General features: G+C 36.5%; 1 non-coding gene across 1 annotated transcript; it reads left to right on the top strand.

Annotated features, from left to right (window-relative positions):
- Window positions 1–43,345: 43,345 nt before the first annotated feature.
- LOC141722922 (small nucleolar RNA R71) lies at window positions 43,346–43,452 on the top strand. Its single transcript, XR_012575919.1, has one exon. It is a non-coding gene; the product is annotated as a small nucleolar RNA R71 (small nucleolar RNA).
- The last annotated feature ends 28,637 nt before the right edge of the window (window positions 43,453–72,089 follow it).

Here is a 72,089-nt window from a genome sequence, read left to right as displayed (position 1 = left end):
TTCTGCAACACTACCCAGAGCACTTCGATAGAAAGGCTACGGTTGGGCGATTGTTGAGTGTTGGCAGGGTCAAGTTTTCAAAATGATGTTTACATCAAATGAAGTATCTCGTAACTTCATTTTATTTTGATAATATTTTAAAGATTTAATCTATTCAAATCTTGCCTTATAGTCTCATCTATGTGATGAACTTTTGAAGCTAATTATAACTTGAACGGTGGTAGTTCAAGTAGTATTTGGGAAAGATATAAGTATATTGGGGTATCTTGTAACTTCATCTTTTAAACTTATATCTAATTAATAATTGTCTTATGAATGACAAAGATTTTCAGAAAAACGTTGAGACAAGGTTAGATATATGAGATCACCTTGCAACGATATTTTTTTATACAGTTATACACTGGGACTTTGTGTATATTATGCATGGAAGAGGACTTCCAATATTTTGAAAAGTATATATGTATATATACTGAATATTTTGCGACTTCATCGCATTAAGATATCAAACTTGGTTCATTTCTTTTGACCAAGACTTTCATGAGTATTATGAGTAGGCTCATATATTGTTAATCATTATACATATTATTTTGGTGGGCTTGCTGCTCACCCTTGCTTTCTTCTTTCATCACACAACAACAGATAGAAAAGATGAACAGAACCAAACTCCCGATTCGCAAGCGATTAGGAGACGTTCCGCAGATTTCTAGAAGCATTGATGCCGCCGTAGCTGAGGTAGGAACTACCAATAGGCTAGGCTTTCAACTTTTGATGGACCAGATTTATTTATATTTATGAATTGTAATAATGGCAAAGAAATGTAAATTTATTCAGAAAAACCTTTTAAGGTGTATTGGCAGATAATTGTGGAATAAAATGACTTGTGGTTATTTTTGGATGTTCATCTCTGAGACTATAACGTGTGGTGTGTGTGTTTATAGTGGGGTCACAGTACAAAGTAGTTGAGTAATTATTAAGATTGGGTGTTATTAAGGGAAATGGAACTCGTGACGACCCGGATCCCCGACCCCGGATCTGGGGGTGTTACAGTTCTATTCTTCCTTTCAACAACTCCATTTTGCTGTGGAGTTCCAGGAGCAGAAAATTCCTGCTTTATTCCATGGCTTTTGCAGAACTCTTCCATTATCAAATTCTTGAACTCAGTGCCATTATCACTCCTTAAAACTTTCACAGAATCTTTGACCATTTTATCCAGATGTTTGACATGATCAATCAAGATTGATGCAGTTTCACTTTTTGTATGCAAGAAATACACCCATGTGTATCTGGTGAACTCATCCACTATGACCAACGCATACTTCTTCTTTGCAATAGACATGACATTTACTGGACCAAATAGATCAACATGTAGTAGATGATAAGGCTCAAGAATTGATGATTCAGTCTTGCTCTTGAATGAAGATTTTCTTTGTTTGGCTTTCTGACATGAATCACAAAGACCATCAGGAGCAAATACTGTGTTTGGCAATCCTCTCACAAGATCTTTCTTGACCAGTTCATTTATATTGTTCAAATTTAAATGAGAGAGTTTCTTATGCCAATTCCAGCTTTCTTCAATTGATGCTCTACTCATCAGACAGATTGCAGAACCATCAGTACTTGTTGAAAGCTTAGCTTCATAAATGTTACCACGTCTGTATCCTTTCAGAACAACTTTGCCTTTAGATTTACTCACAATTTCACAGTGTTCTTCAAAGAAATCAACATGATAACCTTTGTCACAGATTTGACTTATACTCAGTAGGTTGTGTTTAAGTCCTGAGACCAGAGCTACTTGTTTAATTATGACATTTCCAAGATTGATATTGCCATATCCCAATGTTTTTCCAATGTTGCCATCTCCATAAGAAACACTTGGGCCAGCTTTCTCCACAAAGTCTGATAGCAGGGCCTTATTTCCAGTCATATGTCCTGAACATCCACTGTCCAGAACTAGAATATTTTTCCTGTTGCCCTGCAATCACAAAGACCACTAATTATTAGTTTTAAGGACCCAGACTTGCTTGGATCCTTTGGCCTTATTAAGTTTGTTAACATTTGCAGCGGATTTAGCATCAGAGTTTATGTTAACATTTTTCTTATCAGAACTTACACTATCAGACTTTGAATCAGAATTTACACTAGAAGGAACAATAGAAACTTTCTTCAAAGAAGGTTTTATTTGATAATAATCATATTACAAGCTATGATATTCCTTACAAGTATAAATGGAATGCCATAAACTACCACAATGAAAATAAGGATTTTGTGGTTTGTATCTAACAGACTGACTCTTAACTCCTGACTTTGAAGGTAAGGAGTTAATATTCTTATTCTTCCTTCAAAAAGAAGCCAGATGGTTAGAACTTCCACAGTTATGACATGTTTTCCTAGAAGCATCAGGAACAGGTTTATAATTATTGCTTTTATTCACACCTTCCTTTCCATTCCTATTTTTCCTAGGTGATTTTACCTTGTTTGCATTCTTAACATCTTTCAGCTTATGCTTAAGCTGCTTCTTTGTCATTAAGCCTATGTTCACTTCAGCTGTCTTTTCCTGTTTTAGTTTGTCAGAAGTTAATTTCTTTGTAACTTCTGATTTTTCATTTTTAGACTTTACAGTTACAAACTTAACAGGTTTTAACTTTGGCTTTTGCTTATCAACAGACTTAATTTCTTCAGTTCCTTTATCATTCTTATCTTCTCCATAACCTAAGCCCTCTTTCCAGTTTCCATTACTTAGCAAATTTTGAGTTATTTTGCCAGAGTTAGTCCAAGTCCTGATAATCTCTCTTTCCTTTTCTAACTCAGTTTTTAGAGATTCATTTATTTTTAGCACTTCATTCCTAACATAAAAAGCATCATCTCTATCCTTCTGAGTTTGGTGGAACATGACTAACTCTTTTTCTAAGAAATCATTTCTTTTCTTAAATGCAAGATTTTCAGAAGTTAATCTTTCACATGTTAAAGTTTGATCTCTATAACTAACAAACATGGTTTTAAGATATCTTCTCAACTCATTAATATCATCAGTTTGAAAAGCATAAGTAGTCTGAGGTACCTTTGTTTCAGCAGCTTCAGAACTGCTCTCAGCACTTTCTTTATCAGCATTTGCCATCAATGCATAGTTTTCCTCACTTTCAGAGTCTGAGATGTCTGTCCAGCTTTTCTGCTTTGTGACAAAAGCCTTGCCTTTGTCACCCTTTACCTTCTTGCAATCAGGAGATATGTGGCCTTTCTCACCACAGTTATAGCATTTAACATTGGTGTAATCTCCTCTGTCAGACTTTCCTCCTCTGGTTTCAGATCTTCTGAAATTCTTCTTATCAGAACTTATGCCTTTCCTGGAAAACTTCTTTCCCTTCCTGAACTTCCTGTATGCAATCTTTGTGATTCCTTTCACCATAAGAGCACACAGCTTCATCATCTCCTCATCAGCATCAGTTTCAGGCAAGCTTTCAGAATCTGAGTCATCATCACTCTTAGAACTTGATGACTCAGTATCAGACTTTATGAAAAGAGCTTTACCCTTGTCTTTCTTTGAGGAAGCTGCTTTGGGGAATTCTTCTTCAGCCTTAAGAGCAACTGTCCTTGACTTTCCTCCTTTCCTCTTGCTTCTTTGTTCCATCTCCAGCTGATGAGTCTTGAGCATTCCATAGATTTCGTCAAGAGTTGTTTCATCAAGATTGTAGTTGTCTCTTATTGTCGTTGCCTTCAAATCCCAGCATTCAGGAAGAGCTAACAGGAACTTAAGGTTTGAATCTTCAAGATAATACTCTTTATCAACCAATGACAAATCATTCAAAAGTTTGACAAATCTATCATATAAATCATTCAATGACTCATTAGTCTTTGAGTCAAAGTGTTCATACTCTTGAGTGAGTATTGTCTTCCTGTTCTTCTTAATTGTGCAGTTCCCTGACACCTTGTTTCCAGAGCATCCCATATCTCCTTAGCAGTCTTGCAGTTGATTACCCTATTTGACATTACATTATCAATGGCACTATGCAGTAAGTGTCGTACCTTAGCATCCTTAGCAATTGATGCTATGTCTTCAACAGTATAATCACTCTTCTCCTTTGGTACGGTCTTTGCTGCTTCACCTGCAACTGCAACAGCGAGCTTGGTTGGTTTGTGAGGGCCTTCCTTGATTCTATCAAGGTATTCTGGATCTGTTGCTTCCAGGAACATGGTCATCCTTACCTTCCATATGGGATATTCAGATGGTCTCAGTATGGGAACTCTGATGGTCTCATACCGACTCTGAATTTGTGTCTTTGGTGGTTCCTCAGTTTTGGTAGGCTTAGTTGGAGTTTCTGTGTCCGACATGATTGTGTTTGGATCTTTAACTGTATGTATGTTAACAGATAGGCTCTGATACCAATTTTTAGGTCACACACACACTGTAGAGGGGGTGAATACAGTGTATAGTACACTCAAATCGAACTTTAAGAACTTAAGTAACAGAAAACAAACTTTATTGAAACAATAAACTCTGTTACAGTATGGAACTGTTACCTCTCAGTGATGAACAAATATCACGAGAGCTGCTAGGGTTACAATGAATAATCTTCTCTAATAATGATAACACATATAGTGTAAACCTTATGTCTGTGTTTATATACTACACAGTTACTAGATAATCGCTAATTGATATGGAATATAATTCAACTTCCTAAAATATATCAATCAGATATCTTTTCTTCCAAGTATTCCATTCTTTACAGAATTCCTTCTTCATGCATATCTCTTATTATGTTTATCTTGATCTTCTTTCCTTTAATCAGCTACTGTCCTTATCTGATCGTCCTTCAGCACTTAAGTTCTGATATCTATCTTCTAATGATTATCTCCTGATAACATAAGTACTGATATCCTTAAGTCCTGACTTCCAGTATAAGTACTGATCAACAGTTAAGTACTGATTTATCCTGTTCAAGTAAGATCTGAAAGCTAAACATAAAACATATTAGCCATGACATTATCAAATATATCTAACATCTCTTGATATATATATATATATGGTGGATACATTCAAATCCACCAAAAAGTTTTTAAAGACTTGTGTTTTTAATTACTTGTATTTTGATTTATATAACTCTTCATTCCGCATTTTGCAAATCAAACACTTATATATTATTAAGTTAGAACCATTACTTTTTAATCTTAAAAAGTAATCAGATTTACATTCAACCCCCTTCTGTAATTCTTGTTGTATTGTTAGGGACTAACACCGTCAAATGTTCTTGAAGTTCCGGCCGTTTACCCACCGCACAGGGCCGCCATTTGATTCACTGGAGGAGACAACCCAAGTGCCAAAAACGATTTTGAAAATTCTTTTTACTTTCAATTAAAAATCCTTTTTTCTATTTTCAAAAATCAATTTAGTTATTTCTAAAAATCATTTAATATTTATTTTAAATACTAAAAATTATTTCCTTAATTATTTTAAATTCCAAAATTTATTTTCTTTTATTATTGTCAAAATAAAATTTGATTTAATTATTTATAATTTATTTTAGTTAATTATTTAAGAATTTAATTAACTGATTAATTCATTTAATCAATTAATTTTATTTATAAATAGTTAAATAAATATAAATTATTTATAATTAATTCAAATAATTCCTAAAAATTATATTTAAGCTTTTAAAAATTATATTTTAGTATTTAAAAGTCAATTAATATTATTATTAATTGATTTAATTCTTATTTTATTTATAATAATTAAGCCGTTCATCCGTTTAATATGAAACGAACGCGTATAGACTCATAAAAACATTACGCTTCCAATAAAAATACTTTGGAAACCTAATTTCTTTTGTATTGCAATGTCATTTGATTTGTTAGTCCTTTTGAGTCGGTAACTGATCGGTAAACACTATTATTGACCTGATTTCAAGTCTGAACATACTGAGACATATCTTTTAACGATCTGACTTATGTGTTACATGAAATATGTGATTACGTGATATAGGAATAACATGATTACGTGTTACATGATATGCATGCTATCTGTTTACAGTTTTAAATGCTATGATTAGTTATAAATGATCGGGTAGATGTCAAGACATATAGTTACGTCGATTGAGTTTGGTTCTGTCAATTAAGATAGTCCTTTTGTTTATAGAATCGAGTAGTAAGGAGTGCGGTCAAGTGTTAGACGAAGATAGTTGTAACAGCCCCAAATTCGGGGTCGGGGATCCGGGTTGTCACGAGTTCCATTTCCCTTAATAACACTTAACCTTAATAAACAACCAACTACTGTGTACTGTGACCCCACAATATACACACACACACACACCACAAGTTATAGTCTCAGAGATGAATACCAAAAATAACACAAGTCATTTTATTCCACAATTATAAACTATTAAACCTTAAAAGGGTTTCTGAATAAATTTATATTTCTTTGCCATTATTACAATTCATATAGATACATAAGTCTGGTACATCAGAAGTTGAAAGCCTAGCCTATTGGTAATTTCTACCTCGGCTACAACGGCATCAACGCCTACAGGAAACTGCAGAACGTTTCCTATCTGCTCGCAAATTGGGAGTTTGGTCCTGTTCATCTTGTCTATCTGTTGTTGTGTGATGAAAGAAGAAAGCAAGGGTGAGCAACAAGCCCACCGAAATAATATGTATAATAATTAACAATATATGAGCATTCTCATAGCACTCATGAAAGTCTTGGTCAAGAAGAAATGAACCAAGTTTGACCTCTTAATGCGACCAAGTCGCAAAATATTTAATATATATGTTTATATACTTTTCAAAATCTTTGAAATCCTCTGCCATGCATAATATACACAGAGTTCCAGTTTATAACTGTATGAAAATATCTTTGCAAGGTGATCTCATATATCTAACCTTGTCTCAACATTTTTCTGAAAATCTTTGACATGCAAAAGATAATCATTTACTAGATATAAGTTTAAAAGATGAAGTTACAAGATACTCCAATATACTTATATCTTTTCCGAATACTACTTGAACTACCACCGCTCAAGTTATAATTAGTTTCAAAAGTTCATCACATAGATGAGACTACAAGAAAAGACTTGGATAGATTCAATCTTTGAAATATCATTATAAATAATGAAGTTACGAGATACTTCATTAAGTCCCGATATATATATACACCTATATATATATACATTTCATACACTCCTTGAAAACCTCTGTTATGAAAATTATGAACAGAGTTGCAATATCCAATGAATTTGGAAAGGAGACAACCTTGGCATAAACCTGATATCTTGCTGATCAGGCAAAGATACCAATAAGTAACCTTTTCTACTAGCATATGGACGAATTCCCCACTGGTCATCACCCTGGCCACAATAGGACCTTATGCTGGACTGCCACTCAGCCACTTACGCATTTGATGGACTCCCACTGAGCCACTTACACTTTCATGGACGCCCACTGAGCCCATGTTGCTTATGCCGACTCAATAGATGGACTTACTTCCCGAACGTTGGGTAAGTAATCAATTCATTTATCAAAACAGCAACCTTGTTGCGAATATAAATACACCACAGAGCCGGATCCCTCAGGTATTGAGCGAGTATTTAAATCCCCTTTGAAAGGAAGATCATAAATATAAAAATAAGTTTTGGGATCCGCTCTAACTTTTAAAAATCATTTTGAAAACTCGAAAACATTTTAAAAAATGTTTGGAGTAATGCTGATTTAATAAAATAAATCAGTCCCAATATATTAGAAAATATCTGAATATTATCATTTAAATAATATTCCCATAAGGATATTATTTATATAAATATTTTGAAGTAGAAGTTTTAAAACGCATACTTGAAATGAATATGAAATAACCAAAGATATACTTATACGAAAGTACTATCTTTATTTGAATAATCAAAAATAAGTTTGATTATCGAAACATTATTCTTTAATAAAATAAAGAATATTATTTAGTAAAGAATCGGAGTCATAAGTCCTCGAATGAATATTCAAGATAATATTCATTAAATAGAATAAATAGAGTCATAAGTCCTTGAATGAATATTCAAAGTAATATTCATTAAATAAAATAAACTGAGTCATAAGTCCTCGAATGAATATTCCAAGTAATATTCATTAAAAAAAATAAAGTTATCGAATAAACTTTATTCGATTAATAGTTTTGAAAACTATATCTATATATATATAAATATATATGATATACTCGGAAACATCGACTCCCGGTTTTAGAAAATGTTCACCTTTGGGTCCCCTATACTAAGGGTATACGCAAATATTGCTTATCTCTAGCATAGGTATTATGCAACTTATAAGCATTTGAATCAACAATTAGATATCAAGATTACGAAACAGACATGCATATATACCATATCATTATGCTTCAATATATCGCAAAATTTGCTAATAACAATCATGCACTTATCACAAGATAATGCATATACATATATTTACATCACAACAACAGTATAACGGGTAGAAAACTTGCCTGAGTGTTCCCGGATAGACTTAAGCTTAGAGTGGGCCCGATATGTAACACCCCCAAATCCGGGGTCGGGGATCCGGGTCGTCACGGTCTTTCTTTCCACAATATCACTTCACTTAATTAATAAAAATAACCTTATGCTGTGACCCCACACTAACACACACCACAACCCGTTATAGTCTCAGAGATGAAATAGAAATATGTACAAGTCTTTGAATCCACAATTTAAAAGTTATTACAACCCAAAATGATTACTTGATAAATTTACAGTTAATTGCCATTATCTGCCACAAGTTATAATTATACATAATTGATTCTCAAAAGTAGATGGTCTGATCTACAATAGATGTACCTCTGCAGCTATAGCAGCTACAACATCATCGGGAAGATGCGGGACGCTTCCCACGCGCTTGCGCTGGGTCTGCTGGAGTCTGGCCATCTTTCCTAACTGTTGTTGTGTGATGAAGAAATAAAGCAAGAGTGAGCCTGACAACTCGCAAGATAATATGTAGTGATAACAATAATATAAGTATCTAAATGGATACTTACTAAAATCTTTTACCAAGTGTAAGATAATTACTTACTAGATATAAGTAAAACAAGGGATGAAGTTACCAAATACTTCACTATACTTATATCATTTATAAAGCTACTTGAACTACCACTGTTCAAAGTATAAAGAGTTTTCAACAGTTCATCATATAGATGAGACTACAAGACAAGATTTGAATAGATTAAATCTTTGAAATTTTTATTAAAGGAAATGAAGTCATGATATACTTCATTAAGTTCTGATATATATACATATATATATATCCACATATACATCTTCTTTATACAATTTCCTGAAAAACCTCTGTCATGTAAAGTATGAACAGAATTGCAATATCCAATAAATTTGGAAAGGAAAGAATTTGGCATAAACCAGATATCTTGCTGATCAGGCAAAGATACCCATAAGTAACCTTTTCTACTAGTAGATGGACGAATTCCCCACTGGTCATCACCCTGGTCTCAATAGGACCTTATGTTGGACTGCCACTCAGCCACTTATGCATTTGATGGACTCCCACTGAGCCACTTACACTATTATGGATGCCCACTGAGCCCATGTTGCTTATGCCGACTCAATAGATGGACTTACTTCCCGAACGTTGGGTAAGTAATCAAGTCATTTACCAAAACTGCAACCGTGTTGCGAATATAAAATACACCACAGAGCCGGATCCCTCAGGTTTTGAGCGAGTATTTAAATCCCCTTAAAAAGGGAGATCTTAAATATAAAAATGAGTTTTGGGATCCGCTCTAACTTTTAAAGATCATTTTGAAGACTCGAAAACACTTTATAGAGTGTTTTGAGTAAAGCTGATTTAATGAAGTAAATCAGTCCCCAGAATATTTAGAAAATGACTGAATATTAGTATTTAAATAATATTCCCATAAAGAATAATCTTTATAAAAATAATCGAAGTAGAAGTATTAAAACTTATACTTGAAATGGATATTAAATAACCAAAGATATACTTATATGAAAGTACTATCTTTATTTGAATAATCGAAAATAAGTTTGATTATTTACACCTTATTCTTTAATAAAATAAAGAATATATCTCAGCAAATAATCGGAGTCATAGATCCTCAAATGAATATTCAAAAATATTCATTAAATAATATAAACTGAGTCATAAGCCCTCGAATGAATATTCAAATAATATTCAGATAATAAAATAAAAGGAGTCATAAGTCCTCGAATGAATATTCAAAATAATATTCATTTAATATAAAGGAGTCATACGCCTTCGAATAATATTCGAAAAAATATTCAATAATAAAATAAAGTTAAAGTTATCGAATAAACCTTATTCGATTAATAGTTTTGAAAACTATGACCATATATATATATATAAGTATATATATATATATATTTATATCCATATATACAAAATCTACTCGGGATCCTCGACTCCCGGTTTTAGAAAATATTTCCACCTTTTGGGTCCCTATACTAAGGGTATATGCAAGTTACCGCTATCCTCTAGCATAGGTATTATCAACTGAATCAACAGATATATATGGAAAGAATACGAAACAGGCATGCATATATATATACCATAGCAGCATGCTTCAATATATTGCAACATTTGCTAATTAACCAACATGCATCTATCGCAAGATAATGCAAATACATATATACATCACAACAACAGTTATAACGGGTAGAAAACTTGCCTGAGCGACTGGGGGTTACGAATGGCTCGGGACGAGTTTGGTAACCTATAAACAACAAGTAAGTTGGAATTAAACCAAAGTCACTTGTACATCTATACTTTAACTAACTTAGACTCTAACGCTTGTTTTGCGCTTACTGATTTTCTTAAGTCACTCGAGTACCCTCGACTCCACCATTTTTAGTAATTTAACCTTTACGATTTTTAAGGCGATTCCTTCGCGAGTGTCTTACCAACTGCCTAACACACTTACCATAAATGTTTCATACATTAATTAACCCTTTTTGGTCTTTAACCTATATTTCAAAGTAAGGCGAGGGAAAAAGTTTCGTTCGCGAAACGCCGTTACTTGAAACGGTCGTTTCTCCTAAACCGTGCATCGGAATCGAACGAACTACATATCAAAACGAAGCTCGTAACATGAGCTATCTAAACATGGCAGTGGTCATAATCTAGCAGATGGTTCTCGGGTCCTAATGCTATGCACAAAAACAGTCCAAAGAAAATCGGACGTTACGATGGCTATGTTTACGCGATTTCCAATATTTTAAACCATTCAAAACCCTCCCAATTCAACCTCAAATCCAACATACAACCAACATCCATCCTTATCACATCATAACAACCCCAACAAATTCAATTTTAACATTCATACTTATGCCTAAGCTTAACTTTAACCATACTTAAGTTCTTTTAATCAAAACCACAACATTTACCATTCCATTTCACTACCATTTCAAATCCCAAACTCTAAATCACAACAACAAGCTACAATAGCACCCTACTAATCAAAATCATCTTATAATATATAGGAATCTAGGGTTTGGAGATGGTATACCTTCCTTGAAGTGGTGGGAGGAGCTAGGAAGCCTTAAGAAGCTTTGAGAAGTCTTAGGAAAGCTTGGATCTTCAAGGAAAACAAGAAAAACTTCAAGTTAAAAACTTGAAAACACTATTCATAGTCTTCTTCTTTGATTAAATGAAGAAGATGGAGAAGGAATTGATGGCTTAAACTCATGATATAGCCCTAACTAGGCATGAAGATGATTAGGGAATTAACTCACCAATTTAGGAAGCTTGGATCTTTAATTTTGAATTTCTTGCTCTTTTGAATAGTAAAAAGCCGAGAGCTCTTCAAGAACAAGCCTTGGTTCTTTTTGATTTTGATGAAAAAATGATTTTGCTTGGCTTGGTTGATTTGTTTTTGTGTTTGATTTATTCAATTACCTTGTTGCCCTTGAATTTGTGTGGTTAAAAAGCCACCACACCTCCTTCCTTCCCATGTCATGCTTGTGTCATCCTCATGATGTCATCCTCCCCTCCTTGTCCTCTTTCTATTGGTTGGATGACATCATCCCCACTAATCCCTTTGATTAACTTCCTAATTGTTTGCCTAATGACCGCTGATCTGTTATACGGTTCGCTTAACTTTCGTTTATCGTTTGAAGGATCATACCCGGGATCTTATTACTTAGGTTCCCTTAACCTTTCTCAATACATTATATTCCTTTTTATGATCCTCTATTATAATCCTTTAATTTAAATCCTTTTTATCCTGTTACCTTATACTCAATTCTCTCCGTATCTAGTGGATTTCCGGGAAAAATCCAAGTGTTCGGAAATTGGATTCTGACGATCTTTACATACACTTATATACCACATAGAGTACTAATAATATCCCAGAAGATCAATAACAGAACCCCTATATAGTGTGGCATGAAAAGTTTTCTCATTCAGCAAAAACACTATTCACAAGGGTTACAAAAAGTTGAAAATTTTGGGGGTTATTACAGTCTCCCCTCCTTAAAAGGATTCCGTCCCGGAATCAAACAGAAAACAAATGGGGGTACTTTTCTAGCATTGTGCTCTCTAGTTCCCAAGTTGATTCTTCCACATTATGATTCTGCCATAGTACTCTGACTAGCTTGATCACTTTGTTCCGAAGCACCTGCTCCTTCTTATCTATAATCCTTACTGGTTTCTCCACGTAAGTTAGATCTGGCTGCATATCCACCTGCTCGTACTCCACTATGTGTCTGGCATCCCGATGATACTTCCTTAGCATTGACACATGGAACACATTATGAACTTGTTGCAAATTAGGGGGTAGGGCTAGCTCGTAAGCTAACTTTCCAATCCGTCTTAATATCTCAAAAGGTCCAATGTATCTTGGGCTTAGTTTTCCTTTCCTCCCGAACCTCATTAATCCCTTCCAAGGGGATACCTTTAGCAGTACTAAGTCCCCTACTTCATATTCCTTGTCCTTTCGGGCTAGGTCTGTATATTTCTTCTGTCTGTCTTGGGCTGCTACAAGTCGCCCTCTGATAAGATCCACTATATCCTTGGTCCTTTGGACCATTTCGGGTCCGAGCATCTTTCGCTCTCCTACTTCATCCCAGTATAAGGGAGATCGACACCTTCTTCCGTACAGGGCCTCATAAGGCGGCATTCCGATGCTAGCATGAAAGCTATTGTTATAAGAAAACTCGATCAACGGCAAGTGATCATCCCAACTCCCTTTAAAGTCTATTGCACAGACTCTCAACATATCCTCTAGTGTCTGGATGGTCCTTTCACTCTGCCCATCCGTCTGGGGATGATACGCGGTACTCATATTTAACTTGGTCCCCGCACATTCCTGAAAGCTCCTCCAAAATCTGGAGTTGAACCTGGGGTCTCGGTCTGAGACAATGGACGCTGGGACTCCATATCGCGTCACTATTTCCTTAAGGTAAATGTCCACCAGTCTATCGACTGTGTATCTCTCATTGATAGGATTGAAATGAGCTGACTTTGTCAGTCGGTCTATAATTACCCATATGGCGTCGTGATTGGCTTTCGTCCTTGGCAATCCTACAACAAAATCCATCGCTATCTGTTCCCATTTCCATTCGGGAATCTCCAGGGGTCGTAAGAGTCCACTGGGTCTCTGGTGCTCTGCCTTTACCCTTTGGCAAGTCAAACATTTGCTTACCCATTCTGCTACGTCCCTCTTCATGTTGGGCCACCAGTAATATTCCTTCAAATCCCTATACATCTTGGTACTTCCGGGGTGAATGGAATACCTTGAACTATGGCTTTCATCCAATATCTCATCTTTAAGCTCTTGAACATTCGGAACCCAAATCCGGTAGGAGTACCTCATTATCCCTTTATCATCTTTCTCAGTATGGATCTCCTCTCCAGTCATTGACTCTCTGCCTTCATTCATTATTTTCTCCTGGCACAATCTGATCTTTTCCAATAACTCTGGCTGCATTGAGATCTCAAAAAGCTTTTCAGTTCCGGTTCCGGTTACCTTTACTTCTATTTCCATTCTCTCAAAATCCCTTATCAATTCTTCTGAAGTCGTTATCATTCTGAGTCTTTCCATCCTACTAAGGGCATCAGCCACCACATTGGCTTTCCCTGGATGATAGAGAATCTCACAATCATAGTCCTTGATTAGTTCTAACCATCTCCTCTGGCGCATGTTGAGCTCTTTCTGCGTAAATATGTACTTGAGGCTCTTATGGTCTGTGAAAATCTCGCACTTCTCTCCATACAAGTAGTGCCTCCAAATTTTTAAGGCAAATACTATTGCCGTGAGCTCAAGGTCATGAGTAGGATATCTAACCTCGTATTCCTTCAGTTGTCTCGACGCATACGCAATCACTTCACCGTGCTGCATAAGCACACACCCTAGTCCTTTGTGCGACGCGTCACTATATATCACAAAATCTCCTTTTCCGTCCGGCAATGCCAACACCGGAGTCGTTATCAACCTTTTCTTTAATTCCTGAAAACTGTTCTCACATTTCTCCGTCCATTCAAACTTCTCTGTCTTACGAGTAAGTCGTGTCAAAGGGGCTGCGATCTTCGCAAAGTCCTGTACAAATCTACGATAGTAGCCGGCCAATCCTATGAAACTCCTTACCTCTGTGGGTGTGGTTGGCCTTTCCCAATTTGAGACCGCCTCTATCTTGGAGGGGTCGACCAATACTCCTTCTTTATTGATCACATGTCCTAAAAACTGTACTTCATTCCGCCAGAATTCACACTTCGAGAATTTGGCATATAACTGTTCCTCTCTGAGTATTCCTAGAGCTATCCTCAAATGCTCTGCATGTTCTGTCTCAGTCCTTGAGTAGATCAAAATATCATCGATAAAAACTATCACACATTTGTCCAAGTACTTCTTAAATACTCTATTCATTAAATCCATGAAAGTCGATGGGGCGTTGGTTAATCCAAAGGACATTACCAAGAACTCATAATGCCCATACCTGGTACGGAACGCTGTCTTGGAAATATCTTCGGGTTTAATCTTTAGTTGGTGATATCCAGTTCTCAGGTCGATCTTGGAAAAATAAACAGCATCGTTTAGCTGGTCGAACAGATCGTCTATTCTAGGTAATGGGTACCTGTTCTTTATGGTTAGCTTGTTCAACTCTCGATAGTCTATGCACAGCCTCATGCTCCCATCTTTCTTCTTAACAAATAAAACTGGTGCTCCCCATGGAGACACACTGGGTCTTATCATGCCCTTATCCAAGAGTTACTGCAATTGGATAGCTAATTCCTTCATTTCTAACGGGGCTAACCGGTAAGGTGCCTTTGAAACTGGCGCCGTCCCTGGGGCCAACTCAATAGCAAATTCAATCACTCTATCGGGTGGTAATCCCGGAAGGTCTTGTGGGAATACATCTTCAAATTCGTTGACTACTGGAATATCTTGTAAGTTAGGCACCTCCTTCTGCGTGTCCACCACATAGGCTAGGTAGGCCTCACTTCCTTTTCGTAGCATCCTTTTGGCCTGGGACATGGTCAAAAATTTCTGCGTCTGCCTCTTTCCTCTAAATATAACTTCTTTCTTCCCTGGGACATTTAGCTTAACTTTCTTCCCTTTACAGTCTACATGAGCATCATTGCTAGATAGCCAGTCCATTCCCAAAATTACATCAAACTCCCCTAATTTAAAAGGAATCAGATCAACACTAAAGGATTGCTCCCCTATGCCTATCTCACAGGCGGGGTGAATCTGGTTAACAGGAATAATTTCATGATTGGATATTTCTACTTGCAAGGGTTCTATCAAGGGTTCAACCTTAAGTCTTAACTTACGCGCAAAGTCCTTTGATATAAAAGATTTAGTTGCTCCCGAATCAAATAAAACATTTGCACTGACTGAATTTAGAGAAAGGGTACCTGTTATCACATCTGAATCTTTCATAGCATCCTGGACTGTCATGTTGAAAGTCCTCGCAGTAGGTGGCTTATTAGAAGCAGCCCTGCTTGCTCCCGAAGCTGCTGGTTTGTTCATTGGGCATTCCCTCTTCCAATGACCCGGGCGTCCACACTGATGACAAGTGGTGGTTGGAATGACGGCAGGGGTTGATGATGGGCACTTAGTTGAATAGTGGTCTTCCCGACCGCACTTAAAACAGGTTACTGGCTTTCCCTTACACTCCCCAGTGTGATTCCTTCCACATATGTTACAGGCTGGCAATGGGGGTCGAGACTGGTTGGAATAGGACATTCTTGACTTTTGGCCGCCCTGGCTCACGCTCACACTCATTGGCCGCTTAAACCCAGTGTTCCTTCCTGGTAGGGACACTGCTCCTCGATTAAATCTAGTTGGGAAGCTTCTTCCTGCGGAACCTCCACCCATGCTCATACTTTTCCTCTTTATTCCTTTCTTCTCTCTTTCCTTCTGCATCTGTTCACTTCCGACTTCTACAATCGTTGCCTTTTGCACCAGAGTGGCATAGTCCGTAAGCTCAAGGATTGCCACCCTATTCTGAATCCACGGTTTCAGTCCCTGCTGAAACCTCCTAGCTTTCTTTTCCTCGGTGCTCACAAACTCCGGCACAAACCTTGATAACTCAGTAAATTTCGCTTCGTACTCTGCTACAGACAAGTTATTCTGCTTTAGCTCCAAGAACTTGAGCTCCATCTGGTTTTCCATAAACCTCGGGAAATACTTTCCCAGAAACAACTGACTAAATCTCTCCCAGGTTATAATAGCATCTGTCTCCATGTTTTTCTTGGCCTCCCACCAGTAGTTAGCTTCTCCTTTCAGAAGGTAGGTAGCAAATACAGTATTCTGTGCCTCATCGGTACTCAAAATCTCAAAGGATTTTTCCATTTCCTTTAACCATGCTCTTGCCTCAACTGGGTCGGCTGATCCGTGGAACTCAGGGGGCTTAATGGACTTAAAAGCCCTGAAAGAGTTTGCCACAGTATTGTTATTTCCTTGAGGGGGTGGGTTGGGTTGACATTCCAAATTCTGCCTTAGGAGTTGCATGAACTGGCCCATGGGATCCATGCCTGGGTTTGGTACTGGTTGCTCAACCTCGGTTTCTCCTTCTTCAGCCTCTATCTCAAATCCCTCAACATCATATGTTTCCTCTTCCTCTTCATACAGGGAGTCATCCTGTTCCACATTATCCTCATCTTCCTCTTCACTGAGTTCCTGGTTCCTATCATCCTGGTTATGGCTTCCCTGGTCCTCAGATCCAGGGTTCGCCCTAGTTCCAATCTTTCTTGGCGGCATGATTCTGATAATAATAAAAAAAAATTATTGGGAAAATTCAACGTTAGGTCACAATCATATACAACATTGTGCCTTGCACAGCTCTTATAATGGGGAGAACGTATATCGCAATTCTATTATTTTAAGAAAGTTCTAATACGAAGTGCAGTAATAATAATGATAAAAACAGTGATCCCGTCACTAATGAACTGAACCAAAGGAAACAAATATATACATAATACGAGAAATACATAGTTTGATCTGGTCAAAAGTACAACAGTGCTACAGTCATCTGTCCCAAAAGTGATACACAAGAGTCTATCTGTCTAGTCTGAAAAAGGGATGCTATATACAAGTCAACTATCCCGGAAAACTGGCTCTTACTAAGGCCTCGGCTAACTAGACAACTAGACTATTCCATCATCAATCCTGAATCACACACCGGAGCGGGTCAGCTCCCATACCCTTTTCATCGCACGACGGAAGATATAGTCGGCCTGCCGCCTGGAGATCCTACCATGCCTGTCCCCCTGGAGCGATCTGAGCCTCGCTCGGGATGTGAGCTTTATCCCCGTAAGCTCCCTCCTCAAGGATCGGGGTATAGAAGCCCTAGTCTCATAAGCTCGGGTACGCCTACCCGCCCTCTCTGCATCCAACTCCCTCCTGGCCTCATCCAGTCGGGCCTCGGCAACAGCCACTCGGGTCCTCAGAACATCCTGAACATATCCATGAGCTAACGAAGACTGCCTGTGGGCAGGGTCAAGAGGTGGTGAATCTGGAGCCGCTGAGGGTGCCTCTTCGGTCTGCCTAGGCTCGGAAGTATGGGTCTCTGAGCTGTCATCATCGGGAATCCAGGATAGGGGTGGAGGGGTAGGGGCTCTGACCACTGGAAGTGTGGGTAATAGGGTACCAGCATACACTACCATAGGTCCAACACGCTCCTCAGCTACTGGGACCTCATCCGGGTCCTCCTCATCTGGAATAGCAATGACCTCCGACTCTGACTCCTCTGAGGGGTCCTCCTCATCTGAAATAGCAATGACCTCCGTCTTTGACTCCTCTGAGGGGTCCTCCTCATCCTCCTCCATCTCAGGCTCCTCCTGATCCTCAACATCTAGCAATGCCTCATCATGCTCACGCTAGAACATCTCAGGGTCCTCTATCTCAGGCGCCTACACATTAAACGAGCTAAGTTACTATCATGATACTTATAAGGGTTCCCGTAAGGGTTTTAACTGTCAGCACTACTTTAAGTAGTCTGACCATGAACTTGGCAAGAGTTCTTATTATCTTTGTGAGTTTGTTATTATATCGATGCATCATCTCTGAGGTTTATAACGCTTAGCTCTGATACCATTTCTGTAACACCCCCGAATCCGGGGTCGGGGATCCGGGTCGTCACGGTCTTTCTTTCCACAATATCACTTCACTTAATTAATAAAAATAACCTTATGCTGTGACCCCACACTAACACACACCACAACCCGTTATAGTCTCAGAGATGAAATAGAAATATGTACAAGTCTTTGAATCCACAATTTAAAAGTTATTACAACCCAAAACGATTACTTGATAAATTTACAGTTAATTGCCATTATCTGCCACAAGTTATAATTATACATAATTGATTCTCAAAAGTAGATGGTCTGATCTACAATAGATCTACCTCTGTAGCTATAAGAGCTACAACATCATCGGAAAGATGCGGGACGCTTCCCATGCGCTTGCGCTGGGTTTGCTGGAGTCTGGCCATCTTTCCTAACTGTTGTTGTGTGATGAAGAAATAAAGCAAGAGTGAGCCTGACAGCTCGCAAGATAATATGTAGTGATAACAATAATATAAGTATCTAAATGGATACTTACTAAAATCTTTTACCAAGTGTAAGATAATTACTTACTAGATATAAGTAAAACAAGGAATGAAGTTACCAAATACTTCACTATACTTATATCATTTATAAAGCTACTTGAACTACCACTGTTCAAAGTATAAAGAGTTTTCAACAATTCATCACATAGATGAGACTACAAGACAAGATTTGAATAGATTAAATCTTTGAAATTTTATTAAAGGAAATGAAGTCATGATATACTTCATTAAGTTCTGATATATATACATATATATATATATATATATCCACATATACATCTTCTTTATACAATTTCCTGAAAACCTCTGTCATGTAAAGTATGAACAGAATTGCAATATCCAATAAATTTGGAAAGGAAAAGAATTTGGCATAAACCAGATATCTTGCTGATCAGGCAAAGATACCCATAAGTAACCTTTTCTACTAGTAGATGGACGAATTCCCCACTGGTCATCACCCTGGTCTCAATAGGACCTTATGCTGGACTGCCACTCAGCCACTTATGCATTTGATGGACTCCCACTGAGCCACTTACACTATTATGGACGCCCACTGAGCCCATGTTGCTTATGCCGACTCAATAGATGGACTTACTTCCCGAACGTTGGGTAAGTAATCAAGTCATTTACCAAAACTGCAACCGTGTTGCGAATATAAAATACACCACAGAGCCGGATCCCTCAGGTTTTGAGCGAGTATTTAAATCCCCTTAAAAAGGGAGATCTTAAATATAAAAATGAGTTTTGGGATCCGCTCTAACTTTTAAAGATCATTTTGAAGACTCGAAAACACTTTATAGAGTGTTTGGAGTAAAGCTGATTTAATGAAGTAAATCAGTCCCCAGAATATTTAGAAAATGACTGAATATTATTATTTAAATAATATTCCCATAAAGAATAATCTTTATAAAAATAATCGAAGTAGAAGTATTAAAACTTATACTTGAAATGGATATTAAATAACCAAAGATATACTTATATGAAAGTACTATCTTTATTTGAATAATCGAAAATAAGTTTGATTATTTACACCTTATTCTTTAATAAAATAAAGAATATATCTCAGCAAATAATCGGAGTCATAGATCCTCAAATGAATATTCAAAAATATTCATTAAATAATATAAACTGAGTCATAAGCCCTCGAATGAATATTCAAATAATATTCAGATAATAAAATAAAAGGAGTCATAAGTCCTCGAATGAATATTCAAAATAATATTCATTTAATATAAAGGAGTCATACGCCTTCGAATAATATTCGAAATAATATTCAATAATAAAATAAAGTTAAAGTTATCGAATAAACCTTATTCGATTAATAGTTTTGAAAACTATGACCATATATATATATAAGTATATATATATATATTTATATCCATATATACAAAATCTACTCGGGATCCTCGACTCCCGGTTTTAGAAAATATTTCCACCTTTTGGGTCCCTATACTAAGGGTATATGCAAGTTACCGCTATCCTCTAGCATAGGTATTATCAACTGAATCAACAGATATATATGGAAAGAATACGAAACAGGCATGCATATATATATACCATAGCAGCATGCTTCAATATATTGCAACATTTGCTAATTAACCAACATGCATCTATCACAAGATAATGCAAATACATATATACATCACAACAACAGTTATAACGGGTAGAAAACTTGCCTGAGCGACTGGGGGTTACGAATGGCTCGGGACGAGTTTGGTAACCTATAAACAACAAGTAAGTTGGAATTAAACCAAAGTCACTTGTACATCTATACTTTAACTAACTTAGACTCTAACGCTTGTTTTGCGCTTACTGATTTTCTTAAGTCACTCGAGTACCCTCGACTCCACCATTTTTAGTAATTTAACCTTTACGAGTTTTAAGGCGATTCCTTCGCGAGTGTCTTACCAACTGCCTAACACACTTACCATAAATGTTTCATACATTAATTAACCCTTTTTGGTCTTTAACCTATGTTTCAAAGTAAGGCGAGGGAAAAAGTTTCGTTCGCGAAACGCCGTTACTTGAAACGGTCGTTTCTCCTAAACCGTGTATCGGAATCGAACGAACTACATATCAAAACGAAGCTCGAAACATGAGCTATCTAAACATGGCAGTGGTCATAATCTAGAAGGGGGTTCTCGGGTCCTAATTCTATGCACAAAAACAATCCAAAGAAAATCGGACGTTACGACGGCTATGTTTACGCGATTTCCAATATTTTAAACCATTCAAAACCCTCCCAATTCAACCTCAAATCCAACATACAACCAACATCCATCCTTATCACATCATAACAACCCCAACCAATTCAATTTTAACATTCATACTTATGCCTAAGCTTAACTTTAACCATACTTAAGTTCTTTTAATCAAAACCACAACATTTACCATTCCATTTCACTACCATTTCAATTCCCAAACTCTAATCACAACAACAAGCTACAATATCATCCTACTAATCAAAATCATCTTATAATACATAGGAATCTAGGGTTTGGAGATGGTATACCTTCCTTGAAGTGGTGGGAGGAGCTAGGAAGCCTTAAGAAGTTTTGAGAAGTCTTAGGAATGCTTGGATCTTCAAGGAAAACAAGAAAAATTTCAAGTTAAAAACTTGAAAACACTATTCATAGTCTTCTTCTTTGATTAAATGAAGAAGATGGAGAAGGAATTGACGGCTTAAACTCATGATATAGCCCTAACTAAGCATGAAGATGATTAGGGAATTAACTCACCAATTTAGGAAGCTTGGATCTTTAATTTTGAATTTCTTGCTCTTTTGAATAGTAAAAAGCCGAGAGCTCTTCAAGAACAAGCCTTGTTTCTTTTTGATTTTGATGAAAAAATGATTTTGCTTGGCTTGGTTGATTTGTTTTTGTGTTTGATTTATTCAATTACCTTGTTGCCCTTGAATTTGTGTGGTTAAAAAGCCACCACACCTCCTTCCTTCCCATGTCATGCTTGTGTCATCCTCATGATGTCATCCTCCCCTCCTTGTCCTCTTTCTATTGGTTGGATGACATCATCCCCACTAATCCCTTTGATTAACTTCCTAATTGTTTGCCTAATGACCGCTGATCTGTTATACGGTTCGCTTAACTTTCGTTTTCGTTTATCGTTTGAAGGATCATACCCGGGATCTTATTACTTAGGTTCCCTTAACCTTTCTCAATACATTATATTCCTTTTTATGATCCTCTATTATAATCCTTTAATTTAAATCCTTTTTATCCTGTTACCTTATACTCAATTCTCTCCGTATCTAGTGGATTTCCGGGAAAAATCCAAGTGTTCGGAAATTGGATTCTGACGATCTTTACATACACTTATATACCACATAGAGTACTAATAATATCCCAGAAGATCAATAACAGAACCCCTATATAATGTGGCATGAAAAGTTTTCTCATTCAGCAAAAACACTATTCACAAGGGTTACAAAAAGTTGAAAATTTTGGGGGTTATTACACGATAACCTATGAACAACAACATAAGTCGGAATTAAACCCCGGTCGCTTAAGAAACTAGACTTTAACCAATTAGACCCCTAACGTTCGCTTTCGCGCTTAACGATTCACTTAAGTCGCTCGAGTACCCTCGGCTCCGCCATTTTTAATAAATTAACCATTAAGAGTTTTAAGACGATTCTTTTGCGAGTACCTTACCAACTGCCTAATCCACTTAACATAATTGTTTCATACCCCAATTAGTCATTTAAGGTCCTTAACCAAGGTTTCAAAGTAAGGCGAGGGGTAATGGTTCGGTCGCAAAACGCCGTTACTTAAAACGGTCGTTTCTCCTAAACCGTACATCGGATTCAAGCGTACCACATATCAAAATGAAGCTCGTAACATGAGCTATCTAATCATGGCAATGGTCGAAACCTAAAAGTGAGTTCACGGGTCCTGATGTTAAGAACAAAAACAGTCTAAGGTATATCGGACATTACAACGGCTATGTTAAGCGATTACCAAATTTGTACAACTCCAAATCAATCCACAAATGCAACCAAACTCCATCCATAAAATACTAAAACAGCCCCAACAACTCAATATTTCCAATTTATACTACTTCTCAATTATGAACTAAGAGCTTACTTAAGTTCATTAACAAATCATCTAGATTTACAACTCCAAAAACATAACAAAACCAACCAATCTCTAAATACACAATAATCAAGCCTCTCATGAACTATACTACTCATATTAAGCTCTTAACATTCAATAACAAATCTAGGTTAAGAGATTATACCTTCCTTATGAGTAGGAGTAACTAATGAGCTTGAAACAACCTTGGAAAATCCTTACTAAAGCTTTATCTAAACAAAAACACAAGAACAAAATTTCAAGTTCTTGAAAAACACTATTCACTCTCTTCTTCCATGAATTTTAGGAAGAGATTGTGAAGGAATTTGGAGCTTAAACTCCTAGGATAATCATAAGGAACCATGGATAATTACCTTGCAATTTAACAATGCTTGGATCTTGGATTTTGAATTTTCTTCTTTGAAAAAAAAGGAAGAAGCCGGGAGCTTCTTGTTGGAAATAGAAGTGTTTTGTGTTTTTGAGTTTTTTGATTTGTTTGGCTTGGTTGATCCACTTTTGTTTTGATTTATTACCTTTTAACCATGGTGAATTTTGTGTGGTTTATAATCAACCAACCTTCCTTCCTTTTTGGTCATGCTTAGGTCATCATTTTTATGTCATCTTCCCATGCTTGTCCTCTTCTTATTGGTTTGATGACATCATCATCACTAACCTCTTTGATTAGCTCCTAATCACTTGGCTAATGACCGTTGATCTGTTGTACGGTTCGCTTAACTTTCGTTCTCGTTTATCGTTTGAGGGATCATACCCGGGATCTTATTACTTGGGTTCCCTTAACCTTTCTCAATACATTATATTCCTTTTATGATCCTCTCTTATAATCCTTGAATTTAAATCCTTTTTATCCTGTTACCTTATACTCAATTCTTTCGGTATCTGGTGGATTTTCGGGAAAAATCAAAGTGTTCGAATTTGGATTCTGACGATCTTTACATACACTTATATACCATACAGAGTACTAATAAGATCTCAGAATAAGAATAAAAGAACCCCTACATAGTGTGGCATGAAAAGTTTTCTTATTCAGCATAATCAACAAAAACATTATTCATAAGGGTTACAAAAGGTTCAAAATTTTGGAGGTTTTTACAATAGTAGCCAACAGCTATAAGCAGAGTTATAGTAAGAGGTTATCAAACATATCAGGCAAGTATCCTTACCTTCACTTATTGTTCAAGTGATGTTTATTATGAATCCTGTTATGCAAGTATCTATATCTTCACTTATCATTCAAGTGATATTGACTCTGAACTCTATTATTTCAATTTCTATACTATTCTAAGTTCAGAATAGTTAAATGTTTTACAGTTCGCTACATTACTCTATACAGTGAAATGTTGAATTGTGATTAGCGAATAAGTAATTGTTCTAGTTATTTCGCCATCGGTTGTTGAGATAGCTCTGGACAATTAGAAATGGGGAGTTATATTGTTAAGGATGTCGTTTGATTCGGCTCCTTTGATCAAAATATTTTATAGATTGGATGAATGCGTAAGTGACCGAGATGGACTTTCCAGCGGAGGGCTATTTCTAAGTGTTATATGAAATATTATGACATAATTTGTGGCACAGGCAGATATATTGCCTTTTTATTTGAGTACTCGTGTTTTGGGACATGTTTCTACGAACCATGATCCAGTACTTTCACATGGGCTGATCAGCATGTGATAGTACGTCCGTTGGAGTTAGATTCCAAATTAAAAATTATCTTTTATTGTTGATAGCTTGTTTAGCATTCATTACTGATCAAATATCACTGGTTTTATCTTGTTGTTCAGTTATTATCAAAATGTGATTTATCATTTCAAGCACACTTTATACTACTTGCTTAGCATTTTTCGCTCATACTTGTTTATTATTCTAATCTTTCAGCTAAGCCAGAGCAGGCATGAGTTCCAGGTTTGGTCAGAAGTCGAGTGCTTGTAGATAGTTTGATGTATTTTCCAGGTAGTCAGGTTGGGACGCTTGAATAGTCTAGAGTTTTGTAATAAAATTTGAATAAGTTGTAAAACTAATTAGACTTATGGTTTGTAATAACACTTGGTTTGTTTTAGTACCTATTTCATACTATAACCTGTGATCGATCCAGTTGCATGCAAGGGGTCATATTTAATACTTTATTCTGCTGTGACTATTATATTATGATTTAGTATATAATGACCCCCAAATCTAGACCCCGGGTTTGGAGGGCGTCACAGGTTGGTATCAGAGCTACAGGTTATGATCACTGAAACAGGCTTAAGATTGTCATAAGTGAGTCATAGGAAGATCACATAAGATAGGTGCGTGTAGTTTAGCTCTTATAGGGTTAAATTTAGGTTATTGGGCTGGGTTATAGTTAAGTTATTTAGGTTCCCTGTTTTGTGTTTAGCTCTGGGATTTTGTGCCATTGCTTTTCTATTTTGCTGGTTTCTGAGGATAATGAGAAGTGATAAAAAAGAGGTTGGAAGGTTGTGTTGCAACCCTATCCACCATTTGTTGGTTTATTTGAGATTTTGAGCAAGGATTTAAAAGGTTTGGATAATTCTTCGTTAATTTTTCTTTGTGTTATTATTTTCGAGATAACAAGCAGGATTATGTAATAATCATGTCGCATATATTAATATGGTAGAATGTTTGTGATATTTTGGGAAATAAATAATGTTTGAGAATTTTAATATGCTAAAGAATTGCTACATATTTGACACAATGCTATTATTATGTATGTTACTTGTTTCTTACCAGAATAATGGCACCAAAGAGGAGGAATAATTCAGGAGATGATCATATCGAGAATCATACAGATCTAGCGATTGTCCAGATGTTGGGACTGATGCAGCAACATGTGTTGCATCTTACGCAGCAGCAGCAACAGTAGCACCAAGCAGCAGCAGCAAGCAGCAACACCACCTACAGTGACTTTTAAGCAATTCCAAGCTGTGAAGTCACCTAAGTTCAAGGGAAGTGCTGACCCCGTGGAAGCCAATGCATGTCTTAAAGAGATTGAGAAGGCTTTTGAGCTAGTTGGAACATGAGCTGAATAGAAGACCAAGTTCGTAAGCTACTTTCTGAAGGGTGAGGCAAATTATTGGTGGGAATCCACGCGAGCGTTGGAAGGAGGTGAGGTTGTAACTTGGGAAAGGTTTACAGAGATGTTCCTGGAGAAGTATTTCCGGAGGTATATGAAGAATCAAATGGAGATCAAGTTCTTGAACCTGACACAGGGTGATCTTAATGTCGCTGAGTATGAAGCTAAGTTTACTGAGTTAGCAAGGTTTGTTCCAGATCAGGTTGATACAGATGAGAAGAAAACAAGAAGGTTTGAACAAAAATTAAAGTTTTGGATTCAGAATATAGTAGCCATGTTTGAGTTGACTTCATATGTGGAAGTGGTTCAGAAAGGGATGGTGATCGAAAGTAGAAGTGACATGTCTCAGAGAGAAAAGGATGGGAAGAAAAGGAAAATAGAAAACTCAAGACGAGGTCAGCAGCAGAGTAATTTCCAAGGCCATTTCAATAGAAGGCCAGAGTTTCAGGATAATAAGAATGGGGGATTCTGAAAACCACAATCAGGAAATGGAGGACAAGGCAGCCGTTTTCATAATTTAAATTAGCAGAGGTCCGATCGTCCACCAGTACCGAATTTCCAGTTTTGTGGTAGAAAGCACTTTGGGAATTGCAATACCAATGTGACATTTTCAAGTGTGGCAGGAAGGGACACTTTGCTAATGTGTGTCAGAATCCGACCCAAGGTCAGAATCTGGGAGCTGTTTGCTATAAGTATGGAAAGCGAGGGCATATCGCCAGAAATTGCCCAACACAGGGTACAACGAGTAACACACCAAGAATTACAGGTGCTCCATCTCAGAATGTGCCAAGGATTGAAGGACCACCAGCTCAACCCAAAGCCTGAATATTCAACATGACAATGAAGGATGTTGTTCAGAGTTCTAACGTGGTTGCAGGTACGCTTCCAGTCAACTTCGTAGATGCTAAAGTTTTAATTGATTATAGAGCTACAAGGTCATTTATTTCTCAACGTTTTGTCGATAAACTGCATTGCGAAGTCAAATTGTTAGAACAAGCGTTAATGATAGAATTAGCTAATAAGAACCAAGTTCCCGTCGACCGAGTGTGCCCGAGGTGTGACATTGAGATAGCGGGACATCATTTCTATGCCAACTTAATACCTTTTAAGTTGGGAGAATTTGATATTATTTTAGGAATGGATTGGTTGTTAGAGAATAACGCTCAGATTGTTTGTAAGAATAGTAAAGTGAGACTTCAGACATTGGATAACAAGAAGAAGATAATATTTCGAGAGAGTAAGCAAGAAAAGAAGTTTTTAACGATAACTCAAGTGAAGAAGTTATTACATCAGAACTGTGAGGCATATTTGGCCCATGTGATAGATACCAGCCAAGAATTTCCCGTGTTCGAAGTGATTCCAGTTGTCAATGAATTTCCAGATATCTTTCCAGACGATCTTCCAGAACTACCTCCCGATAGAGAAATCAAGTTTGGGATTGATCTAGCACCCGGAACAGAACCAGTCTCTAAAGCTCCGTATCGAATGGCACCAGTGGAGATGAAAGAATTGGCAACTTATTTACAAGATCTTTTGGAGAAAGGAGTTATAAGATCCAGTGTATCCCCGTGGGGCGCACCAGTGCTGTTTGTCAATAAGAAAGACGGGAGTACGTGACTGTGTATTGATTATCGAGAATTGAATAAGCTAACCATTAAGAAAAAGTATCTGTTGCCAAGGATTGATGATGTGTTTGATCAACTGGAAAGAGCTATATGGTTTTCTAAGATTGATTTAAGATCCGGATATCATCAACTGAAGATTAAGCCAAAAGACATTCCAAAGACCGCATTCATTTCAGATATGGGCATTATGAGTTTTTCGTAATGGCATTTGGATTAACCAACGCACCAGCAGCTTTCATGGATCTAATGAATCGAGTATTCAAGAAGTATTTGGATAAATTTGTAATTGTGTTCATAGATGACATTCTGATCTATTCGAAGATAGAAGAAGAGCATGCAGAGCATTTGAGAATAGTTCTGAAGATACTGCGACATGAGAAATTGTACGCAAAGTTTTCCAAGTGTGAATTTTGGTTAAAGGAAGTACGATTTCTTGGGCCCGTGATTAGAAATAAAGGAGTGGAAGTGGATCCGTCAAATATTGAAGCTATAATCAACTGGGAGAGGCCAAAAACACCAATAGAAGTAAGAAGTTTTATGGGATTGGCAGGTTACTACAGAAGATTCATGCAAAATTTTACGAAGATATCTACACCATTGACAAAGCTCACACCATTGACAAAGCTCACCAGGAAGAACCAGAAATTTGAATGGGATGAGAAATGCGAAGAGAGTTTCCAGAAATTAAAGAACAGATTAGTATCTTCTCCAGTGCTAGTTTTACCAGATGATCAAGGAAATTTTGTGATCTACAGTGACACATCGTATAAAGAATTGGGATGTGTTTTGATGCAGCATGACAAAGTGATAGCCTACGCTTCAAGACAACTGAAACCACATGAAGAGAAGTATCCAACTCATGATCTGGAATTAGCAGCTATAGTGTTTGCATTGAAGATTTGGAGGCATTATCTTTATGGAAAAAAGTGTGAGGTCTAAACGGACCATAAGAGTTTGAAGTATATTTTCACTCAGAAGGAATTGAACATGAGGCAAAGAAGATGGCTAGAATTGATCAAGGACTACGACTGTACCATCAACTATCATCCAGGAAAAGCAAATATGGTGGCAGACGCTCTAAGCAGAAAAGAAAGATTAAATATGATCACTTTATTTAAGGAATTGATCAAGGAATTTGAAAAGCTTGAAATAGAGATCAATACCCCAAGTATGTCTACAGATGTGTTGTGTGCAATGTCTTTTCAACCAGAACTATTGGAGAAGATAAGAAGATGTCAGGAAGAAGTAATGAGTCATGAACGAGTCAGTTTGACAGGAGAAGAGATAGGGAGTCAAAAGGATGATAAAGGAATCTTAAGATTTTCTTCCAGAATATGGATACCCAATGTAGCCGAGCTGAATGATGAAATTCTTCAAGACGCTCACAACTTCAGATATTCCATTCATCCCGGAAGTATGAAGATGTACCGAGACTTAAGAGAAAACTTTTGGTGGCCATGAATAAAGAAGGAAATTACGGAATGGGTGAGTAAGTGTTACACTTGCCAGCGAGTCAAAGCAGAACATCAAAGGCCCAGTGGACTGTTACAACCATTGGACATTCTAGAATGGAAGTGGGAACATATTGTGATGGATTTTGTAGTTGGATTACCAAGGACCAAGACAAATCATGATGCTATTTGGGTTATTATTGACAGATTGACAAAGTCAGCGCATTTTCTTCCAATCAAGGAGAGAAACTCATTGGATAAATTGGTTCAGTTATATTTGAAGGAAATTGTAGTTCGACATGGAGTTCCAGTATCTATAGTTTCAGACAGAGATCCTCGATTTAATTCAAGATTTTGGAGAAGTTTTCAAGATTGTCTCGGAAAGAAGCTGAATATGAGTACCGCGTATCACCCGCAGACAGATGGTTAAAGTAAGAGGACATTTCAGACTATAGAAGACATGCTAAGGGTATGTGCTCTAGATTTTGAAGGAAATTGGGATGAACATTTGCCATTAATTGAATTCTCCTACAACAACAGTTATCATGTCAGTATTGGAATGCCGCCTTATGAAGCTTTGTACGGGAGAAGATGCAGATCCCCAATCTGTTGGGATGAGGTTGGTGAGAGAAAGATTTTGGGTCCAGAATTGATCCAGCAGATGAAAGGGAAAATATAACTTATTCGGAAATGATTAGTGGCAGCTCAAGATCGTCAACGTAAATATGCTGATCCTGCCAGAAAGGATATGGAATTTGAACTTGGAGAAGCGGTGTTATTGAAGGTTTCACCTTGGAAAGGTTAATCAAGATTTGGGAAGAAAGGAAAGTTGAGTCCGCATTATGTTGGCCCTTTTGAGATTTTGAGGCGCGTGGGAAAAGTCGCTTACGAGCTAGCCTTACCACCACACATGTAGCATATCCACAACGTGTTCCATGTGTCGATGTTGAAGCGTTATTTGCATGAGTCGAATCATGTGATAGAATATGAGCCAATCGAGATTCAGCCAGATTTATCTTTTGTCGAGCAACCAGTGCAGATTTTAGATAAGAAAGAAAGAGTGCTTAGGAATAAGTCTATGTCTTTAGTGCGAGGAGAATCCCAAGGTTGAAGAATCAACTTGGGAGTTGGAAAGTGAAATACGATCCAAGTATACTCATTTATTTTCCTAGGCTGATTCTGAGGAAAATTATGTGAATATTTTTGTGTAAAATGAATAAATATTATGTGTTTTATAAGTTTAAAGTGATTATTACCATGATATTAAATGTTATAGCTGTTATTTGTGTGTTCCCGTGCGGACCAGAAATTTTTTCGAGTCAGTAATATGTGTTTAAATTGCAATTATATGAATTGATCTTTAATTGGGACTCGTATTTATTTGTGTTTTTATTGAGGTACTCGTTTTATCTCATTTTATATGCGATTGAATGCATTTTATGTGTTTTCGGGGTTTTCTGTTAATTTAGGGATCGTTTCTGTTTTTCAATACCAACAGACCGGGACCCCACCGGGACGTCAAAGCCAACAAAATTCGTGTTTTTATTTTTATAGAATTATTCGTATTTCAAATACCCATTATTTTCGTATTTTTGAATTATTCACAATTTTTGGGAAATTTTGATATAAATTTTGTATTTTATTGCTTTTAAAATTATTCCCCCGTAATTATTATTTTGGTCCTAATTATTATAAATAGGGGATAAAAACACCCTTAATTAATTTGGGGATATAATTCTCTGATTAACATAAATAGCTGCAGGTTTTAGTTATTTATTTATTTTTATAATTTTTTCTTCAGAATATTAAAAAGAAAATCAAGAACAAGTGGGGGTGTTCATGAGGGTAGGAATTAAACTGAAAGGATGAGGATAATTCTGATGTCCGTTTGTGACGCTCAAATAGTCGATTTGAAGCTCTCTTCAAGCTCTATCTATTGATACAAACATCATTAGCAAAGGTCGATTATTCTGGTAATCCTTTTTTTCCTTCATTTTTTGCTATTTAAATTCGCTTTTGAAGATTAAAGGATGGTTTGATGTTTTGGATGATTGCCTGTCGTTCCTGAAGTTCCAAGGATTGTTTTCATATATAGGTTCGTTTTTTATTAAGATAAAGCTATAATCGAGTTTTGGTTTTGATACAGTTTTTGAATCAATTTTTCTAATTGTTCTTGAATCTGAGATAATGTTTGATGATATGGTTAGTTTACAAATGATCCTAGCTTTATTTTGATGCTTGTAGTTCTGTTTTTGGGTGTGATTTGACCGAATTCGGAGTTTTCCTATTTGGTTCGCCGGAGAAGGTTCGATTTTGATCGGAATTGTTATTCGAATTGATGTTGGAGGTTGATATGGTTAGAACTGAGTTTCTGGGGAAGATTATAATTGATTGGTATAAAAACCCATCGATTTAGGTCGTGTTTCCGGACTGTTGTGTGGTTGCCGGACGATGCCGGATTTCCGGGAGCTTCGCCGGATTCTGGAACCGTTTCCAGTTTCCGTCGAATGTTCTTGAAGTTCCGGCCGTTTACCCACTGCACAGGGCCGCCATTTGATTCACTGGAGGAGACAACCCAAGTGCCAAAAACGTTTCTGAAAATTCTTTTTACTTCTAATTAAAAATCCTTTTTCCTATTTTCAAAAATCAATTTAGTTATTTCTAAAAATCATTTAATATTTATTTTAAATACTAAAATTATTTACTTAAATATTTTAAATTCCAAAATTTATTTTCTTTTATTATTGTCAAAATACAATTTGATTTAATTGTTTATAACTTATTTTAATTAATTATTTATGAATTTAATAAACTGATTAATTCAGTTAATCAATTAATTTTATTTATAAATAGTTAAATAAATGTAAATTATTTATAATTAATTCAAATAATTCCTAAAAATATTTTTAAGCTTTTAAAAATTATATTTTAGTATTTAAAAATCAATCAATATTATTATTAATTGATTTAATTCTATTTTATTCGTAATAGTTAAGCCGTTCGTCCGTTTAATACGAAACGAACGCGTATAGACTCAGAAAAACATTACGCTTCCAATAAAAATACTTTAGAAACCTATTTTTTTTTGTATTGCAATGTCATTTGATTTGTTAGTCCTTTTGAGTCGGTATCTGATCGGTAAACACTATTATTGACCTGATTTCAAGTCTGAACATACTGAGACATATCTTTTAACGATCTGACTTATGTGTTACATGAAATATGTGATTACGTGATATATGAATAACATGATTACGTGTTACGTGATATGCATGCTATCTGTTTACAGTTTTAAATGCAATGATTAGTTATAAATGATCGGGTAGATGTCGAGACGTATAGTTACGTCGATTGAGTTTGGTTCTGTCAATTAAGATAGTCCTTTTGTTTATAGAATCGAGTAGCAAGGAGTGCGATCAAGTGTTAGACAGAGATGATAGCTAGCATCTATAAGCAGAGTTATAGTAAGAGGTTATCAAACATATCAGGCAAGTATCATTACCTTCACTTATGGTTCAAGTGATGTTTATTATAAATCCTGTTATGCAAGTATCTATATCTTAACTTATCATTCAAGTGATATTGACTCTGAACTCTATTATTTCAATTTCTATACTATTCTAAGTTCAGAATAGTTAAATGTTTTACAGTTCGCTACATTACTCTATACAGTGAAATGTTGAATTGTGATTAGCGAATAAGTAATTGTTCTAGTTATTTCGCCATCGGTTGTTGAGATAGCTCTGGACAATTAGAAATGGGGAGTTATATTGTTAAGGATGTCGTTTGATTCGGCTCCTTTGATCAAAATATTTTATAGATTGGATGAATGCGTAAGTGACCGAGATGGACTTTCCAGCGGAGGGCTATTTCTAAGTGTTATATAAAATATTATGACATAATTTATGGCACAGGCAGATATATTGCCTTTTTATTTGAGTACTCGTGTTTTGGGACATGTTTCTACGAACCATGATCCAGTGTTGTCATACAGGCTGATCAGCATGTGATAGTACGTCCGTTGGAGTTAGATTCCAATCTAAAAATTATCTTTTATTGCTGATAGCTTATTTAGCATTCATTATTGATCAAATATCACTGGTTTTATCCTGTTATTCAGTTATTATCAAAATGTGATTTATCATTTCAAGCACACTTTATACTGCTTACTGAGCATTTTTCGCTCATACTTGTTTATTATTCTAATCTTTCAGCTAAGCCAGAGCAGGCTTGAGTTCCAGGTTTTGTCAGAAGTCGAGTGCTTGTAGATAGTTTGGTGTGTTTTCCAAGTAGTCAGTTTGGGACGCTTGAATAGTCTAGAGGTTTGTAATAAAATTTGAATAAGTTATAAAACTAATTAGACTTATGGTTTGTAATAACACTTGGTTTGTTTTAGTACATGTTTCATACTATAACCTGTGATCGATCCAGTTACATGCAAGAGGTCATATTTAATACTTTATTGTGTTGTGACTATTATATTATGATTTAGTGTATAGTGACCCCCAAATCTAGACCCCAGGTTTAGAGGGTGTCACAATTTTGGCGACAATTTCATGATCATTTGGCTTCGAAATTGAAGATGAGTACATCATATCATTCGTAGATAGACGGACAAAGCGAAAGGACTATTCAAACAATTTAGGATATGTTGAGAACATGTGCGTTGGATTTCAAAGGAAATTGGGATGACCATTTGCCATTGATAGAGTTTTCATACAACAACAGTTATCATGCAAGTATTGGCATGCTGCCTTATGAAGCATTGTATGGAAGAAAATGTGAATCTCCTACATATTAGGATGAAGTTGGCGAGCGCAAGCTGTTGGGCCCAGAATTAGTTCAGCAAACGAAGGAGAAAGTGGAAGTGATTCGCAAAAGGCTGCTAGCTGCTCAAGATCGACAAATGAAATATGCAGATCAAAATCGAAAGGATATGATATTCAAACACGGAGACAAAGTGTTAGGAGCAATTGATGATATCAAACAAAAACTGTTAGAAGTTAATATCAGAACTTACATCAACGGATGATGATGACATCGACGGATGTTGATAATCAACGGATTAAGATATCGACGGATGATGATGTCAACGGATGATGAAATTAGTATTTATCACATCAGTTGATCTTCGATAAGGAAAAGGAAACATGAACTTAAGGCGGTGAAGGACTTTATCTCAGAAGTAATTGTATAGGTTTCCTTGTTGTTGATAGAATATGATTCCTTATACATTGTGTAGTTGTGCTCTATATAAAGCACATATTAGGTTCATGCTATAAATATTGCGATATTGTTATATCTTTCGCATAACCTAACAGCTCTTAAGGATATTTGTTCATCCTTTCGGGAGAGTACGTTTGTAATAAGTTTTTATCAGTTAATATAAATTTATTGATTCTGTTGAAGCTTTGTCGAATTGATTATATTAACTGTATTCACCCACCTCTACAATTGATTAAGGGCCTAACAATTAGTATCAGAGCTTGATGTTAATATACAAACAATGTAAGATCTGAAAATCAATCAACCATGTCAGACAAAGAAGAAGAAACACATAATCCAAAGCCACAACCCCCAGCCATATCACAGATAAGAAGCAACATGAGTAGGTATGAATCAATCAAGGTACCTATTCTGAAGATGCATGAATATTCAATCTGGAAAGTCAGGATGGCCATGTGCTTGGAAGCCACAGATCCTGAATATCTGAACAGGATCTATGATGGTCCTCATAGACCAATGAAGGTAGCTATTTCACTTACAGGAGAACCAGAGAAGATGATAGACAAAGACATGAAGGACTACACTCCTGAAAATATCTCACCTATCATGAAGGATGCTAAGGTCAGATACATCTTGTACATGAGTCTTGACAGTGTTATGTCCAATATAGTCATTGGATGTAAGACAACAAACGAGATATAAGATTCTTTAAAAGTAAAGTGTCAAGGTACAACCGCTATCAAGAAGAACAGGAGGACAGTACTTACTCAAGAATATGAGCACTTTGACTCAAGGGACAATGAGTCCTTAACTGAGATCTATGATAGATTTCAGAAGTTGCTGAATGACTTATCCCTTGTCAATAAAGAATATGATTTGGAGGACTCAAACCTGAATTTCCTACTTGCTCGCCCTGAAAAGTGGGACTTTAAAGTCTTATCAATAAGGGATAACTATAAACTTGACAACACACATCTAGATGAGATCTATGGAGTTCTGAAAACTCATGAACTAGAGATGGAGCAAATAAGCAAGAGGAAAGGATCAAGATAATCGATGGATGTTGATAATCAACGGATAAAGATATCAACGGATGATGAAATCAGTATTTGTCACATCAGTTGATCTTCGATAAGGAAAAAGAAATAGGAACTCAAGGCGGTGAAGGACTTTATCTCAGAAGCAATTGTATAGGTTTCCTTGTTGTTGATAGAATAAGATTTCTTATACATTGTGTAGTTGTGCTCTGTAAAAAAAACAAATTAGGTTCATGCTATAATCATTACGACATTGTTATATCTTTCGCATAACCTAGCAGCTCTCAAGGATATTTGTTCATCCTTTCGAGAGAGTATGTTTGTAATATATTTTTATCGGTTTATATAAAACTGTTGATTCTGTTGAAACTTTGTCGAATTGATTGTATTAAATGTATTCACCCCCTCTACAGTTGATTAAGAGCCTACATAAAGCGTTGATAAAGATATCTCCATGGAAAGGCTTATCCAGATTTGGAAAGAAAGAAAAGCTGAGTCCTAGATATATTGGACCGTTCAAAGTATTAAAGCAAGTTGAAAAAGTGGCATACGAGTTAGCGTTACCTTCGCAAATGTAACATCTCCATAACGTGTTCCACGTATCTATTTTAAAGAAGTATAATGCAGATGCTAGCCACATAATCGAATTGGAACCCGTGGAAATTCAGCAAGATCTATCCTATGTGGAACAACCCGTTCAAATTTTAGATCAGAAAGAGAAAGTGCTTCAAAATAAGATTGTACCTTTAGTTGGAGTTTTCTGGAGAAATCCTAAGGTCGAGGAATTAACTTGGGAATTAGAAAGTGAAATGCGTGAGAAATATCCCCATTTTGAGAAATGCGTGAGAAAGTCGTTAGAAAGTTAAAGTGAAAGTTCAGCTATTTGCATTTTGTGTGGAGATAAATTATATTTATTTTCTTATATTTTTGCATAAATAAAAGTAAAAAAAGAAAAGAGAAAAAATCAGTTTTTTTGTATAAAATTACCCTGGTGCCCTTGCACCAAGTATATACCCTTTCCCCCATTTATATTTCTTTCCCCACCTCTCTCTCTTTTTCTCTCACTCTCTCTCGAGCCTCTCGTCCCTCTCTCGTCGGTATCTCTCTCTCTCTCTCTCATCTCTCGGCTTCTCTGATTCTTGGTCAAATCTTAATTCAAAATTGGATTTATGCTTCTTTTTGCTTCATATTCGTGAATATATGAATGCATGTATATATGGTTGTGTGTATCGGAGGTTTGAGGTGAAACCCCTTTCGGTTTCTTTGGACAAATCGAGTTTTATACTCAAATTTTTGAGTAAATAGTTTGGTTTATACTTGCATGTTACTTGTTGGTAAATTCTTGAGAAATCGGTGAGGTTTCTTCAAAGAAAACCCCGAATAGGGCATCTCCGAGACCTTACCATCGTCGATGATGAACTCCGGTGAACCGGCAGTGGATTGTGATGCATGCTTGAGTTCTATAATCTGTATTAAAGCTAAAATAGTTAGAGCATGTCGAAATGTTTTTGTAAATTTAGATTTTTGAATAAGGTTTTATAAATTTTGATTCGAGTAATCATGAAATTGATATATATATTTAGTCGATTATGTTTAAGACATGATTTTCAGATTTTAAGAATCGAATTACTACTTTTACTCCGTGGTAAATTCGGGTTTTAAGTAATTCGGGTCGAATTATATGATTTTTGTGATGTACGAGTTGAGTTATATGTTAAGATGAATGTATATGTGAGTTTAATTATAGAATTGGACATATGATTCAGTTTAAAAGTGAAAAAGGAATTGAGTTCATGTATTTGATCCTTGTGTTATAATGGTTCGATTTAGTGATAACGTTATGTTGATAGTTGTATAAGTCGAGTTGCATGTCATCGTCATGATTTGGTGTGTTAAGTTGTTAAATCTGTTAATCTTATAAGAATAAAGATTGCATGTTATTCGTTTCTAAGTATAAATGATTAGAGATTTTGGTTAAGTGTTGTTAATTGTGATTGTGATATAAGGGAAGGCGTAATTACGAATACTTCATGCCCGATTTTTAAAAGAAACTATAGAGTTATATAAGGAATATAGTCGATATGATTGGTCATAATTGTAGTGTGTCGAATTATGTGACTATGTGATTGCTTGCTATATGTAAGGTGTCGAATTATTCAGTGTTATAAAGTGTAAAAAAGTTTTAATCAATTATATGTTACGTGTGATACATGTATATATAAGATAAGCGAGTATCGCGACTGGGGTAGAAGAGTTGACATTCTAAGAAATGTCAGGAATATGGTAAGGTTTCTAATTAAGGTCATTTTGTGTTGCAGATTTGGAAAGCGGAGGCATTCCGGATAGAAAAGGAAAAAAAGTCTTAGGTGGCAGTAGCTCAAATCCCGTGAAACAGGAAAGCTTTCTGAGGCAAGTAACTTTGCCTTCTATTGTGAATTGATTATAGAGAAATTATTGATATTATGCGCTGATAGAGTAAAGAATCTTAGTAATATTGTTGCGAACCTTGTGATAACCCTGATAGTAACCCCTTGTTTCAAGCATATATACCCTGTTTTTATATATTTGCTTTCATTATGATCCTTGACCCTAAGAGATGAAAGTAATCTTTCATATTTCATACCTTGTTAACCTAGATTGCTATGATAATAAAATTCTACCTTGTTTAAGTGTCATTCATTGGAACTATCCTGATAACAGCCTTGTCATACTCTGCGTAATGTTTAATCATTTCCTTAACTTACGATCCCTTTTTATTTCCAACTTGTTTATTCTCCTTGAATTCTTGAATTGAACCTAAGAATGACTTTCGACTTGAATGAGTCCAAACGATTTCATGTACTGGTAATGTTTAAATGAATCTAGTTAAAACTTTTTTGCCCTCCAATATAAAGGTTTTCCAAATGAATTTCTAAAGATTGGATAGAGACAAATGTTAGGCACATAGCATGCGCTAAATAAATCACGCAAGTATACACGTTCGCAAGTAATATAGAATGATTTCTAGTTCATTCCGACAGAGACTCTGATTAATTGTATTTAATTAACACTTACTCACCAATGTATGATTATTCTTTAATGCCAAGACAATAACAATTAAGATTGGTAAACTAATAATTACTACGAGAATTAAACACTTAAATTAACAATATTAAACACACATGAGATCCTAACTTCATTACTACTTCATTCAATAGTTATTGTTATTAACCTTAGCATGTAATGGTGATGATATTAATCAAACAACACGAAACTGATAAACGCCAACTTTCATTGTACGAAGACTATTCTACCAAGCATCGACAATTAAGATAGAAGTTGAATAGGCATCAATTATGTTGAGACCCTATATGTCTACAGAATTTGACAACATAACGATTTAAGCACAAGTTATTCATGATGATTATACATGGCAAATAAAACGGTTAGAGTTACCCACTAATCATGCATACAATACATGCACCTATGCTAGCATGGCAAGTTCTAAATCTCAAGATTCACTGTCGCTTCACAAGAGATTAACAGGCTATCTTACATATTCGTGACGCATATAAGACGAATAAGCATAACCTATACTAGATATCATACAATCACCACATACCAAGGTATTAAACAATTAACTAAAGAATTCCATAGTAAATTTGCTAGGATCCCATGATCATGATTAGCCCATAATAGAACTCATCGTCACCATAGGTTCATATGAAAGCATGATAATAACACAACGATATAAGGCTAATAAATATACTTAATAAATAATGAAGTATGTCACAAGAGTATTAAGGTTCAAAGTATAAAGAAAACTAGCATCCACTGTTACAACAAATTAAAAGAATCACAAGATAAACGTATGCTTCCTCTTCTTCGTTGTTGCGTGCTAAAACGGTCTTCTCAATCTTCGTGCCCTTGCTCTTGATTAAGAAAACGTCTTCCCATAAGGTTTATAGAATAGCCCAAGAGAACCAGCGCCAACAGAAGCCCAATTGTACTAGAATTAATAAAATCGAGATTCTGAAATTCCACACGCACGCGGTCGCCTGCTGCCTCCACGCGGCCGCTTGCTAGCACGCGGTCGCCTGCTCCTAGCGCGCGGTCGCCTGTTACCCTTCTGGAAAATACTTTATTTTGCTTCTGTTTTTTCTGATTTCTTCGCTCATCACCCCTATACTGATTCCAAGCACTTCCTTAAGCTTTATTTGATAAACACCACCTATCTAAACAAGTTATACCCTGAAATACAAAAACACTAGAAAACGCGTCAAATACTTAAAATACTTGAGTTCAAGACACCAATTCAAGCCGTTATGAGACACTCTAAGTGGTATAAAATGCCACTTATCACACCCCCAAACTTGAATCGATGCTTGTCCTCAAGTATCAAATACTCAAACTTAGAATAAAACATGCATGAATGTAACTTATATGAATGCAGCGAAATGATAAGGCAATCGATCCCCTAAGAATAACCATAACCAAATAAATAAGCCAATGCCTCTAAGAATGCAATGACTTAAAAAAGAGTTCGAATAAATCCCACAAACCAACTCACAAACCAGAAACGTGCGTGTGTGGAATGCTTAACAGATATCACTCGATACTAGATTAATAACCATAACTTATCTATCATCGAAAAAATCAAAAGTTTATAAACAGAATAGACAATAAACGCATTATGACTCATAACACCTCCTTTCTACTAGAGTTATACAAGGATTCACACTATTATTGAACACATAACAAAGATGCTTATTTGACCGTGCAATGAATGAGGTCCCAAAAGACTTATGCAATAATAATCATGTAGCGAGCGTTAGGTTAGCGGATCTCAGACTATAAAAGCCTTAGGTCACTAGGCACAAAGTCCCCTAGAACTTAATAACTCGAGTATTAAAGAGCTCACTCTTGATCAATTATGCATAAACACATACTTTTTTTCTTTTTTTTTCAATAATTTTTGAATGAGTGCGTTTCGCTCCATCTCATTCAACCCTAGACTACTCATAAAATATGAGTCGGCTACTAGCCATTTGACGCCTAGCCTTACAACAACTAGCAATGAAATCCAAGTTTTTCTCCAGATAAAAAAAATCAGTGTTTTTACGTGACTACGAGAATATCACAAATTCTAAATATAACCAAGTGATTAAATCCCAACAACAAACAAGTATGATCATGATCTAGATCCAAAGCAACCCTATAAGACTTTGTGAAAATATTTGTTTCTGGCATGCAAATCAATTCATTAGGACTTAAATATCCCTCTATTCATCATCACCACACTCAAATCAACATCAACTTATCAAATATCATAGTTTATCTTAAGGGATTATGCTAAATATGCATGCAAATGCAACTATATAAAATCATATAAAAACAAACAAATGTGTCCTAAATGAACAATCATACAAAAATATGAATGAACTACAACTAAACATGCAATATGAATCTATATGGACACACACACTACTAATCCTTACATTATCACCCCCAAACTTAAAATTTTCAATGTCCTCATTGAAGGTAATAATAAGGATTTCAGGCATACCTAGTCGTCGGAAAGATCACCCTCCTTGGGTGGAGGATCAGGTTGCCAATCAACCTCGACACCAGTGGCTCGGAAAATAGTGCCCAAAGCCTGTGTTAAATCTCTAGCAAAATGATGGTGAATATCGTGCATGGCCTCCATACGCCTAATTACTCGCCTGTACTGCTCATCACCAACACCAGTCCTATCAACTACCTGCTGCACATGAGAAGAACCCTCTGTAGGCATTAGAGGGTTTGTTCGGCTACCCTCTACATCATCAAAGATATATCCCAAGCCCTTATCATATGGTGCACCTAAGAATGCATGACTCAAGTGATCTGGTAGTGGGTGAAGCTCAAGTGTGGAAACATCTTCAATAGACGGCTCGAGACGCTCCTGAGAAATTTTCAGCTCTGCTAACCCAAGAGAATCGAATGGCATATCCAACTTCCTCTTCCACGGAAGTGCATTCAAAACATGCAGTTGCTCTGCTCCTTCCTTGTCATCAATAACTGATTTCCCCATTAAGGATCTCTCTAAGATCTCTGACTTTGGCAATTACTCAAGTTCCGAATTCACGACAGAGTCTACCCACTCTACTTTAAAGCACTCCTCTTTAGATGTGGGTAACTTTATTGCCTTGAACACATTAAAAGTGACCTTCTGATCATGAACCTTCATCATAAGCTCTCCTTTTTGTACATAAATCATAGTTCAACCAGTAGCTAAGAATGATCTCCCCAAGATAATGGGAATCTTCTTATCCTCCAAAAAATCAAGAATTACAAAGTCAGCAGGGAAGATGAGTTTATCCACCTTGACCAAGACATCCTCCACTATACCTCGTGGATAAGCGATGGAACGATCAGCTAGTTGCAATGACATGTATGTTGGTTTCGGATCAGGCAGACCAAGCTTCTTGAAGATAGACAAGAGCATCAGATTAATGCTAGCTCCCAAATCACATAAACATTTGTCGAACGACAAGTTTCCGATAGTGCAAGGAATAGTGAAGCTTCCAAGATCTTTAAGCTTCGGAGGCAACTTATGTTGCAGTACAGCGTTGCATTCCTCCGTTAGAGCAACGGTCTCTAAGTCATCGAGCTTCACTTTTTGAGAGAGAATACCTTTCATAAACATCGCATAGCTAGGCATCTGTTCAAGAGCTTCAGCGAAAGGTATGTTGATATGAAGTTTCTTGAACACCTCCAGAAACTTCTCAAACTACTTATCTAGCTTTTTCTTCAGCAGCCTCTTAGGAAAAGGAGGTGGAGGATAGATCTGTTTTTTCCCTGTATTACCCTTAGGAGGAGTGTGCTCAACAGTAGTCTTCCTTGGTTCCACTTCTGCTTCCTTATGCACTTCTTCTTCAGCCAAAACTTCAGATTCTGGAACTTGAGATTTTTCAGGGCTTACAACCTTCCCATACCTCAATGTAATTTCCTTAACCTGCTCTTCTGCTTCTCTCTTTCCTGGAACTTCTGTATCACTAGAAAGCGTTCCTGGTAGTCGATTCAATAAGGTGTTAGAAATTTGTCCTATCTGGTTCTCCAGATTCTGGTTAGAAACAGCCCAGCTTTAGCATATAAGAGCCTGGTTTTTGCACATAAGCCTCAACTCCTCCAATTCAGATTTTTCATTCAAAGATAGACCTGCATCATGAGTTTGTTGTTAAAGTTGAAGTTATTGTCTTGGTGCAAATTTTTGCTGAAAACCAGGAGGGTTGAATTATTTTTCTCCAAACTGCTGGAACGGCTGTTGCATCGCATTCTGATTGTTGCTCCATCAGAAGTTAGGATGATTCCAGTTGTCAGGATGATAAGTGTCTGGAACTGGTTGCTGCAATCTCTGAAAGTTGCTCACAAACTGAGCTGATTCACTAGATATAGCGCATTGCTCCGTCGCATGCGAACTTGCACATAGCTCACAAACACTAGTTATCTTATTAACACCCAAGTTAGCCAGAGAATCGATCTTCATAGACAACTCCTTTAGTTGAGCAGTGATAGCCATAGCTGTATCCACCTCAAAAACTCCTGCTACCTTGCTCTGTGGCAATCTATGGGCTGGATACTGATATTCATTAGCATCCATCAGTTCAATTAGATCATTAACTTCCTCATAGCTCTTCGCCCATAAGGCTCCACCTGATGTTGCATCGAGCATGGGTCTGGACTGTGCTCCCAAACCATTATAAAAATAGTTTATGATCATCCAATCAGGCATTCCATGATGAGGACACTTCATAAGCATCTCCTTGTAGTGCTCTCAAGCTTCACATAGAGATTCTTCTGATTGCTGCGTAAATTGAGTAATAGCGTTTCTGATTGCAGCTGTCTTTGCCATAGGGTAGAATTTAATGAGAAACTTTTGAGCAAGATCTTCCCAAGTAATAATCGAACCAGCTGGTAGAGAGTGTAACCAGCTCTTAGCCTTGTCCCTCAGAGAGAATGGGAACAGTCTCAGCTTCACAGCATCTTCAGAAACACCGTTGAACTTGAAGGTGTCGCATATCTCAATGAAATCCCTAATGTGCATATTGGGATCTTCCGTTGGAGAACCCCCAAACTGGATTGAATTCTACACCCATTGAATTATGCCAGGCTTGATCTCAAAGGTATTAGCTGTGATAGCTGGCCTGACAATGCTAGAATGAATGTCAATGATCTTGGGTTGAGAAAAATCCATCAAGGCTTTCGTTCGTGCTGCTGGGTCTCCCATTGTAGTGAGTACCTGAAACACAACAAGTATACCGTGAAAGTAAAAGAGTTTGAGTCAGTGAACTTTAACGACCACTGATGACAAGCACATAAACTACAAAATTAACACCGAGTCCCCGGCAGCGGCATTAAAAACTTGTTAGGCACAGAGCATGCGCTAAATAAATCACGCAAGTATATGCGTTCGCAAGTAATATAGAATGATTTCTAGTTTGTTTCCACAGAGACTCTGATTAATTATATTTAATTAACACTTACTCACCAATGTATGATTATTCTTCAATGCCAAGACAATGATAATTAAGATTGGTAAACTAATAATTACTACGAGAATTAAACACTTGAATTAAAAATATTAAACACACATGAGATCCTAGCTTCATTACTACTTCATTCAATAGTTATTGTTATTAACCTTAGCATGTAATGGTGATGATATTAATTGAACAACACGAAACTGATAAACGCCAACTTTCGTTGTACGAATACCATTCTACCAAGCATCCACAATTAAGATAGAAGTTGAATAGGCATCAATTATGTTAAGACCCTATATGTCTATAGAATTTGAAAACATAAAGATTTAAGCACAAGTTTTGATGATGATTACACAGGGAAAATAAAACGGTTAGATTTACCCACTAATCATGCTTACAATACATGAACCTATGCTAGCATGGCAAGTTCTAAATCTTAAGATTCACTGTCATTTCACAAGAGATTAACAGACTATCTTATATGTTCGCGACGCATATAAGACGAATAAGCACAACATATACTAGATATCATACAATCACCACATATCAAGGTATTAAACAATTAACTAAAGAATTCCATAGTAAATTCACTAGGATCCCATGATCACGATTAGCGCATAATAGAACTCATCGTCACCATGGGTTCATATGAAAGCATGATAATAACACAACGATATAAGGCTAATAAAAATACTTAATAAATAATGAAGTACGCCACAAGAGTATTAAGGTTCAAAGCATAAAAAAAACTAGCATCCACTGTTACAATAAATTAAAAGAATCATAAGATAAATGTATGCTTCCTCTTCTTCGTTGTTGCGTGCTAAAACTGTCTTCTCAATCTTCTTGCCCTTGCTCTTGATTAAGAAAACGTCTTCCCATAAGGTTTATATAATAGCCCAAGAGAACCAACTCCAACAGAAGCCCAATTGTACTAGAATTAATAAAATCCAGATTCTGAAATTCCGTACGCACGTGGTCGCCTGGTGCCTCCACGCGGCCGCTTGCTAGCACGCGATCGCCTGCTCCTGGCGCACGGTCGCCTGCTACCTTTCTGGAAAATACTTTATTTTGCTTCTATTTTTGCTGATTTCTTCGCTCATCACCCCTAGACTGATTCCAAGCACTTCCTTAATCTTTATTTGATGAAAATCACCTATCTAAACAAGTTATACCCTGAAATGCAAAAACAATAGAAAACACGTCAAATACACAAAATACTTGAGTTCAAGACACCAATTCAAGCCGTTATGAGACGCTCTAAGTGGTATAAAATGCCACTTATCACATAAGAGGCTAGTAGGACTAGTCCAGTCACGTGACAGACTAGCGGGGCTAGTCCAATATAAAGGCTAAAATAATGTCATTGGTACCTTAATAACCGGATGGAGGTCAGTACGGCCTGATCACCTGTATTATATTTAAAAGATGGATATTCCAATCAAGGGTTCTTTATTGTTAAATAACAAAAGTAAAAGTTTTATAAATGTTACAACAAGCGTAATGCTCATCTTTTGATTTGAAAATTGAATAGTTTGAACTGAATCTTCTTTGGAGTTCTGAGAAATTTATTCGAGAACCCTGTCACTTTACTTCTATATTTATGCTCAAATCTTGGATTGATTTTCTTTTAAAGTGTGAACTCTCTGAGAACCCTATCGATTGATCCTGAGAAATGTTGATTATACAAACTCAAATCTTGAAAGCTTTGAAACCCTTTCCTAGAAATTGACAGAATGCTACCACCTAGCTATTTGGGAATATAATGCCTTAGGTATTGTTGTGATATTGATATTTAGAATTTTTTATACAGTTACTTGCTGAGCCTCTTTGCTCATTTATTTGTGTTGGTCTAACCATGGCAGTTTAGCAAGAAGATGGCCAGACTTAGGTGCACCGCTGGCAAGAGGGTTCCTAGCGGTCCCTATCGTACCCTGGGATTTTAGTTGCCATATCAGGTAGATGCTGTGTGAGCAAGCGACAAGAGTTGGTGGAAAGTGTATTAGCTGAATCAGATACTTTTGGGTTATCTGTTGATTCCAAGTTGGAATCGAATAATTTGGTTTTATTTATTAAAAGGGTTGTAATAATAATATTCTGGTTGGTAATTATAATCTTATCTCATACTTTATCAAGTTTAGATCCTATTAGTTTCGGGGTTTATTATTATATTTCGGTTGCCATTATGTTAGTTTATTAGTGTTGTGGGTCCTCATTCCTAACCTCGAGATTGAGGGTGTCAAATCGTGTACACGATTTGGAAACAGGAGCACGACACGACTTAGAAACGGGTAGACACGACACGAACTGTTGCACATAATTTTTTCGTGTACTTATTTATGTATTTTTCATGTACATGAAAACGAAACGACAAGCAATGGTTAACAAAACATGAATAACATAAAAATACACAAAACAAACACGATCTGGTATACGAATCAGTACATAAAATTTTAAAATTATACAAATTGTGTTCATATTCTGGTTAAAACTGCAAAGGAATTAGGTACATAAATATGGGAGAAAATTCATGTGAATATTTTCTTCATCTATAGCTCAACAACAACAAACTCAGCTTCATTCAGCAGCAACAAGATTCGAACTAATCATCGAACTAAGAATCAAAATCTAGCCACAATCTAACAAATTAAATTAAAATTAGATGACCAGTAATAAGAAATATTGCCGAATCACTTGAACTTGGATGTTCATAGTCTCTTCAATTCCCCTCGGCAGAGTTTGTGGCGCCTTTTTTTCGTTTCAACTCTAACCCTAAAATTTCTATATGCATCAATTGTTATGACATCCGACTGTTTGTTTGCCTTCTGTTTGTATCTCTACCCCTCTTTTACTTTTACTCTATTGGACCCTCACAAATAAGGCCCAACTCACATTTTTTGTTGGATTGTACTCACAAACAAGGCCCAATTCACAATACATGTTTTAGGAATTTTAAAGTATATTATAAAATGTATATATTATTTATTTATTTCATGTATCTCGTATCGTGTCGTGTATCCGAGGGGCCAACACAAAACCGAAACCAAATACCGGTCATGTATTTCCGTGTTCGTGTACTCAATATTCAAAATCCAACACGAAATTTTTGTGTCATTTCGTGTTGTGTCAAAAATTGTCGGGTCTACTTGTGTGTGAAGAGTCCCTCATATGAATCGTCCCTTAAGTGTTTCTATATTTTACGCACTTATATCTAACGCATATATAGCGTGACGAGCATCAACTTACTTTAATTCGTAATAGCGTCTTAATATACAACTCTCTAATATTTGTGTTATCGTAGCGTGTATATTATTCTTTGCAGTGAGGCGAAGTGAATTGAGGTAATCCCTGTTCTAAAACCCGAGTTTTAGGCGTACTAATGGGGAGTTAGTAGCATTTGCACCGTGAGGAAAAGGAAAGACCCGAGATCCGAAAAAAGTAGAAGTACATAGTCTATAAAAGTGTGTGCAAGCGCTTGAAGAGGTGACTAGGTTGTTAAGCTCCAAGATAGTCTTGTACTTTGTATTTAACTATTATATTTTGAGGAGGTTACATATGTGAAACATTGCGAGATAAATAGATAGTGGATTGTACATGTTTCTCCGCCTACTATAAAGGAAGATCTTTATAGTAGAGAAAATCACAAGTCCGGGGAGGAGCTCGGGGACTGGACTAGGGGTGAGTGTACTCCAATTTTGCAGCCAGCCACCGCGGAACAGGATAAAATCGAACGTGTCCTACATTATTCTTTTTATATATTTACTTCTTGCACTTGAATTAATTATTTCAAGTCGCCTAAGTAAACGAGGAGAAAAGAAAGATAAAAAAAGCTACGCTCAAATTTTTAAAAAGGTGATAAGTTATTCAACCCCCTCCTTCGAACTTATCTTACCCACTCACGGGACCTATCACACCCTATTAATATCTTCTTTACAATTTTATATTATTTTTGGTTAAATAATGAATTTCGGAATAATATTATAATAAATGAATTAATATTGTGTGGCATTTGGGCAAAACGCTACATAGTATAATATATTGACCAATATTATTATATTTTTAGTTTTTGAAGATTAAAACTGTTGGGTAGCGTTGAGTTTAATGGAAAAAAGTTAGATGAAGTAGTGTTTTTGAAGATCAAAACTGTTGGGTAGCGTTGAAACCTAAAATAATAAAACACTTTCAATTAGAAATTACAATTTAGGATGCCTAAAACCTAAACCCCAAATGGTGTTTTTATTCAATTTTTTAATTTTTCTTAAATACAAATGGAGTATTTTGAACTCCAAAATAATAAAATTGTTCAATATATTTTTTATTATTTTCTTAAAAATATTTCTAAACCAAATAAAATCGTTCAAATCTAAAATATTAAAAATATGTAATTTTGAGTTATATTGTATTATTAAAAATTTAGTATCAAGTATTACTTATGGTATCAAAATGTGACAAAAGTAGAGTTTAAATTAAAAAAGAAGGTAAACTATCAACCACAGCATACATGATGTAGTGTTGTGACATTTTTTAAGGATGGGCCATTTTAGATATTTTATCTTAAAGTTGTGTTATATAAGACCTTTTCTCATAATTCATTTATTACATTATAATTTTAAGCATGACTTGTTTTAAAATTTACTAAGAGCATCTCCAAGGTCAATAATTAAAACTATTACCTAAAATATGTTTAGGTAAAATTGTGTTGAACATGTAAGTAATTATACTCCACTGGTATTAGCTAAAACCATTAGTTATATTCAAAATCTCATTTTTATTAATTTTAAATATATGTATATATATATATTAGAGAAAATAAAATAATAATATTTAATAAAAAGAAATTTAATAATAATATTAAATTATTTTTATATTTATATCAATATTTTAAACTTAACATTATAAAAATAAAAAAAAAATAATTTTTTGATTAACTGAAAGTATGATAACATATTTAAAAATAAATGAAATAAATAGATTAACTAACATTACTTACATATTAAATAAAATATATAACTAAAAACAGTGAATTATCATTATCATTAAAAATCATTTGCTCTCTGCAAACCCTTCTTTTTTCATCTTCATATTTTATAAACTCTCTCCAGAAACAAACTACCCATAGAAAAAAACTCTCAACTTCTTCATCTTCTTTCTTTAATATCACAAATTCTAGGCAACAATTTTAAACATTACATATATTATTGTGATCCTCTCGTCGAGTTGTATAACATACCAAAAAATCTTTGTATTTGGTGACAATTTTTTCAAAATAATTGTTCACTTTTTTGGCACTTCATTTATATAATATAATTATTGGGTAATTTGGAGGCATAAGTGGGGATGTGTAGTGGTTGAGACACCACATCATTGCAATTTTTTGAGATATAGGGGTCAGTTTGGGTGTTCAATTGCTATTGGGTACTTTCTTAAGAAGACGTATACATCTTGTTGGGTGGATCTCTAAGAAAAATGAGTGACTTGCAACAGTCACCATCGATATTGTATCTTATAGTTTATTCATTGTTCTTAATTTTATGTGTCATTTATTGTGTTTATTCAATATTTCTTGTTCTTGTAAGTGGTGTAATTTCATTGATGACAACCTCTAGTAGCGGTGTTTGGGAGAGTAGAGGGAGAAATAGGGAAATAGTTGATTCTATCTTTAGGGTAGGTTCTTTGAATGCAGACACTCTTACTGGAAAGTTTTTGGAACTTGTAGATAGGTTAAAGAAAAAACATGTTGATGCAGTTCATGTGCAAGAGACTAAGTGGAAGGGTGCTAAGACAAAGGAAACCAATGGATTTAAATTATGATATTCAGGTGTTGTAACCAATTTGGTTTCATTCCTGGTATGTCGACAACGGAGGTGATTCATCTTCTTAGGCGTTTAATGGAAAAATATAGGGAACGTAGTAGGGACATGTACATGGTGTTTACAGATTTGGAAAAAGCTTATGATAGTGTTCCGCGCAGCTTGATCTGGACAAGTTTGGAGAGTAAAGGTGTGTCCTGGATATATGTGAGGGCAATTCAAGCAATATATTCTCAAGTGATGACTTGTGTCAGGACTCCTGTTGGTGATACTCAATATTTTCCGGTCAAGATAGGTCTTCATCAAGGGTAATAATTAAGTCAATTTTTATTTGCAATAATTATAGATGTGCTCACTAGAGAAATTCAGGATGTTGTACCGTGGTGTATGCTTTTTGCGGATGACATAGTTATTATTAATGAGATAAAATCAGTGATTAATGAGAAGTTAGAATAATGGAGAGTTACATTGGAGACTTCGGGCTTGCGTGTTAGTCATTCAAAAACTGAATATATGTGGTGTAATTTTAGTAACGAACCAGATGAAGAGGGGGTTGATGTTAGAATTGGAGAGCATTTATTAGTTCTAAAAGAAAGTTTTAAGTATTTGAGATCTATGATTCATAAAGATGGTAAGATAGATACCAATATTACTCATCGTATTTGTTATGCCCAAAATTTGTTACGAGCAATACCCGGATCAAATTCGGGCCAACATAACTCAATTTGGGCGAACGCTAAGAAAATGGATTTTCACGGACGACCAAGGATGGACGTCCAAGGAAGGACGACCAAACCTTGACAAAGTTAGGGCGCGCCCAAACCTTGGAAAAGTTAGAGCGCGCCCAAACCTTGGAAAAGTTAGGGCAAGCCCAAATCTTGGAAAAATTAGGGCGATCCCAAACCTTGGACAGCTTGGCACGAGCCCCTTGGACATCTAGGCACGTGCCAAAACCCTTGAACAGGCCAGGGCAAGCCCTTACCTTTGGACAAGTTAAGACGCACCCTAAATATTTGATTGATAGATTCTTTGGACGGATTCCTCGGACATGATTACTTTGACAAATTCACACATTGGATTTCTAATAAGGTGGTTAAGGTGATCCCTAACCGTTGAATAAGTTAGGGCGCACCCTATAATTTAGAATGACAAAAAAATATATTAAATGCTGATGACACAGGGTGGCACCAACATACAGAAATATTTGGGCGCGCCCTTAGATTCTACTTGGCACATATTATAACTTTGACATGCTACTTGGACGACCTCTTTGGATACTTTAGGAGGACAATGGAAGATTATTACTAACATATTTTTTGCAGGTACTCTATTCAAGATCTCCTTCCTGTAATGCAACCACGAGAAGGCGGTGTCCGTGGTCAGAGACCTCCAAGGGTATGCCTGGATGGAAGGCCTCCTCCTGTAGTCAACGAGTGTCATCGTTGGGGATGTGGGGTAAAATTTGGTGTCTACTTTGGGAGCTCTGTCTCTGTAGTCAACGAGTGTCCTCGTTGGGAGACTTTGGAGTATCCTGCACTTTGCATCCAAAAGCCTGGGATCACTTGTCCTGCAATCTAGTAGGGGCTCCTTACCCGGGCGAGAAGGATGCGTCCAATATTTAGGGTGAACCACGGCTATACTTGCATCCACGGATTAGAGAAACAGCTGGTAGCGGAGGGTTATCCTTGGCCATGGAGATGCCTTATCCGTGAAGTCTCGAAGCCGCGGATGAACCTTGGGCCTTTGTGGTTGGGCCTCATTGGAGGACAATCTAAAAGCTAGTAGAAGCCGGTTTTCAGTAGGTTTCCTACTGGGCCTCGTGACAAGAGATCTAAGCCCATTAGGTTTCTTGTTCCCCAAGAACTATGTTGGCTTGATTCCACATAAATAGGGATACGTAGGCAAATTAAAAAAGATCGGAAACAAGAGTCTTAAGGAGCCACCACCAAACCTAAGCAATCTCAGCCACCAATAATCACAAATACCAAACACTGTTCACAAAATCCGATGATTACTGTTCACATTTTCCAACGAACAACCACCGTCACAGATCTTGTTTCCGGCTACAAACCTCAAAATTTGTTGCTACCAAATTATTCCGTCAACAAATTGGCGCTAGAAGGAGGGGCTAATCAAGATTTGCATCTAGGAGGAAAGATGTATCACAATCATGATGGAAGTTCTTACAAGGAAGAGAGTTCTGAAGAAAAGTCTGGACATGACTTTGGTTGTCATAAACCCTATGTTTCTATGGAGATTGTCTAACCAACTCCAGACAATGGGGCCAACCTCTAGTTCTCATCAACAATGCTGATTTGATGGAACAAATTTATCGGGATGGGCGATGCTTTGAATGACTTTGATTCGAGATTGAGTAATACTCGATCTGATCATGCACCCGGGAAAGGTCCGATGGTTGAAAGAGGTGCTTCAGATGGTCGCGGACAAGCCAACAACATGTGTATGCCAATTACTCTACGGCGGCTATATTACTCTGAGGATGCTTCTCCAATTGTTGAATTTATGGATGAAGACATTGATGGGAGAGAGATGCTGCGAGCAAACAATCAGATAACTCCACATCCGCATAGATTTGGACAGACTTTGGATGAACGTTGTCAGGCGGAAGTGTTGGGAATATGTTGTGAACTTGATGATTTCATTAACAAAACACCTTAGTAGAATTAACTTAGTGAAAAATGTAGCACTCGATGGATGATCAAATATAATCCCGACGGATGACTCAAAATAGTCCCGACGGATGATGATTTGACATCCATCGAGTGAGTAGCTTATGTAACAATAAGTCATGTAGCACATTTCTACAAACACCTTTGTATAGATTCTGTAGTAGCATATAAGTCATGTTGACTTTAATTAGATATGCATAATAGGTTGATTAATTGTAAATATAAGATATCTTGTAATTCTGCATAAATGAAATGAAGTCAAGTGCCAAATAGCTACCCTACAGATGATCAACAAAGCTACTCGACGGATGATCAACAAAGCTACTCGACGGATGATAATTATGTACCCAACGAATGATCAATTCAAACATCCGTTGACAGTGACAACACAGTCACATGCGTCGAGTGTATGCAAAAGGAATGTGGCAGCCAATTCAACTGGGTTTTTGAGAACAAAGAAGCATTGCCATTTCCATGCTATTATGAAGATATTCAAAGATGCTGGAATAGAGTAATGAAGCAGCATAGTATTAGACTTGATAGGTTTTGTTTTATTATCTTGTCTTATTACTATGTAATCTTGGTGATATATAAACCAAGAGTAGCAAGTAGAACAACAACAAGACTAAGCAAGTATTTTCTCAGAGAAACAATTGTAAGTTGTATCCTGTAGCATTTCTCTGTAAGTTTAGTTGTTCATACTTGTAAGCAGCTGTGAGCTATTCAAGCTTCACAGTGTTTTCTCAATATATATATATATATATCTGGTGGATACATTCAAATCCACCAGAAAGTTTTAAAGAATTGTGTTTTTATTACTTTATGTTTTGATTCATTTTAACTTGTTATTCCGCACTTTGCAAATTAAAACACTCACATATATATTTTGAGTTAGAACATTTTATAATTCAGAAAAAGTTTCAAGAATTCCATTCAACCCCCCTTCTGTAATTCTTGTTGCATTTTTAGGGAATAACAATTGGTATCAGAGTGAGCTCTTGAAGAACAAAGAGTTTAAAGATCACAACAAACAGCAAGATGAACAAGAAGGATGTTGGAGTCAAGATTCCTTTTCTGGACAAAGATAATTACCATCACTGGAAGGAAAAAATGCATCTTCATTTACTTTCTCAAGATGAGGCCTATGTGGATTGCATAGAGAGAGGCCCTCATGTACCAATGAGAGCTGCAACTGGAAATGAGCCATCAGTTCCCAAGCCAAGGCATGAATGGTCAGATCCTGATATTGAACAAGTCAGGAAAGACAAGAAGGCTATGAATATTCTGTTCAATGGAATTGATGGTGACATGTTTGACAACATCATCAATTACAAAACTGCCAAGGAAGTTTCAGATACAATTTAGATTATCTGTGATGACACTGAACAAGTTAGAGAAAACAAGATGCAGTTACTAATTCAGCAATATGAGCATTTCCACTTTGAAGAAGATGAAACTCTCACTGATATCTTTAGTAGATTTCAAAAGCTACTAAATGCTCTAAAGCTGCATGGAAGAGTCTCCCAAACCAAAGATTCTAACCTCAAATTTCTGAGATCCCTACCAAAAGAATGGAAACCAATGACAGTATCCTTGAGAAATTCACAAGAATACAAGGAGTTTACACTAGAGAGACTGTATGGCATTCTAAAGACTTATGAGCTTGAAATAGAGAAAGATGAAAGAATAAAGAAAGGGAGAAAGAAAGGAGGGTCCATTGCACTGGTTGCTGAGTTAGAGAAAGAGATGGAGATGAAGATAGAAGCTGTTGAGTCTACTTCAAAGGTCTGTGAAAACAAGGGCAAGGGGCTGGTAGCAGAAAATGAAGATTCATTGAGCCAAGATGATATGGATGACATTGATGAACATCTAGCATTTCTTTCCAGAAGATTTGCCAAGCTCAAGTTCAAAAAGAACTTTGGAGCAGCTAAGCCAAATAGAAACATGGTGGATAAATCAAAATTCAAATGTTTCAAATGTGGCTTGGCAGGGCACTTTGCTAGTGAGGGTATGTAATAACCCCAAAATTTTGGACTTTTTGTAACCCTTATGAATAGTGATTTTGCTGATTATGCTGAATAAGAAAACTTTTCATACCACACTTTGTAGGGGTTCTTTTATTGTTATTCTGAGATCTTGTTAGTACTCTATATGCTATATAAGTGTATGTAAAGATCGTCAGAATCCAAATTCGAACACTTTGATTTTTCTCGAAAATCCACCAGATACCGAAAGAATTGAGTATAAGGTAACAGGATAAAAATGATTTAAATTCAAGGATTATAAGAGAGGATCATAAAAGGAATATAATGTATTGAGAAAGGTTAAGGGAACCCAAGTAATAAGATCCCGGGTATGATCCCTCAAACGATAAACGAAAATGAAAGTTAAGCGAACCGTATAACAGATCAGCGATCATTAGCCAAGTAATTAGGAGTTAATCAAAGAGGTTAGTGTTGATGATGTCATCACACCAACAAGAAGAAGACAAGTGTGGGAAGATGACATAAGAGGATGACATAAGCATGACACAATGGGAAGGAATTGTTGGTTGATTATAAGCCACACAAATTTTACCATGGTAAAAGGTTAATTAACAACAAAAACAAAGCAACCAAGCAAACACATTCATTTCTCTTCCTCACATCTCCTTGCTCACGGTTTTTTGAAGAAAAACAAGAAAAAAAATTTCCAAACCCAAGCTCCACTCAATCATAATTCAAGAGATTTGTTTCTTTGGATCCTATATTTCATAACTAAGAAGAGCAAGTAGTTTGAGTGCTTGAAGCAAAGGTTTTCTATCTCAAACAAATCATTTTAGTTTAGGGTGAATAGTAACTTTCAAGAACAAATTTTTGATTCTTGATTTTATTTGTAAGGTCAAGGTAGCTTAAGCATAGATAAAGGCTTCCATGGGCATTCCAAGGATCTTTCATGGATTAAAAGCTTTAAGGAAGGTATAAAACTTCAAAACCTAGTTTTACTTTGAATATTTAGGAGTGGTTTTGATTAATATAGTTCATGAGAATCATGATGCTTGTGTGTTTAAAGTTTGGTTGGGTTTGTAGCGATTTGGATGATGGAATCTTGTTTATAGTTAATGAAACTTAAGTATAAGCTTTTAGTTCATGATTGAGAGTAGTATAAATTGGAAATCTTGAGATGTTGGGTCTGTTGTAGTAGAGTATGGATAGAGTTTGGTTGTAGTAATGATTGTGGGATTGATTGTGGATTGATTTGGAGTTGTACAAATTTGGTAAACGCGTAAACATAGCCGTCGTAATGCCCGATTTACCTTAGACTGCTTTTGTTCTTAACATCAGGACCCGTGAACTCACTGTTAGGTTTTGAACATTGCCATGATTAGATATTTCATGTTACGAGCTTCGTTTTGATATGTGGTTCGCTTAAATCCGATGTACGGTTTAGGAGAAACGACCGTTTTAAGTAACGGCGTTTCGCGAACGAACCATTACACCTCGCCTTACTTTGAAACATTGGTTAAGGCCCTTAAATGACTAATTGGATTATGAAACAATTATGTAAAGTGGGTTAGACAGTTGGTAGGGTACTTGCGAAAGAATCGCCTTAAAACTCTTAATGGTTAATTTATTAAAAATGGTGGAGCCGAGGGTACTCGAATGACTTATGTGATTCGTTAAGCGTAGAAGTGACCATAAGCGAACGTTAGGGTTCAATTAGTTAAAGTCTAGTTTCTTAAGCGACCGGGGTTTAATTCCGACTTATGTTATTGTTCATAGGTTATCGGACCCACTCTAAGCTTAAGTCTATCCGGGAGCACTCAGGCAAGTTTTCTACCCGTTATACTGTTGTTGTGATGTAAATATATGTATATGCATTATCTTGTGATAAGTGCATGATTATTATTAGCAAAGTCTTGCGATATATTGGAGCATGTGATATGATATTTATATGCATGCCTGTTTCGTAATCTTGATATCTAATTATTGATTCAAATGTTTATAAGTTGCATAATACCTATGCTAGAGATAAGCAGTAGTTGCGTATACCCTTAGTATAGGGGACCCAAATGTGAACATTTTTCTAAACCGGGAGTCAATGTTCCCGAGTATAATATTTATATATATTTATATATATATATATGAATAGTTTTCAAAACCATTAATCGAATAAGGTTTATTCGATAACTTTATTTTAATTAATGAATATTAGTTTGAATATTCATTCGAGGACTTATGACTCCGTTTATTTTATTTAATGAATATTATTTGGAATATTCATTCGAGGACTTATGACTTCGCTTCTTTTATTAAATAATATTCTTTATTTTATTAAAGAATAATGTTTCGATAATCAAACTTATTTTCGATTATTCAAATAAAGATCGTACTTTCGTATAAGTATATCTTTGGTTATTTATTATTCATTTCAAGTATGAGTTTTAAAACTTCTACTTCAAATTATTTATATAGAGATTATCCTTATGAGAATATTATTTAAATAATAATATTCAGATATTTTCTAATATATCGGGACTGATTTATTTCATTAAATCAGCATTACTCCAAACATTCTCAAAAATGTTTTCGAGTCTTCAAAATGATTTTAAAAGTTAGAGCGGATCCCAAAACTCATTTTTATATTTAAGATCTTTCTTTCGAAGGGGATTTAAATACTCGCTCAAAACCCGAGGGATCCGGCTCTGTGGTGTATTTTATATTCGCAACGAGGTTGCTGTTTTGATAAATGAATTGATTACTTACCCAACGTTCGGGAAGTAAGTCCATCTATTGAGTCGGCATAAGCAACATGGGCTCAGTGGGCGTCCATGAAAGTGTAAGTGGCTCAGTGGGAGTCCGTCAAATGCGTAAGTGGCTGAGTGGCAGTCCAGCATAAGGTCCTATTGCGGCCAGGGTGATGACCAGTGGGGAATCCGTCCATCTACTAGTAGAAAAGGTACTTATTGGTATCTTTGCCTGATCAGCAAGATATCAGGTTTATGCCAAGGTTTTCTCCTTTCCAAATTTATTAGATATTGTAACTCTGTTTATAATTTTCATAATAGAGGTTTTCAAGGAGTGTATGAAATGTATATATATATAGTTGTATATATATATCGGGACTTAATGAAGTATCTCGTAACTTCATTTTTTTCAAATGATATTTCAAAGATTGAATCTATTCAAGTCTTATCTTGTAGTTTCATCAGTGTGATGAACTTTTGAAACTAATTATAACTTGAACGGTGGTAGTTCAAGTAGTATTCAGAAAAGATATAAGTATATTGGAGTATCTTGTAACTTCATCTTTTAAACTTATATCTAGTAAATGATTATTTTATGCATATCAAAGATTTTCAGAAAAACGTTGAGACAAGGTTAGATATATGAGATCACCTTGCAACGATATTTTTATACAGTTATAAACTGGAACTCGGTGTATATTATACATGTCAGAGGATTTCTAAGATTGTGAAAAGTATATATGTATATATATACTGAATATTTTGCGACTTGTCGCGTTAAGATATCAACTTGGTTCATTTCTTCTTGACTCAGACTTTCATGAGTACTATGAGAATGCTCATATATTGTTAATTATTATACATATTATTTCGGTGGGCTTGTTGCTCACCCTTGCTTTCTTCTTTCATCACACAACAACAGATAGACAAGATGAACAAGATCAAGCTCCCAATTCGCGAGCGGATAGGAAACGTTCCGCAGTTTCCTGTAGGCGTTGATGCCGCCGTAGCTGAGGTAGGAACTACCAATAGGCTAGGTTTTCAACTATTGATGTACCATACTTTTGTATATTATGAATTGTAATAATGGCAAAGAATATATAAATTTATTCAGAAACCCTTTTGAGGTGTAATGACTTATAATTGGGGAATAAAATGACTTGTGTTATTTTTGGTATTCATCTTTGAGACTATAACTTGTGGTGTGTGTGTATATTGTGGGGTCACAGTACGCAGTAGTTGGTTGACTGTTAAGATTAAGTATTGATAAGGGAAATGGAACTCGTGACAACCCGAATCCCCGACCCCGGATTTGGGGGTGTTACAGGGTAGAAAGTCAGATTCCAGAAAGAAAAAGTTTGAGCCTGTGGATTATAAACAGAAGTATTTTGAGTTGCTCAAACAAAAGGAAAGGGATTTTATTACACAAGAAAATGACTGGGCAACAGATGGTCTGGATGAGGTTGAGGATGTCATCTATGTCAATCTAGCCCTAATGGCCAAGTCTGATAAAACAAAGACAAGTTCTTCAAGTAATCAATTAATCACCACTAACCTAGAACATTTATCTAAAGCTGAGTGTAATCATGCTATCAATGACATGTCTATACAATTATATCATTTGCGTGTTACACTTAAGTCTCTCACTAAGGAAAATGCTAAAATTAAAGAAAAGAATTTGTTTTTAAGTGAGAGGAATAATGTGCTAGAGTCTCAGTTTATTGAATTTGAAAAATTGAGAATTGCGTGTAAGATTGCTAAGGATGAATTAACTGAGTCCTTGAAGAAAGAAGAGATTTTGAAGAAGCAGCTTGAACAAGAACAGGAGGTGATTAAGGCATGAAAAACATCTAGAGATGTTCATGCTCAAATCACCAAAGTTCAAGGTATTGAGCCCTTTTGTGATGTAGCCTGGAAGAAGAATAAGGAGAAGCTGGAATCCAATTTGGTTGAAGGATTGCTAACAGATGTAGACTCAACGGATGATGAGAGTCATCCGTCGGATAACCAAAAGGATTATCCATCGAGTGACATAAATTCTCATCCGTCGGTTGTGAGAAAACCTGTGAGTAAAGCCAAACTTGCCAAGTTAAATGAAAAATATGGATCAGTTTCCAAAAACTTCATTTCAGGAGAATCTAGTCAAGTGAAGAAGGAGAAGAAAGTGAAAGTTGGTCATCTATCTATCAAGCAATTGAATGACATACTAGAAAAGATTGAGGTTAAAATAGAGGCTAAAAGGAAAAACAATAGAAATGGGAAAGTAGGGATTAACAAACATAGCAATTACACACCCGATAAATATGCTCCTAGAAAAATCTGTGTTAAGTGTGGTAGTGTTAATCATTTGTCTGTTAATTGCAAACTTTCCATGCCTACTCCTATGTCTGTATCCTCTCCTTTTCCCAACATGAATGCCATGCCTTATATGCCTATGAATGCTATGTCTACACAGAATATGAATGCACAATTTGCTAATATGCCATTTGCACATAATCCTTAGTATGTTGTATTTAGTATGACTCAAATGCCATTTAGCATGCCCTACTGGAATAACATGTTTGCTAATAGCATGTCATTTCCTGTTAATTAAAATGTGCATGATAATTCTGTTTTAATGAATGGTTTCAAAGGTCCAACTCAGATGACTAAGGATGAATCTGATATCCCCAAGTCAAATGATATCAAACCTAAGAAACAGAAGAAGAAAGCTTACAAGGCGGGACCCAAGGAAACTTGGGTACCAAAATCAACTTGATTTGATTTTAATATGTGCAGGGAAACAGAAAAAATTTGTGGTACTTGGATAGTGGTTGTTCAAGACACATGACTGGTGATTCTACCCTGCTCACAGAGTTCAAGGAGAGAGATGTCCCAAGTATTACTTTTGGAGATGACATTAAGGGTTATACAGTGGGATATGGCTTGATTTTAAAAGACAATGTCATCATTGAGGAGGTTTCCTTAGTGGATGGTCTCAATCACAATTTGTTGAGTATCAGCCAGCTTTGTGATAAAGGAAATTCAGTAACCTACAACTCAGAAGCCTGTGTTGTGACAAACAAGAGGAGGAACAAAGTGGTTCTCACTGGAGTGAGAAAAGGTACTGTGTACCTAGCTGACTTCAACTCATCAAATGCAGAATCTATTACTTGTCTTCTCAGTAAAGCAAGTCAAGATGAAAGTTGGCTATGGCACAAGAAGCTATCCCATCTAAACTTCAAGACCATGAATGAGCTTGTAAAGAAAGAATTGGTTAGAGGTATTCCTCAAGTGGAGTTTTCTAAGGATGGACTGTGTGATGCTTGCCAAAAGGGTAAATAAATCAAAGCATTATTCAGAAAGATGCTTGATTCAACAATTAAAGAACCTTTGCAACTGCTGCACATGGATTTGTTTGGACCCGTCAATGTGTTGTTCATCTCTAGAAAAAGATTTTGCCTAGTAATTGTAGATGATTTCTCAAAGTTCTCTTGGACATATTTCCTTAAGTCTAAAGATAGGGCTAGTGAAATCATCATCAATCACATAAGGCAAGTCAACAATCATCCTGATTTCAAAGTTAGAAGAATCAGGAGTGACAATGGAACTGAGTTCAAGAATTCTGTCATGGGAGCATTTTGTGAAGAAAATGGGATTTTGCATAAGTTTTCAGTAGCAAGAACTCTACAATAAAATGGAGTAGTAGAAAGAAAGAACATATCACTTATTGAAGCTGCAAGGACAATGCTTGAAGAATCTAAGTTACCAACATATTTCTGGGCTGAAGTTGTAAATACTGCATGCTATACTCATAATATTTCTCTGGTTAATCAAGCAAAATGCATGACTCCCTACCAATTGTTCAAGAACAAGAAGCCAACTCTAAATTTTCTTCATGTCTTTGGCTGCAAATATTATATCTTGAGAAATCAAACTGATCAGAATGGGAAGTTTGATGCTAAAGCAGATGAAGGAATTTTTATTGGATATGCTGTTGGTAAAGCATACAGAGTCTACAATCTGAGAACTAACATTATTGTGGAATCAATACATGTTGTGTTTGATGATAAAAAGATTGAAGGACTACAAGATGGAGATTACCATAAGAGCCTCAAATTTGACAATGTGGAGATGGTTAATGATGACAGTGATGATGAAAGTGGTCAAGAAACAGTATCAAAGGATAATGCAGAAAAATCTACTGCCAATAAAGAACAAAATTCAACATCTGTCAAGTTGCAAAATGCTTCATCCATCGGGAGACAATTTGCTTTATCCGTCGGAAGACAACTAGCTTCATCCGTCGGTACTCAAAATTCACCATCCGTCGGGTCATCAAAAGGAGCTGAAAGTCAGAATAGATCACTTACTGGAAAATTTCCCTTTCTCAAATCATAGATTCACAAACTCAGGGGGGGAGTTTCTAGTAATCAAAACTCAATCACACATCAAGACAACAATGAGGCCTCTTCATCTAGAGCTAATCTACCTCAACAAAGGAAATGGACAAAGGATCACCCCTTTGAGCTCATCATTGGTGATGTTTCTTCTAGAGTTCAAACAAGGAGAGCAACTCAAGAAGAATGTCTATATAGCAGTTTCCTATATAAGGAAGAACCAAAGAAGGTAGAAAAAGCTTTGTTGGATCCTGATTGGATTTTAGCTATGCAGAAATAGCTAAACAAATTTGAAAGGAACAAAGTTTGGAAGCTGGTACCTAAGCCTAAAGGAAAGAATCCAATAGACACCAAATGGGTATTCAGAAACATGATGGATGAAAATGGCATAGTAGTCAGGAACAAAGCTAGATTGGTTGCTAAGGGCTATTGTCAACAAGAAGGAATATATTTTGATGAAACCTTTGCTCCTGTGCAAGACTTGAAGCCATCAGAATCTTCTTAGCCTATGCAGCCCATGCCAATTTCAAGGTCTATCAAATGGATGTCAGAAGTGCCATTCTGAATGGAGATTTGGAGGAGGAAGTCTATGTCAGTCAGCCTCCTAGTTTTGAAGATCCAAATTTTCCAGAATATGTCTACTATCTTTTGAAAGCACTGTATGGACTGAAGCAAGCACCTAGATCCTGGTATGACACTTTGTCAAAATTTCTTTTAGAGAATCACTTCACTAGAGGTAATGTTGACAAAACTTTATTCTTTGGAAATGTTAATGGCTCTAGCATACTTGTTCAAATTTATGTAGATGACATTATTTTTGGCTCTATAGATGAAAAACTTTGCAAAAAGTTTTCCAAATTGATGCAAAGTAAGTATGAAATGAGCATGATGGGAGAACTAACTTACTTTATTGGTTTACAAGTTAAGAAAGTTAGTGATGGAATATTCATTAGTCAAACTAAATACATTTATGATCTTTTAAAGAAGTTTGATCTAATGGATTGTACATCTGCAAAAACTCCCATGACCACTGCAACTAAGCTTGAATTAAACACTACTGAAAAGTCTGTGGATATTTCAAGTTATAGGGGCATGGTTGGCTCACTTCTGTCCTTAACAGCTAGTAGGCCAGATATAATGTTTTCTACATGTCTTTGTGCTAGATTTCAGGCTGATCCTAGAGAATCTCACTTAGTAGCTATTAAGAGAATTTTCAGATATATCAAGGGAACACCAAAACTTGGCATTTGGTACCCTAAAGATTCTTGTTTTGATCTAACTAGTTATTCAGATGCAGATTATGCAGGTTACAGAATTGATAGAAAAAGTATAACAGGAACCTGTCAATTTCTAGGAAACAAGCTTGTGTCCTGGTTCAGTAAAAAGAAAAATTTAGTTTCTACTTTTACAGCTGAAGCTAAATATATTGTTGCTGGCAGTTGTTGTGCACAGATTTTATGGATGAAAAACCAGTTGCTAGACTATGGTCTGCAAGTGGAAAGGATTCCTATTTTCTGTGATAATACAAGTGCAATTGCCATCACTGAAAATCTAGTACAGCACTCAAGAACTAAGCACATAGACATCAAGTACCACTTCATAAGGGAACATGTGATGAATGGTACTGTGGAACTACATTTTGTTCCAAGTGAAAAGCAGTTTGCAGATATATTTACCAAGCCACTGGATGAATCCACCTTTTCAAGGTTGGTAAGTGAGTAAGGTATGCTTAATTACTCTTGAATCTTTTCAGATACTTTGCAAGTTGTAATGCAGCCAGAAATTTAATTGGTTTTTCAGTGTTGGATGAAATTTTGGCTAAGTCAAAATTTAAATCCCGACGGATGATCAATATCCATCGAGTTTGATCATCCGTCGGAATACAATTTATTAATAAAGTTAATTATTTTTCTGGAATATTTTATGTCTCGACGAATAACTGATTTATCCTCATCCGTCGAATTGTCTTATTTTTAACCGTTGATTCTCTGAACATTATCCATCGAGTATACTTACAGTTTGTAAGCATAACACGACGGATAAGTGATGGAATTTTTACAGTTTATTTTTTTAACGGCTATTTTGGGCAATTCTTATTGGTCACTTTATTTTACTTTATTATTTTTGCCAGTCATTTTTGAGATAGTATAAAAGCATAATTCATTTTCATTTCATTTCTTTTATCATTCTCAATTCATCTGCTCTAACTTCTCTCTTTCTCAAAAGCAATTATCATCTCTCTCTCTGCAACTTTCACTCTCTAACAATGGCACCAGTCGTTAAAATCATGTCACAAACTGGATTTATCTATGAGAAGAACAACTTCACGGCTCTTGTGAACAAGGGGATTCAACAATCTGGAGACTACCAAAAAATGATGAATTTTGTGAAGAACTGCAAACTCAACTATGCCATGCTGGAATCACTCACCATCTACTGTGAGGTTGTTGAAGAAATGTGGATGACTACAGTGTACAACTCAACTGATAAGACTATCACTTTCACAATTAAAGGTAAGGAATTCTGTGTTAATAGTGATATTGTTAAAGCATGCTTCAAGTTTCCTGATAATATTGTCACTGCTCCACACACAGACACTGATATTGTTAATATGCTTAATTCTATGGGCTATGCAGTCTCTACTTCTAAATTAAGTGAAATTAGGAGATTGGGTCTTAGGAAGGAATGGAGTTATCTGTGTGATGTAGTCACTAAAGTATTTTCAGGTAAAATTAGCAATTTTGATTCAGTTAATATCTCTATGCTCAACATGCTTTACATGCTAGTAACTGATAAAATTTTCAACTTTAGTGATCTAGTCATATTTGAGTTGGGATTTAAGTTAGGGGAGCTGAATAAAAAAGGTAAAAATATTTACTATGCTAGATTTTTAATGATGCTTGCTAACCACCTCTCTGAGGATATTGTGCTTGAGAACCCAAGCAACAAGTTAGATTGTTGGGTTCAAGAAAGGAGAATCATTACATATTTGAACAGGGAAAACCATCACAAAGAGGTGCCACTCTTCTAATTCCCAGTAATGGAAGCACCTCAGGTAAGTGAGGTAATTTCCACTCTCTCCACTCTTCTAACCTCACAAACTTCTTTGCATTCTAGTGTAGCTATGGCAACTGTGTCATTGACCCAATAGTTGCCTACCCAAGCTACCAAATCCAAAATTTCAAAAATAAAGACAAAGAAAGCCCCCTCTGGTGTCTCTCAAAAGATGCCAGTTATGAAATCCACCAAACCTAAAGAGGGGAGTGTGAAGGTGGGTAAGAAAGGTGAGGGACAGGGTGAACATCAAAAAAACCCTAAGGATAAGGTTGGAGAGGTGAGTGTTTCCCAGCCTAGCCACACTGCAGTTTCCTAACAAACTACAGTGCTTAATAAGGATAATAGCTCATTACTGGTTTCATCCTCCCAAAAGGATGTTACCATTGAAACAAGCTCTCAGCCAAAAGCACAGGCCAAAAGGGTAAGGGACACAAGCTCACCCCAAACTTATACTAGAAAGAAGAAATCAAAGACCCTTGGGGATGCACAGGGTTCACACACTGTGCAAACTGGTGCTAAAGACACAGTCACTGCACCTTCTCAAAGTCAGGTTGATGTGGCTCCAATAAATGTGGAGTCACAGCCAAAATATCTAATAATAGAAGCACCTGAAACACCAAATTCTCCCACACACTCTTTGGATGTTGATATAATAAACACATCACTTCCGAATTCTCCATCTTTAACTCTCATGGAGAAGCCAAAAATCCAAGCAAGTGAGCATCATCTTCTAGATGATTTGTTTGCTCACTTGCCATTTCTTTCTGAGACTGTTGAGACATCTGTGCCAAAATTTTCATCAATTTGCATAGAGTCCATAATAGTCTCCACTCCAAACTCATTTATTTCTACTCTCTCGATGGATATTGTTCATCTGTCGAGTAGTGATTGTATCCCGATGGATGTGCCTCACAACAGTCATCCGTCGGTTAGCCAAATTACTACCCCGATGGATATCTCTTATCCGTCGACTGTCTCTGCACAACTTTAAATCTCTTCAATTCTTACAAGTACAGAAGACTTAGTAGTAGTGCAATCAGTCCTAGGACTGAGGGAATGGAGTGAAATGAATGAGAGTCTGGGTTGCTCCCAGGAAAAAGGAGAGGAAAAGAGTGAACCAATGCAGTCCATTTCTTCAGGACTGGAAAAAGTGAGTGTGAGGAGTCCCACCTTAGATGGTGAAGGTGAGGGTGTGAGGGTGGGGAGCCAAGGTGATACCTTGATGTAACAAAAGAGAGATCATGAGAGAAATGCAGGTATAAGAGTGATAAGGATGGAAACCATTGCAAGTGAGTCAATGAATGTCAGTGATGCCGAAAGGAAAAGGCTATTTCAACAAGAATATCAAGCTGTTATAGATTCTATTTCCCTAGATGCTGAGACATTTACTCACCCTATTACAGCTTACCAAACTCTAGCTGTACAGGGCAATGTGGAGGCTGAAAGATTGCTGAACTTGGTGCATACTATATAATCTTTACAAAGAGCAAAGGATGCAATCACTGCTATGCCTTCCAACTTTGGCAGTGATTTTGAACTGGATGAAACTTCTTTTGGGGATGATGGTAGGGATGATGAGGAAGATACATAAGCATAGGTGGAGATGCTGATATTCCTGCCTGGATGCTAACAAAAGAATGTTCCTACTCACATCTCCAATCAACACTATTCAAGCTAATTCATGACACCCAAATAGCCATTCAGGCATCTTCTAATGCCAGCACAAAGAAACTACTTACAACACATCTTGAAGCACTCCAGCTGCATAAAATTCAAGCCCTCCAACACAGTTAGAGTGTGAATATAATCAAACAAGAAATTTCTGAAGTAAAGCAAGATGTCATAGAAAGGTTAGATGCTAGACTTCCTGCGACCACCATGACTGAAATTGTTCAAAAGCTAAGGAGAGAGGCTGATCTCAATAGGAAAGTTGAGGCCATGAACTCAAGATTATCTGCTGTAGAGAGGTCAATGGCCAAGATACTTAACAATTAAGAAACTCAGACTGCACTACTCCAACAGTTGGTGGCTGCTCAACCCCCTCCCACACAAATTGATGATAACAAAAAGGGGGAGAAAGCCTCAAGTGAGGGGGAGAAACAACTCAACATTTAAGTTAGCAAAGTAATTATGCCTACAATTGCTTTCACTAAGCCACCAACTAAAGACAATATTGATCTGATTAATGAAGCATCAGCCATATTGAGAGCAGCTGAAAAGAAGCAGTGGAGTCCAATCAACTGGGAGAAGATTGATGAGGATATTCAAAAGAGGTTTGGTCTAGCAAAGAAGCAAGAAAAATCAGCCATTCATCACTCTCAAGTCAGGAAAATCTCTGTGAATGATATGAGCATGAATAATCTGGAAAGAGGCCAGCCATCCTGCATCAAATCTCCAAAGGCTTAACTAATTTTGAAGCCAAAGGTGAACTATCCAAAATCTTCACTAAAGAACCCTTTGGACACAGTGTATGAGACACCAAAGCCTGATGAGAAGAAATTGCTGGCCAGGTCTATAGCATTCTACAAGGATCCTGCAGATTCAGTTCTAAAAATGACAATTGCAAATATTTTCAGATTTGGTAAGGAAATTTGTGTGGTGGCTGGACACCCTCATTTTGCTGAAGCAAAAAGGGAAGAAAAGGAAAGATTGAAGCAAGAAAAGAAGCAAGCTGCTCTAGATGCTCAAAAAAGATCAAACAAAAGAAGGAGCAAGCTGCTATCTTGGCCAAGTTACAAGCTATGAAACCCACACAACAAATTTCTGCACAACCATCTGCAATTGCTGAATCTCAAGATCAAGTAATGCAAAATGAACCTCCACAAACAAAGAAGCCAAGGTACAAGCAAAGAATCAAGAGAAAATTGGATTTCAGTGATGAGGAGATGAAAGGATACTTTCCCAAAGAGTCTACTTCTACAACAACTCAAACATTCATGCCCTCTGTGGCACATGAAGAATTCAGGATAGACCCATCCAAGAATTTTCATGGTGAACCTATCATTCCAAAGGATGAGCCAATAGACTGGGATAGTCTACCAATTCCTAAACTCAATTTACCTCATTTCATGAAGCCAAAGAAGACAAAGAAAAGACCAGTCAAGACAGTGAAGCCCTCAACTCTCAGATCTAAGTCCCTAATCAAAGCTCAGACCAAAGTCAACAAGGGAGATATTATGTACATCTGTGGCATCAAGGAATTCTCTGATCTAAACCTCTATCTAGATGAACTGGAAGAAGTTAGAGGAATTGATGCTTACAGGAATCTACCTGAAAGGTTGGTATTCAAGTACAAGGGAGGAAAAAAGATGCAATGGCCACTTCACAGGATCCTTTAAGAGAGCCAATCTGTGCTGATAAAGATTTATTCATCCTTCAAGAAGAACTTTGGATTCAATGTGACAGCTAGAAGACTAGTTCTAAAGAAGATTAAAGAACTGAGGAGTATTAGAGCCAAGGATGCACTCTCAAAGACTCTAACTATTCCTTACACTAAAAGTAGAGTGCATCTAAGGCCTTACTGGTTGATGGAATTCATGGATGATAAGGGAGTTAGAAGATTCTTCAGATTAGAGGACTAGTTGAGCATCTCTAGCAATGAGACTCTTCTGGAAATGCAAGAAATGCTAAATCTCTAAGAATCTGATGAACTTGAGTTCCACAGACAGCTCTAAAATTAGATAGAAGAAAATAACAGGAAGCTTGGGAAGAGATCCAGATCATCAAGGAAATAGAACAATCTGCTCAGACTAGAGGAGCACCTTAAAAAAGACTGTGAGCAAATCTTTGTACACTTTGCCTTGTAAATTTTTCAAGTGATTATTGCAGCACTTTTTAGTTCTATCTACTATCTTTAAAATTTGTATTTTTAGGGTGTTTTGTTATCATCAAGTTTCTCCTAATTTATGACTACAATTCTAGTAGGCATAAATTGGGGGAGAATGTTGGGAATATGTTGTGAACTTGATGATTTCATTAACAAAACACCTTAGTAGATTTAACTTAGTGAAAAATGTAGCACTCGACGGATGATCAAATATAGTCCCGACGGATGACTCAATATAGTCCCGACGGATGATGATTTGACATCCATCGAGTGAGTAGCTTATGTAACAATACGTCATGTAGCACATTTCTACAAACACCTTTATATAGATTCTGTAGTAGCATATAAGTCATGTTGACTTTAATTAGATATGCAGAATAGGTTGATTAATTGTAAATATAAGATATCTTGTAATTCTGCATAAATGAAATGAAGTCAAGTGCCAAATAGCTACCCGACGGATGATCAACAAAGCTACTCGACGGATGATCAACAAAGCTACTCGACGGATGATAATCATGTACCCAACGGATGATCAATTCAAATATCCGTTGACAGTGACAACACAGTCACATGCGTCGAGTGTATGCAAAAGGAATGTGGCAGCCTATTCAACTGGTTTTTTGAGAACAAAGAAGCATTGCCATTTCCATGCTATTATGAAGATATTCAAAGATGCTGGAATAGAGTAATGAAGCAGCATAATATTAGACTTGATAGGTTTTGTTTTATTATCTTATCTTATTACTGTGTAATCTTGGTGATATATAAACCAAGAGTAGCAAGTAGAACAAAACAAGACTAAGTATTTTCTCAGAGAAACAATTGTAAGTTGTATCCTGTAGCATTTCTCTGTAAATTTAGTTCATACTTGTAAGCAGCTGTGAGCTATTCAAGCTTCACAAGATTTTCTCGATATATATATATATATATATATAGTGGATACATTCAAATCCACCAGAAAGTTTTAAAGACTTGTGTTTTTATTACTTTATGTTTTGATTCATTTTAACTTGTTATTCCGCACTTTGCAAATCAAAACACTCACATATATATTTTGAGTTAGAACATTTTATAATTCAGAAAAAGTTTCAAGAATTCCATTCAACCCCCCTTCTGTAATTCTTGTTGCATTGTTAGGGAATAATAGGAAGCTTTTCCAGATGATAAACTACAAGGCTTTGTTGCCTTCAAAAATCGATTGGGCCTTCGTCTAGGAATCAATGAGCTGAGGATATTGCTTTTGGAATGGAAAAAGAGTCCGAGTAGGGAAATACGACGCCCCATGGCTTGACATGTATGCCCCTGAATTACTTAAGGGATCGGGAGCGGCACCACGGCCATGAGAGGGATCCTCCTCGTAATATGGCTGGAAGATATGACCGAGGTTATGGGTGTGATCGGTAGAGAATATTTGGTTGGCGCGATCGGTAGACTCCAAACTATCGCACCAGCTCAGTTGAAAAGAGGTATGTGAGATACCTGGAGAATAACATGGATGTTTATGCTTGACACGACAGGGATGAACAGACTCATAATGATGCTCAAACTTAGAGAGATACCCTAGCACAGACTCATGCTTTGGCCAACTTGGAGGGTAATAGCCGAGAAAGAACTCAAGATCATGGTTTGGTCACACAACCACAATGTAGAAATCAGGTAGATGTTTGGACGATGGACAACAATCTTTGCCTTCGGGGGTAATCCAGTGGTGCCACTGCCATCACAACCTCAGGATTCACAACTGAACGTGCAAAACATACCTAGAATTGGAACTTTCAATGTGGATGATCTGAAGATATTGTTCAACCATCCCGAAGGAAGAATGATTACTGTTATAACAAAGGTTCCTTCGCCATTCTCGGCGGCTGTAAGGAAATCCCAAGTACCAGCGGGATATTGAAATACAACCAACGACTTACGGTTTCATGGAAGTTCTGATCCATTTAATTTCTTGGGAAGATTCAATATAGAGATGGATGTTTGTCAAGTTCCAGACTTGGCAAAGTGCCGACTCTTGGAAGCTACCTTCGGAGAAAGTGCTCAGCGATGGTTTTAGAAGCTTGGACCTCGAGTAATCACATCTTGGGATCAGATGAAATTTATATTCTTGACCAAGTTTCAAGCTGTTGTAAGATATGCTCCTCCGACCACTACCTTAGCCAATGTCAAGCAGTGGAGAATGAAACTTTTTCTTCTTACTTGAAAAAATTCAATGTTAAGTCCACCAATATAAGAGGTGCTTTGGATGGGGCACTTAAAAGCTCTTTAATAGCTGGGCTGAGAGCAGGTTCGGATTTCAGGAAGCTTCTACAAGGGAAAGATCCGGCTACTATGGCGGATGTCTTGGCGCAAGCTGAATCCTTCAAAGCCATAGAGAAATCATTGGCGTAAATACGTCCTATCTCATAAGGAAGTTAGAAGGGGAATCCAAAGAAAAGAGATAGATCTCTAAACCCGAGATATCGCAGAGATAGCCGTAGTCCAAACTGGGTGAACGCAATCATTATTTGAAGAGAACGGAGTTCATCCTTGAGCTACGAGAATCAGCCAAGTAATTTTACTTCTTGGGCCACCTCTATTGTACATATCTTCGAAGTAAACAAGAACAAAGGTCTTTTCAGAAAACTGTATGCTCTATCCTCGTGGCAGAGCAAAGATAAGAAGAAGAATGGCTAGTACCATGAATTGTCCGAAAATAACACTCATGAATGTCGCCAACAGAAAGATGAAATCAAGACTCTGATCAGATAAGGGTATCTTGGCGAATGAGTGGTTAAAGAAGTGAAAAGGCATAGGAATGGCTCTGACGAAGTAAAAGAAGAAAGTGATCGTACCCCGCGGGGGTCTAACAATGAAGTTCCAGAAGAAAGTAAGTTTGTCAGAGATGGAAGCATCCGAGCAATATTTGGAGGAGACCCCAGTGTGGAGAGCAACAATTGAGAACTTGGTAGATATGCTAGGAAAGCAAGGTAAAGACCTCTTACCAACACCCACAGTCTGAAAATAAGGTCACCAAATATATTCAAAGGAGAATCCATGGACATCACTTTCAGATAAGAAGATGCAAAAATAGGTACACCACCCACATAATGATGCCTTAGTCATATCAATTCAGATCGGAACGGAGAATGTCTACAGAGTCTTCGTGGACAATAGAAGCTCGACCAACAACCTTTATTATAGCTCTTATAAGAAGATGAGATTCCTCTGGAAGGTGATATATTTAAAAAGAAAATCAATGAGAAAAGGCTTGAAGGAAAAGTTGAGACGCTGCAAAGGTTAGAGCAAGCCCCTGATGAAGTAGAAGCCCCTCCTCAAGAGGGCGCGCCTTTACAGGAAGAAGCCTTAGCGGAAGACCTTCACAGAGTTGATCTCGATTTGGATCCAACCATCTCTTTGTATGTATAGAAAATGAGTTCGGCTGAAGACACAATATCTATCTAGTGGATGACAATGATTCAAGTAAATATTGGAAGATTATTGGACGTTGAAGCTAGGTA

Source organism: Apium graveolens, chromosome 4 (genome assembly GCF_009905375.1).
Source record: "Apium graveolens cultivar Ventura chromosome 4, ASM990537v1, whole genome shotgun sequence".
NCBI classification, from domain to species: domain Eukaryota; kingdom Viridiplantae; phylum Streptophyta; class Magnoliopsida; order Apiales; family Apiaceae; genus Apium; species Apium graveolens.
The sequence above is the reverse complement of the archived record's forward strand: the minus strand, read 5'-3'. Positions and strand labels throughout refer to the sequence as shown.